Genomic DNA, 71,818 nt, shown 5'->3' with positions numbered 1-71,818 from the left:
CTAATGTATCCGGTTGGAGCACTAAGGGGCGTATTGCATGCCCTTCTTGTGGAGATTCAACTCATTCATATTGGTTAAAACATGGAGGAAAATTCTGTTATATGGGTCATCGAAGATGGTTAGAAGCAAATCATCCATTTCGACATCAGAATTATCAATTTGATGGCACCATAGAGTTGCGATCTGCACCTATTCCACCAACTGGAACTGAAGTTCTTAAACAAACTCATGGAATTAACTATATACCTGGTAAGGCATCCAACAGTTCAAAGAAGCGGGGAAGGGGGGATGTTGGCAGCTCAGTGACACAGGTTTTTGAGGACGCTGACAACTTCGAGAATGATGACAGTATTTATGAACAGGAAAATGACGATGGCACAAACTCGGTATCTACACAGAAGCAGTTATGGAAAAAAAGGAGCATTTTCTTTGAATTACCTTATTGGGAGTATAATCTTCTTCGACATAATCTTGATGTCATGCATATAGAAAAGAATGTTTGTGATAATTTGATTGGAACAATGTTAAATCTTGAAGGAAAGACTAAAGACAACTTGAAAGCGCGTCTTGATTTGAAAGACATGGGCATAAGACAAGAGCTTCATCCGAAAGAACAACCCAATGATAAATATTTTATACCTCCTGCATGTTACACAATGTCTACTCCAGAGAAAGATCTTTTTCTAACGGTTTTGAAAAATATGAAGGTTCCAGATGGGTATGCATCGAATATTTCAAGATGCGTTAATCTTAAAGAGCGAAAACTTACGAATCTTAAAAGTCACGATGGCCATATTTTGATGCAAGATATCTTCCCATTGGCTTTAAGATCATCAACACAGAAACAAGTTCTTGCAATTGTGACTCAGTTATCATCCTTCTTTAAGGCATTATGTTCCAAAGTTCTTGATCCCAAGGAGCTTGATCAATTGGAGTCTAATGTTGCACTAACACTGTGCCATATGGAGAAGATCTTTCCTCCTGGGTTTTTTACTATTATGGTTCATCTACTCATTCACTTAGCGGCGGAAGCTAAACTTGGTGGACCGGTTCACTACCGATGGATGTATCCTATTGAGAGGTGATATTCTAAACTCTAATGTCCATATTTATTATTAATATGAATATATATCCTATTATCTTTCTTGATGTTGATGTTGAGCATTAAAATTTACTGTTGAAGGTATCTTGTGCGCTTAAAGGAATATGTACGCAATCGAGCCTATCCCGAGGGATCGATTGCGGAGGGATATATTGCTGATGAGTGTTTGACATTCTGCTCGAGATACCTTGAAGGAGTTGAACTGCTTTTAATCGACCACAAAGGAATTACGATATTATACATAATGCAGAGGAGTACAAGTTCTCATCTGATGGAAGATTTGTGGGGAAAGCTGAAAGTACTGTAGTTCATCATAAATTATTGGCACAGGCACATCGTTATGTCTTACTTCACAGTGACTTAATATCCGAGTATCGCAGGTCAGTATGGTTATAAGAAATCACAATTTACTGTCATATCAGATATAATATTCAAAACAAATAATTTTTTTCTCATGCAGAGATTTTTTAGTGGCTCAGCGAAGCGCCAACAATAACATTCATCCTACCCCAAGGATTGAGCAAAGATGGTTGGTTGAGTTATTTCCTGAATGGTTATTAAAACAGGTTAGACGTTGAATCCTATTAGGTCTTTTATTATATTCTACGATCGGAACTTTGTAAAATTAATTATTATCTGACTTAAATTTTTTTAGGTACCGACCATGATGGAGAGACATTGTTCCAATGAATTAATAGTCCTTGCTCGAGGTCCGAATAATATTGTCAACAGATATGATGGGTTCATTATAAATGGTTTTAAATTTCATACAAAAAAACGTGAAAAATTTAGAAAAACACAAAATAGTGGAGTTATGGTTGAGGCGGACGGAAAAATTTATTATGGTGCCCTAACAGATGTTTATGAGTTGGATTATTACGGAAACTTTAAGGTAGTATTATTTCGATGTGATTGGGTGGATATAAACTCATCTAGAGGTTTGAGGCAAGATATAAATGGCTTCACACTAGTAAATTTTTCAAGGTTGATACATACTGGTGTGCTATTGAAAGATGACCCATTTGTTTTTTCATCTCAAGCTCAACAAGTGTTCTTCATGCAAGACTCTAAAGATAAAGATTGGTCTGTTGTTTTTAAGACTAAACCTAGGGACTTGTATGATATGGGAAAAGGGTTAGCAGAGGAGGATGATGAGACTTATACTCAGTGTATGCCTTTTAATGTTCCGCCAATTGATGAACTGAATTCTACTAGTTTGGTTAGGATGGATGTTGAATGAGAGCTGGCTAGTTTCTTAATGGTAAGTAAAACATTAGTTTTATGCATTAAATTATTTTGCAATATAAATTATTTCTATACTTTTAATATTTAACTAATATTGATTCTTTTTTGTGCATACTAGATTACAATATGCCGTGAGGAAAACGTTTCAGAGATATTGAGTTTCAGCACACATCCGTGGGACCAAAGACTCATATACAAAAATTAACAAACAATTAGCATTCTTTTCGATCAAAAGTCCAATGTTGATCTTCAAAAAGAACAACTTTTATTATATTTTTTTCATATGTGTGAGGATGGTAGTACTCCTTAAACCCACTTGTTACAAGATATCTATTTTGGCGAGGTGTCTGTTTGACAAAGGAGGCTTCAGCTTTTGTCATGTATCTTTGCTGTTGTGTGTTTATTCCGGATTTTCAGATATCGTAACTTTTTTGCTTATATTGTTGATTGAGTTCTTTATTATGTGTGACTGCAAGTACAGGCAACCTAACAAATGACAAGGAGAGCTCTTTCCTACATCAAATGCTTCTTTTATATATTAAAAGTAATGTACTTTTAATATTTGACTAATATTGATTCTTTTTTGTGCATACTAGATTACAATATGCCGCGAGGAAGACGTTTCAGAAATATTGAGTTTCAGCACACATCCGTGGGATCTACTTCTGATCGTTTCCAGTAGCCCGATGAGCCCCATACTCAGTCCGGGTCCCAGTCGGAGCACGCTCCACCTGCAGATCGTCCAGACACGGATGACGTGGACGTCCTGGGTAATTTGATTTACAATCCTTTGCCTTTAAATCATTTGCCTTTAAAAAAGTACATTACATATGGCATATTTGATGATTTTGGATATTGGAAGTATTTTGACTTTTTTGGATGTATTCACATTAGACGTGTATGATTCATCCTTACATATGGCATATTTTTTAGAGAAGTCTTAAAACTTTTCTTTCCGTTTTTCCTTCCCCTAATCACCTGAAATGGGCAATAAACTTTTAGCAATTTAATTCTGTCATTTTAGGAGGTTGTTTTTATATAAGATTGAAGCTATGACTAAAAATTTGTTGACTGATGATCCACTGTAATATCTAGGTGAAAATTTTTTGACCCTCTCTCCCACTATGAAGAATTCTGTTACTATGTAGGTGATCATAATCATTCCTGGTATAAAATTGACCCAACTTTCTTCCACACAATGAGATGACATCTACAGTGGATCTTTTCAGAATCAGAATGAGAAAACCTGGGACAAATTAATTCTTTATCAAACTAGAAGGTTTGATTTCAAATTGTTATGAAAATCGTTAGCCCATACTGATGTTTTTCTTGGTGTATAGGTAGCTCACATACTAATCAAAAAGTATAGAATAAATAATGGGATATATATATATATTACAGTATATTAAGGTATAAAACTTCATCCAGAGTTGTTATTGTGGAAATAACCAACATGTGGTACAAGAAAAGAGATGTGCCTACGGCAACTTTTCTGCTTTTGCTTTACCAACTTTTTCCCTATCCTGTTTTGCCTTCAATTATTTGGACTTTCTGCTATTCTTGTCTCATCCGTGCGTAATGAATGCACTTTTGGGTCTTTCGCTGCAACTAAAGATGGCATATCTCAGTCCTTTCCTCTGATTTTTTAGCTCGCTCGTATTGGTTCTTTGGCCACCAAGACACTGAAATATCAGCAGAAAAAAAAAGGTAGATCGACGCCAATCTTCTAGGTTTTGTAGCATTCAAATGGTTGCGCTTGTTAATTAGTAAACTGTAACCACTTTAAGAATCAGGAAACAGGATGCACCATCTCATTTAAGAGCAGGGAATAAGAAAACACACGCAGAAGATAGCATCAGCAAACTTGTTATTGGCATAAAGAAAGAAGATGGATAGGTAGATTGCAGAGACTACAGCAATGGTGAACTAAAGAGCAAACCTGCCACTGATTATGAACTAAAGAGAATTGGGATGTGGTTTGCTGGCACTGATTATATTTTCAAGAAAAGTAAGTTTAAGCTCAAAGGAATATGTTCATATTTTTATTCTGGCTTGTTGATTTTTTGAATGCTATAATTATAAGTCAAGGATGTTTCATTCGCTCTGATCAATTGCTCCTTGACTTATGAGTTCATTCCAGTTCTAACTATTTTGCTTTAAATCATTTGCTTTTAATGGCTAGATGTTCATTCCAGTTCTAACTATTTTAAATCATTTGCCTTTAATGGACTTCTTATTTTATAGATGGACTGGGGAGAGTGAGAAGAACACGAGGGCCCACTCGAGCACGGGACGTATGGAGCCTACCTGAGGATGAGAAGATTGTCGTCCATTGCAACGAACTAGGGCAGCCCATCAAGAATGCTGCAAGCATTTTATCCACTTTTTTATGATCAGTTGCGCGGAAGGGACAATTGTGTCCGCTCAACTATACGAAATGGAATGAAATGCTTCCTTCGTATAAGATTGAGCTTCTTAGAATTGTTGAGGTAAAGAATTGAAGTTGCTTACTATTTTCAATTATTTTTTTGATTTAACATTGATATAACATTTTTGACTTTGATGTAGACAAAGTTTGTCTTTCCTGCAAATAGCCATGATTGGGTGCTGAAGTCCGTCAACCGCAAATGGAAAGAATATAAGCAAAGCTAAAGGCGGATTGGAAGCACGAGGGCATGACTGAAGAGGAGGTGGCCCGTGTTTGTCCTCCAGATGTAATCTCTCATCAGTGGAGGGAGCTTGTCCACTACTGGTTTTCCGAGAGAGCTCAGGTTGTGTATATTTTTTCAATACCTTAGATTGTATTTAATATTATTATAGATTAGAAATTTATACATTGTATAAATTACATTGTTTATTATTTTTCGGGGAAGACATATTTCAATATTGGTAGAGCTGCTCGAGCATCGCAGGCTGTTCCTCACACTTCAGGCTCCATGAGTTATGCGAGGCGTAGAGCTGAATTCGTAAGTTTTTTTGAAACTCTTTAAATTTATCTTAAATTATTCTATCATATAACATGTATACTCGTGAAATATACTTTTTGTTGTAGGTGGATGATAATGGGAGGGAGCCTGGTAGGGTGGAGTTTTATAGGATGACTCACACCCACCGAGATGAAAACTTTGTCCGGGAGGAGTCAAGAGATTTAGTTGTATGTATTCATCTTTGACTTGTGCTGTATTTTTTTTTTGGTTCTATTATTCGCATACATTAATTTGATTTTTTTTTTTGAGAGATATAGGATAGGGCAACAAATCTTATTTCAGAGCGCGTCGGGGGGTCATCATCATCCGACGCGAACAATCATATTGAAGCTCAAGTGCTTACTGAATTGATGGGCCCAGAGCGTTATGGTCGAGTGCGGGGTTACGGCGTTGGAGTTACCCCCACTCAGTTGTCTTCAGTGGGCACATATATAAGAAATGCCAGAGAAGGTAGTAACACTGCAGAAGTTCGTCATCTTCAAGCAACTATTGAAGAGCTGAAGCAAAACCAAGCAAATTTGCAGTCTCAGCTTACGAATATTACATCCATGTTACAACGATTTCTACCTTCTCAGGTAATTAACTTTATTATATTTCAATACTTTACATATTATCAATTATGATATGAGTTAATGTATCACATTATTCCTTACTTTTATGTTTTCTCTTTTTTTTTTTGTAGATTCCTGATTCTTTAAACGCTTGTAGACATGATGATGATGGAGCTGAATCCCGTCCCTGATGCATTCTAGATTATCTTTTATGAGTTTGATATGTATATGTTTCTGCTTTTTCAGAGTACATTGTAATTTGTATGGCAGCTTTTCTGATACATGAGTTAAAAACATGGAGTTTTAATCAGATATATCAATATTCATATTTTGAATGATCTGAGTATTTGTGTCAATGTATCAATGTAATACAGGTTCATATTGTTATAATATATGTTTTGTAATTTGTATTTTATAATACTGATTATTGTTTTATTTTTTTTTAAATCAGGAATTCCCTGGGAACTGGAGGGATGTGCCTACTAGTACTGGTAATTAAGCTCCTCTAACCTCTCTATCACGCCCTTCTGCGTCCCCTTTTGACAGGATGGCCTCTCATCATATCCAAAATGAGTTAGCTATTTGCTGAGGCTTTATGTAGTTTTGGATCACCAAAAAGGGTGGCCTTCCGTGAACTGGTTAGTTTTCTTGATTCTATTGTGATGTGTTGGTGTGTTGATTAGATATCCTTTTGAGTTCTTCTTGGTTAGTTTTCTTGATTCTGTCGTGATGTGTTAGTGTGTTGATTAGATATCCTCTTGACTTCTTCTTCAATCTCTCCTTCCACATGGTGAGCTTGTTACTAATTGAGACCCTAATTTAGTTTGGATGCAGAGGGTCTACAACTCTAGATCTAAAAAGGTGGTCTTTAGTGTCCAATTTTGTTTACGCTGTGTAGTTATTCGTTTATTAAATCCTCTCTTGTGTTTGGTAGGGCTGAATGGCTGATGAGATGCAACAAGAGCTGTAGGCTAAGATGGACTAATTACCTGAGGCCAGGGATCAAGCGAGGCAACTTCACAGAACAAGAGGAGAAGCTCATAATCCATCTCCAAGCACTTCTTGGCAATAGGTAAAATATCAGCAAACATGCCTTAGATCCCGAAAAAAAAAACTTTAGAATATATGAGCTTTCTTTGCACAATTTGAGTCAACTTATAAATTAATATATGTTCTTATCATATAATATGAAGTACTTTGGTCCTAGGCTCACTGTGGTTTATGCCTATATTGGTGTGTTAGATGGGCAGCCATAGCTTCTTATCTCCCAGAGAGAACTGATAATGACGTCAAGAACTATTGGAACACCCATCTGAAGAAGAAACTAAAGAAGCTCCAAGCTGGTGATGGCAGCTCAATGAGTGGTGGGCTTTCTTGTGATCAATCTGTCCCCAAAGGCCAGTGGGAGAGGAGGCTCCAAACTGACATCCATATGGCAAAGCAAGCTTTAAGAGAGGCACTGTCTGCTAGACAAGCCCAATTGCCTAGCAGAATTGAAGCCCTCCAATGGCAGCTACTCTTTTACAAAACTAAGCCAACCGGCAACATCGTCATCGATGACACCCTATGCATCAAATACTGAGAACATATCACGACTGCTCGAAGGGTGGATGAAGAATCCACCCAAGTCGAGAGCAGCTCAGACCAATTCGGAGTCTACGCAACATTCGATCAACAATATGGTTGGGACTGACTCATCCTCCAGCGAGGAATCAGCCAGTGCAGCCAACCATGATCTCACTGCAGCGCCAACTATGCTTGAATCATTGCTCAATGTGGACTCGTCGACACCAGAGATGTCTGAAACAAGCTTCTTCCAAGGTGAAAGCAGTACAATCTCAGATTCACACATGCCACTCTCCTCGCTTGAGACCTGGCTCTTGGATGAATTTTTTGGTTCAGTGAAGGTAGAATAATTGACATGCCATTAGGTGATACTACCGAGCTGATCTAAACCAAGTGCTGTTGGAGTGGGTTTTTGGTTCATTTTTCGTGTAGGCCTTGGACTGATTCCGATTAGAAAGAGCTCTCAATGCCAATGAAGAAGTGTGAATTCTAAATATCCACATGGACATGCAGTGTTATATAAGTCAACTCGCGGGAGTTCGAGAATAATTTCTATCTGTGAGGTCTTCTGTGAAGTCTTTGAAACTATCTTTTGTAAGGGGCTTTGTATCTTGGGTGATGTCAGATAGATTAAACTATAGGACTTTTTTAGTCTTGTTCACTTCTGAATTGTAATCAAGCGGTGTGTAGAAAGGAAGGATTGTCATGTCCAGAAAATGTGGTTAATTATTACTTCTCTGTACTCTGTTAGTTTTCTGATTTGGCAGTATAATGAATGTGTTTTAAGAACGTTGCTCACCAAAAGAAACAAACAAAAAAAAAAAAACAGTGTTTTGGGGATGAATTCTGATGGATATCTCCTATGGATCATATCACCTTGCTCTCTGTACACGGAATAAAGAGGTCCATAAGTAAAGAGGTCCCTGATGCTTGTGCCGACGCAAAAAAGCATCGGGGAAACGCTCGGGGAAAATCAGGAATTGCCGACGCAAAAAAGCGTCGGTAAAAAAGGTCGTGGCACCACCGGTAATTGAGCAATTTTCGACGCTTAAAAGCGTCGTGGAAAGGTTAATGCCGACGACGCTATACAAGCGTCAGTAAATCAGGAATTGCCGATGCAAAAAAGCGTCGGGGAAACCGCTCTGTCGGTTTATCGCCGACGCTATATAGGCGTCGGTAAAGCCATGTTTTTGCCGACGCTTTACTCAAGCGTCGGCAAAAACTTTTGCCACTCTGGTATATCCGACGCTTTGCCAACGCTTGGCTTTGCGTCGGGGGTGTTTTAGCTGACGCTAATTAGCGTCGGCAAAGCTCCCCAAAAGCGTCGAGTAAGGTCCTTTTTCCTGTAGTGGTAGTAGTTCAAGAGGTCTAGAGGTAGAGACAATTTATGGATTTAAAGGAGTTCCTTGATTGTTTGCCATATTGACAAACTTCACAGATTTTATTTTTCTCAAATTTTAGTTTGGGCAAACCTATTACAGAATCTCTTTTAACTAACTTAGATATTGTATCCATACTTGCATGTCCTAATTTACGGTGCCATAACCAACTTGCATCATTCTCCTTAGTATCACTAGCAACTAAGCAAGGACTGTTTTTAGCAAGATCATCTAGATCTACTACATAGACATTTCCACGTCTTATTCCTTTGAATACTAAGCTATTATCAATTGAGTTGGTTATGATGCATAAGGATTCTTTAAACAAAATATCAAAACCCTTATCACATAATTGACTTATGCTAAGTAAGTTATGTTTAAGACCATCTACTAATCGTACATTATCAACAAAGGTTGAGGAGGTGATTTGTACTTTACCTATACCAACGATGTGACCTTGGTTATTGTCTCCAAATGTCACTGCACCTTCCTTCTTAGGCTCAAGGGTGAAGAATTGGTCTTTGTCACCCGTCATGTGTCTTGAGCAGCCACTATCCAAGTACCAACAGTTTTTGTCGACCTTGGCTGCAAGACACTCCTACACAAGGAAATCATACAATTTTAGGTACCCAAGTTTTCTTGGGTCCTTCATGGTTAGTAATGTTGGTTCCTTTTGGAACCCAAACCCTTTTAATTTTTCCTTTGGCTTTTTCTTTTCTATGATCACACACATTAGCTTTATGTCCTATTGTTTCACAGCAAAAACAGGTTATTTTCTTAGTTTTGCTTTCCCCTGCTTTTACAAAGAAATTACTAAGGAGCTTTTGCTTATTTTTAGGTTTGTACCCTAAACTAGCTCTATTGAACACAGCTCTGTTGCCCAAGGTGACAAGCCAAGAGGGGGGGGGGGTGAATTGGTTTCTTCTAAATTTTTGGTGTTTAAAAAGGACTTTCTTAATTAAGTGCGGTGGATGCTTCCTTAAACTATTTGAATGATTTAAACTAGTGCAAAGATAGAAGATGATGCAAGAATAAACGTAAGCACAAGCACAACACAAACACAACAATATATAGTGGTTCGGTGCTCTCCTTAGCACCTACGTCCACTCCCCAAGCGTCCCCTTGGAAATTCACTATAATCCCGCGGATTACAGTTGGATTGTTTTCCGGGCTCACAATCCAAAAACCTTTGTTGGTTTTACGGGCTCACCAACGAACCTATACACTTTGGTTTTCCGGGTTCACCAAAAACCTTTGTTGGTTTTGCGGGCTCACCAACGAACCTTTATACTTTGGTTTTCCGGGTTCACCAAAAACCTTTGTTGGTTTTGCGGGCTAACCAACGAACCTTTACAAAGTGTTTGACAAACAAAAAGAAAAGATTCAAACTCCTAAATGAGCATATGAAACAATATAAACTACAAAGAAGAGTTAGAAAGTATTTATCGCTTTGAAGTGGCTTTGCTCTTCTTTGTCAAGGATGCTTCACTCTTCAAGGGAGGATGGAGCTCTTGATGCCTCTTTGAAACTGCTCAATCCCTTTCTTTGATTGTTGAATGAAGCTCTTGATGAAGGAGATTAGGGCACTTTTGTTTTCTTGTGTATTCCTTGATATTTCTCTCCAAAAGATATTTTCTCTGATGAATAGTGCCCCTTTAAATAGTTTCCAACCTTCTTTGGACAAGCCCCAATGGTCAGATTTGAAAAACTAGCCGTTACTCACCTTGGGAAGAGCAAAAAGTACATCTGCAGAACTAGCCGTTACTGTTCAGCCCGTGTTTGGGTCGGCTCAACCTGTCCTTGGGTCGACCCAACTTTTACTTGGGTCGACTCAAACATTCCTTGGGTCGACCCTCTCAGAAACCACAGAAACCTGAATTTCAGCCTTCCTTCTCATGGGTCGACCCAACCAATTTTTGGGTCGACTCAAAGTTCACTTGGGTCGACTCAACTTCTTCTTGGGTCGACCCTCTCAGTAATTCCAGAGAACCATTTTCTGTCTGTCTTTCTGTCTTGCCTTTGGGTCGACCCTCTCAGGGTTTGGGTCGACTCAAGCTTGGGTCGACTCAACCACTGTTTGGGTTGACCCTCTCAGTAAATCCAGAGAGCTTATTTTCTTCCTGTTTTGAGGTTCTTCAAGGTTGGGTCGACTCATGCTTACCTTGGGTCGACCCAACTCACTGTTCATCTGTGCCATTTTTGCAGGAGTGTGCCAAATGATTTCTTGATGTGCCGGGGTCGACCCAATCAACCTTTGGGTCGACTCAATCCACACTTTGCTGCATTCTCAAGGTTAGATTCATTCAAATGAACAAGAACATGTCTCTATATCAATTCATACAAATATACTGAGAGTAATGAACTTATAAATGAAGTATCAATTTAACTTTTAATATACTCTAGATAATTGCTTGTTAATCATCAAAATAACACTATCATCCTCAATCTCCCCCTTTTTGATGATTACAAAATAAAGAGTATAAGCCTATTGATACTTGTCTTTAAAATCAGTTTATAAGAGGGTTTTAAATTGCTGAATTTCAGCTTTTCATATATAAGAGTGAAATCTCCCCCTATATCATTCAAATATTGCCAATTTGACTCTTTGAATTGCTCCCCCTTTCATTTATGATTCATTAGCTATGAAACTTCAAAAATTTGAGATAAAATGTGAGTTTCAAGTTATGTATCGGGGTGTGAAAGGTGCGTGCCAAATTTTGAATTTATATGTGCCAAATTCTGAATTTTGATACAGATTTTTGATTTAATCAATTTCATTGTTACAAATTGCTCCCCCTTAGATGTATAAACTTTCTTATATGATTTTTAGTTTGTTTGCCCCATCATTTCTCTTTTCTTGCATAAATTCTTATTTCTTTTTCTCTACTTGATGTCTTTACTTCTCTCCTTTTTGTTACTTACTTTGTTTACACTGAACAATATCTCTTTACTTCTCAAATTAATTACTCTTTCTTTTCTTCTCAAGTTGATTACTCTTTCTTTTCTTCTCAAATTGATTACTCTTTCTTTTCTTCTCAAGTTGATTACACTTTCTTTTCTTCTCAAATTCATTACTCTTTCTTTTCTTCTCAAGTTGATTACTCTTTCTTTTCTTCTCAAGTTGATTACAAGTTGATTACTCTTTCTTTTCTTCTCCCCCTTTTTGTTATCATCAAAAAGATACATGTGAAAGTTGCAACAAACAACAGACTTCAATCTTCATTGATCAAAATAGGAACATTTCAATACAGTAATGCCCAAAATGAAAATAAATACAATGTTCCTCAATCAAGATTTAAAGATACATGAGAAAAGCAAGATACATATGAGAACTAGATATCTAGCCTAGGCTCTAAACATAGATGCTAAGATCAGCCTAGGGAGACTGTAATGACTGGGATCTAGTCCTCATCCTCCTAGTATACGTGGCGAGGGGAGGTCGAGCCTGGTGAGACTGTGTCTGGCGTGGAGCACGACGAGCTGGATGACTCTGTGCCAAAATCTCTGACTCAGCAGCCTGTGGCACAGTAGGTCCATGGGTCTCTCTCTCTCTCCGAAGTGCTCCAATCTGCTGCCTCAGGTCACTGATCTCAGCAGACATGACATCCAACCGGGCGTCCAATCGGCTCGTCAGCCCGTCAGTGATAGTCCTCGCCTGAGCTGACATAAGCTCAGTCATCCTGCTCCAGAAGTCATCCGTATCTGTCTGAGGAACGGATGACGATGGTCCAGCCTCTGAGGGTGCAGTAGGATGATCCATATGCTCCTCATCCTCATCCTCTGGTGCATCTCCCTCTGGTGCCTCATCCTGAATGCCTGCTCCAGTGTGAATCCACTGCCCGTTCACTTTCTGATATCCCATGCGTATAAGTGTCCGTGCAGTGTACGTGTCAGTGTGATGCAGACTCTTGGATGCCTCCTCCTCGAGAGGTAAACCATGCTGACGGAAAATCAATGTGAGTATCATACCATAAGGTAATGATACCCTGTTGCTGCACATTACTTTCCTCATCTGTCTTAGTATCATAGCCGGAAGATTTAGGGGCATCCCCCGAATCATACACTCCATCACTGCTAGATCTCGCTCAGTGATGAGATCGAATCTCCCGGTCTTTGGAAACAAAATCCTATTGATCATATTGAGCAGTAATCTCATTTCAGCGGAAAGAGAACTAGCTATTACCTTCGTGGAGAAATCGAAGTTCTCATTTTCCATGATCAATTGTAGAGCTCTCATTTTGTTTTCTGGCTTTTCCGGAGTGGCTCCTATGCAGGGTAGATGAAGTAGCTCACTCAAGCTCTCCTCGGATACACGGATCCGAACCCCTCGAACTTCTGAAACAAGCCCTCCCAAACCAGTCTTGAGGAAGGCATAGAACTCTTGTACCAAACCGGGGTAGATTACCACATCTGGGGAGCAAAGATACTCCCAACCTTGTCTTTGGATCCATTCCCAAATCCGAAACCCTTCTTGATTGAAGAACTCGGAATGGATCCTTCTCCCCGTTGTAACCGGCCTCCCCGCAAATCTTGCAAGTATTACAGAGGGGGAAGGAGGAGGAGGGGCCTCCGCACGTGCCTCACGTCGTGGAGACACGGGAGATGGCTCGGTAGGTTGCCTTTCCTCCCGTTGGATCCGAGTCACTCTTCCGGATCTCTTGGCCACGGCTCGTTTGGGTCCCATTTCTCCAAGATCTTTAGGAAATCTACTGTTTGGAGGAGTTTAGTGGAGATTGGAGAGTGGGGACTAGGTTTTTCGGAAGAAGACAAAGAGCAAACAGTGCCCTAGAAATGCTCTCGGGCCCCCTTATAACAGTGGGGTCCCGACGTTGGGTCGACTCAAGATTTTTCTTGGGTCGACTCAACGTTGGGTCGACCCTTGTTCTGGGTTGGGTCGACCCAAGTGCAGACATTTTCATTTCTCTTTCTTTTTGCTTCTAAAAATTTTTCTTGCTTCCAATCCTTATAAATTCTCTCTGGGACAATGATACATGAGTAAGGAATCTCTAGATAACAAATTTGACTCATGTTTCATGGGATTTTAGAAGTTAGAGGGATGTATCATGAGATTACTGGCTCCCTTTTATATTTCTTCAATAAAAAGGATCACATATGCCTAATTCCCTCCTTAGCATGCAGAATCTATCTTCACTCAATGGTTTCGTAAATATGTCGGCTAATTGTTTTTCAGTGCATATATGCTCAATACATACATTTCCATTTTGCACATGATCCGTAATAAAGTGATACCTTATTTCTATGTGTTTGGCTTTAGAGTGCTGAACTGAATTTTTAGTAAGATTGATAGCACTAGTATTATCACACTTAATAGGAATATTATCTAGTTTAACTCCATAGTCCTCTAGTTGTTGCTTGAGCCATAATACTTGAGCACAACAACTACCAGCAGCTATATATTCAGCTTCAGCTGTGGAGAGTGCCACTGAATTCTGCTTCTTACTAAACCATGACACTAAGTTATTTCCTAAAAATTGACATGTGCCACTTGTGCTCTTTCTATCTAATTTGCATCCGGCAAAATCAGCATCTGAATATGCAAGTAAATCTAGACAGGAGTCTCTTGAGTACCATAATCCTATATTGGTAGTTCCTCTTAAATATCTAAGGATTCTCTTAACAGCACTTAAGTGTGACTCCTTAGGATCGAATTGGTATCTAGCACATATTCCAACACTAAATACAATGTCGGGTCTACTAGCAGTAAGATAGAGCAAGGATCCAATTAGTCCTCTATAAAGCTTAATATCAACACTCTTCCCTTTTTCATCTTTGTCTAGCTTACTAGTAGGATTCATTGGAGTGCCAATTCCCTTATGATTTTCATTCCCAAACTTCTTCAGTATTTCCTTTGTATACTTAGTTTGATGAATGAAAATGCCTTCTTTGGTTTGTTTGATTTGTAATCCTAGAAAGAAGCTCAGTTCTCCCATCAAACTCATCTCAAATTCTCCATGCATTAAATCAGCAAATTCTTTGCATAGAGTATCATTAGTGGCACCAAAGATTATGTCATCTACATATATTTGTACCACTAATAGATTTTTGTCTTTTCTTTTGAGAAATAAGGTTTTATCCACATTTCCTCTACAAAAATCATTATCAAGCAGAAATTTGCTTAGTCGATCATACCAAGCCCTAGGTGCTTGCTTTAATCCATATAATGCCTTATGTAATTTAAACACATGATTTGGCAATTCATGATTTTCAAATCCTGGAGGTTGTTCTACATATACTTCCTCCTCAATAATATCATTTAAGAATGCACTTTTCACATCCATTTGATATAATTTGAAATCCATGAAACATGCAAATGCTAGAAGTAATCTAATAGCCTCTAATCTAGCTACAGGAGCAAATGTCTCATCAAAATCTATTCCTTCTTCTTGATTGTATCCCTTAGCTACAAGTCTAGCCTTATTTCTTATAACTAAACCATTTTCATCTAATTTATTTCTAAATACCCATTTTGTTCCAATTACTGAATTATGCTTTGGTTTTACAGTTAATGTCCATACATTACTTCTTTTGAATTGATTTAATTCCTCTTGCATGGCATTTATCCAGTTAGTATCTTTTTCAGCTTCTTCATAAGTCTTAGGTTCTAATTGCGAAATGAAAGCAAGATAATCATTTAAATTTCTAAGAGATGATCGAGTTCTTACCCCTTGAGATGGATCACCAATGATTAAGTCTTTAGGATGTCCATGTGCATACCTCCATTCCTTTGGCACGTCTTGAGGTTGTGGTGGCACGCCATCATCTCCCGTGTCTTGATTTGGCACGTCATCAATTTTCAACTTTTCAAAGTCGATAATTCCTGTATCATCATCAACAATATTTTCTTTCCTAGCAGACTCACTATCAGGCTCATCAAATATAATATTGACTGACTCTTCCACCACTAAGGTTCTTTTATTGAATACTCTGTATGCCCTGCTAGATGTGGAGTATCCTAAGAAGATACCTTCATCTGACTTGGCATCAAATTTACTTAGATCCTCCTTGCCATTGTTTAAGATAAAACATCTACATCCAAAAACTTTAAGATATTTAGCAGTTGGTTTCTTATTCTTCCAAAGTTCATAAGGAGTTTTCTTAGTTATTGGTCGTATTAAAACTCGATTTAGAATATGGCAAGCAGTGTTTATAGCTTCAGCCCAAAAGTACTTTGGAAGATTTGACTCACACAACATTGTGCGTGCCATTTCTGCCAATGTCCTATTTTTTCTTTCAACAACCCCATTTTGTTGAGGCGTTCTAGGTGCTGAAAATTGATGTGATATACCATTTTTAGTGCAAAATTCTTCAAAGTGTTGATTTTCAAATTCCGTACCATGATCACTTCGAATTACTACTAAGGTGAGTTTCTTTTCATTTATGATATTATTATATAGTTTCAAAAATTCTGAAAATGCTTCATTCTTATGTGCCAAAAATGAAACCCATGTATACCTTGAAAAATCATCAACAATGACTAGTCCATACTTCTTCCCTCCTAGACTTGTGGTTCTAGTAGGTCCAAATAAATCCATGTGTATGAGTTCAAATGGTCTAGTTGTTGATACTACATTTTTCGATTTGAAAGATGACTTAGTTTGTTTTCCCAATGAACATGGTCCACATATTTTGTCCTTTTCAAAGATCAATTTTGGCACATCTTTTATTAGCTCCTTCTTAACTAGTTTTGATATTAATTTCATACTAGCATGTCCTAATCTTCGATGCCAAAGCCAACTGGTTTCATTTTTCTTTTCTTTATTAGTAATTAAGCATAAACCATTTTTCTTGCCTAACTCATGAAGGTCTACTAAATAAATATTTCTTTGCCTTTGTCCTACAAGTACAATACTATTATCTTTAGGATTAGTGATTATGCATACAGATGCTTCAAATGTAACTTTAAACCCTTTATCACAAAATTGACTTATGCTAAGAAGGTTATGTTTCAAATCCTTAACTAATAAGACATTTTCTATAAAAATAGATGGAGCAATGAAAATTTTATCCTTTCCAATGATATACCCTTTACCATTGTCTCCATAGGTTACTACTCCACCTTTCTTTGGTTCCAAGGTGACAAATTGATCTTCGTCACCGGTCATGTGTCTTGAACAGCCGCAATCTAGATACCATCGTTTTTCCATTTTATCAGCTGCAAGACACACCTCATCGTCATTGGCCATATTACACATTTGGGCCGTCTCTTGATGATCTTCCTCCTCTGAACTTGATTCCTCACTTTCACTCCATTCAGCCATGAAATTCTTCTTTTTCAACTTTCTTGCCATCCACTTCAAATCTGGGCAATCTATCTTATAATGCCCGGGTTTGTTACACTCATAGCAAATTGGAGTTTCTTTTTCTTTTTCTTTCTCCTTACCCTTCTCTTTGCTTGAGTTACCTTTGAGGATGGGTTTCTTTTTATTTAGTCTATTCTTACCTCTCATAAATCTTCTGAATTTTCTTCCAAGCACAGCCATCCCTTCTTCATCAATATCTTCATCATCATCTGAATCTTCCGATTCAATTTGTTGTCTAGGGGTGGTAGTCTTTAAGGCAATGGGCTTTCTTCTCTTGACCTCATCTTCTGAATTTTGCCTCATTGTCAACTCATGGGTCATGAGTGATCCTAGAAGCTCCTCTAACTGCAGTGTGTTGAGGTCCTTTGCTTCTTGAATAGCGGTTACCTTGGCCTCCCAATTTCTTGGTAGAGACCTAAGAATTTTTCGCACCAAATCAGAGTTAGAATAAGACTTTCCTAAACTCTTAAGCCCATTTATAATGTCAGTGAAACGAGTAAACATATCAGTTATTGACTCAGTAGATTCTATTTTAAACAGTTCATACTTGTGTACTAATATGTTTATCTTAGACTCCTTAACTTGATTGGTCCCTTCATGTGTGACCTCAAGTCTATCCCAAATTTCTTTGGCAGTGGTGCAAGTGGATATTCTATTAAATTCATTTACATCTAAAGAGCAGTAAAGTATATTTACAGCTTTTGCATTTAACTGTGCTAATCTTCTATCATTTTCATTCCAATCCATTTCTGGTTTGGGTATGATAGTGCCCTCTATGTTAAGTGTGGGATTGTGAGGTCCTCTAGTGATGATTTGCCACAGTTCATAGTCCGAAGCTTGAATGAATATCCTCATTCTAGCTTTCCAATATGTGTAGTTTGTGCCATTAAATAGAGGTGGTCTATTTGTGGATTGCCCCTCACTCATAGAGCATCCCACTTGGGTTGTCATGATCTTTAACTCTTGATTGTTAGATCAACGAGCACTATTAGTGCACCTTGCTCTGATACCACTTGTTGCCCAAGGTGACAAGCCAAGAGGGGGGGGGGTGAATTGGTTTCTTCTAAATTTTTGGTGTTTAAAAGGACTTTCTTAATTAAGTGCGGTGGATGCTTCCTTAAACTATTTGAATGATTTAAACTAGTGCAAAGATAGAAGATGATGCAAGAATAAACGTAAGCACAAACACAACACAAACACAACAATATATAGTGGTTCGGTGCTCTCCTTAGCACCTACGTCCACTCCCCAAGCGTCCCCTTGGGAATTCACTATAATCCCACGGATTACAGTTGGATTGTTTTTCGGGCTCACAATCCAAAAACCTTTGTTGGTTTTACGGGCTCACCAACGAACCTATACACTTTGGTTTTCCGGGTTCACCAAAAATCTTTGTTGGTTTTGCGGGCTCACCAACGAACCTTTACACTTTGGTTTTTCGGGTTCACCAAAAATCTTTGTTGGTTTTGCGGGCTAACCAACGAACCTTTACAAAGTGTTTGACAAACAAAAAGAAAAGATTCAAACTCCTAAATGAGCATATGAAACAATATAAACTACAAAGAAGAGTTAGAAAGTATTTATCGCTTTGAAGTGGCTTTGCTCTTCTTTGTCAAGGATGCTTCACTCTTCAAGGGAGGATGGAGCTCTTGATGCCTCTTTGAAACTGCTCAATCCCTTTCTTTGATTGTTGAATGAAGCTCTTGATGAAGGAGATTAGGGCACTTTCGTTTTCTTGTGTATTCCTTGATATTTCTCTCCAAAAGATATTTTCTCTGATGAATAGTGCCCCTTTAAATAGTTTCCAACCTTCTTTGGACAAGCCCCAATGGTCAGATTTGAAAAACTAGCCGTTACTCACCTTGGGAAGAGCAAAAAGTACATCTGCAGAACTAGCCGTTACTGTTCAGCCCGTGTTTGGGTCGGCTCAACCTGTCCTTGGGTCGACCCAACTTTTACTTGGGTCGACTCAAACATTCCTTGGGTCGACCCTCTCAGAAACCACAGAAACCTGAATTTCAGCCTTCCTTCTCATGGGTCGACCCAACCAATTTTTGGGTCGACTCAAAGTTCACTTGGGTCGACTCAACTTCTTCTTGGGTCGACCCTCTCAGTAATTCCAGAGAACCATTTTCTGTCTGTCTTTCTGTCTTGCCTTTGGGTCGACCCTCTCAGGGTTTGGGTCGACTCAAGCTTGGGTCGACTCAACCACTGTTTGGGTCGACCCTCTCAGTAAATCCAGAGAGCTTATTTTCTTCCTGTTTTGAGGTTCTTCAAGGTTGGGTCGACTCATGCTTACCTTGGGTCGACCCAACTCACTGTTCATCTGTGCCATTTTTGCAGGAGTGTGCCAAATGATTTCTTGATGTGCCGGGGTCGACCCAATCAATCTTTGGGTCGACTCAATCCACACTTTGCTGCATTCTCAAGGTTAGATTCATTCAAATGAACAAGAACATGTCTCTATATCAATTCATACAAATATACTGAGAGTAATGAACTTATAAATGAAGTATCAATTTAACTTTTAATATACTCTAGATAATTGCTTGTTAATCATCAAAATAACACTATCATCCTCAAGCTCGTTGACTATTAAGTATCATTTCCAATTTTTCAGAACTACATATAAACTTTTCTACAGAAGGTTTGTACTTTTCAAGTTCTAGTGCCAACTTTTGTTTTTCTGTTTTTAGTGCATTTAAGTCTTTTGTGAAATTATCACTAATAGTTTGTTTATCCTTTTTAAGTTCAGAAATTTTTTTGGTTAGTTTTTCGTTATCTTTAATTAAGGTATTAGTTTTTTGAATTAACATTTGCTTGCTTGTTTTAAGTTCTAAATTTTCTTTAATGATAAAATCCTTATCCTTAACTAATTTATCGTATTTATGGAGGTGAGATTGATTGGTTAGTTTTAGCTCTTTATTCTTAAGATTTATTGTCTTATATTCATCCATTAATTCATTAAACGCATCATACAATTCATGAAAGGTAAAATCTAAATGCGTTTCAGATGTTACCTCATTTTCGTTTGCTATAAAACATAGGTTGGCCTTTTCTTCTTGTTCCTCATCCGATGATGATGATGATGAATCGGAGTCCGATAGGGTGGAGACGAGGACTTTCTTTTTCTTGTACTTGCTGGCCTTCTTGAGCAAAGGATAGTCCGCTTTGAAGTGTCCCGGCTTCTTACATTCGTAGCATCCGATTTCCTCATTTTCCCTTTCCTTACCTTTATCCTTGTAATAGAAACTTGAGGGACCTCTTCTTTGATGAAAGGACTTCTTTCGGTTGATGAATTTTCTGAACTTACGCACGAGAAGAGCCTCATCATCATCTCCCTCATGATCTTCTTCTTCACTGCTGCTACTGCAAGATAAATCCTTATTAGAAGAAGTAGATTTGAGAGCTATTACCTTTTTCTTATGAGAGGATTCTTCTTCGCTGTGTTGTTTCATTGTGAGCTCGTGCGTCATTAGGGATCCAAGAAGCTCCTCAAGTGGAAGCTTGTTCAAGTCCTTGGCTTCTTGGATTGCCGTCACCTTGGCCTCCCATGACCTTGGCAAACAACGAAGAATCTTCCTGACAAGGTCACTGTTAGTATAATTTTTGCCAAGGCTTTTTAGGCCATTGACAATGTCAGTAAATCTAGTAAACATGCAAGTGATAGTTTCATTGGAATCCATCTTAAATAATTCATACTTATGAACTAGTATATTTATTTTAGATTCTTTTACTTGATTTGTGCCCTCGTGGGTCACTTCAAGTCTATCCCAAATCTCTTTTGCAGAATTGCAAGTAGAGACTCTATTGAATTCATTTCGGTCTAAAGCACAATAAAGCACATTCATTGCTTTGGCATTTAGTTGTGCCTTCCTTATATCATTGTCATCCCAATCCTTTTCAAGTTTGGGTATAGTAACACCCTCTACAAAAATTGATGGGATGTATGGTCCATTAAGTATGGTGGTCCACATCTCATAGTCTTGTGCTTGGATAAATATTCTCATCCTAGCCTTCCAATATGAGTAGTCGGATCCATTGAAGAATGGAGGTCTATGGGTGGACTGGCCCTCAATATGAGAAGATCCAAATGGGGTTGTCATTTTGATCTTTTACTCTTTTGGTAAAAGAGTTCCGGCTCTGATACCACTTGTTGCCCAGATAGACAACCCAAGAGGGGGGGTGAATTGGGTTTTAAAATAATTGTTGCAATTAAAAGACTTTGTGAGTAACTAATTAAAACTTTTGCGAGTGGATTAATTAGTTGCTATATGCAGTGGATGAAGGGAAAGGAAGAGACAATGAAACAATCACAAACACAAGCAATTTTATAGTGGTTCGGAGCTAACCCTTGCTCCTACGTCCACTCCCCAAGCCTCACTTGGGAGTTCACTATAATCCCTCGGATTACAGCCGGTTGTTTTACAAGTTCACAACCTAACTTGTTGTTTTACGAGATCACAACGAACTCGGTCGGTTTTCACAGGCTCACCGACTAGAACCACCCGATTGTTTTTCCGGGATCACAATCAAACCCTTACACCTTTGGTTTTAACCTTGGCTCACCAACAAACCTTAACACCCTTGATTCAATCCCCTGATTGAATCAAGTAAGTAACAAATAGTTTGACATAAACAAAAAGGAAGCTTCTCAAAAGCGTATTTAAACAATTTAAGCAAGGAAGAGTAAGAAGCCCTCAAACTGATTTTGGAGATGGAGGAAGGGGCTTTTCAAACTCTTTGACTCCTCTTGAATTTGATGTAGACTTGCTGTCAGGAGGAGAGCCTTGAATGTGAGGAAGACAGTTGGAGAGTCGACTTCAATGCACTTCTTCCTTCTTTTTCGTGTAATCACTCTAGAGAGCTTTTGGTTGGTGGAAATCCCTTTAGCTTTGAATGGAGTCTCTCCTTCTTACTCTATTACTGTTCACTCATGCTATTTAAGCCATTCCCAAAGAAAAATAGCCGTTAGACACAGATTCAAGGCCGTTCTGCACATTCTGCAACTCCTGACAAAATGCCCGTTGGGATCGGAGTCGACTCGCTCGATCAGGAGTCGACTCGAGTGTTGCTGGAGTCGACTCATGCTTTACTGGAGACGACTCGCCCACTGTTCAAAATTTGAAATCGAGTGCCGTCCCGTTCTGGAGTCGACTCGGCTGAACCTGGAGTCGACTCGCCAATTGTCCGGAGATGACTTTCCCTTCTGGAGACGACTCGATCTTCAGGCTTCAAAACTCATCCTCTCGGTTTTGCTTCCTCGAGTCGACTCGGATTTCCTTGGAGTCGACTCGGCTCTCAGAGCCTGAAAGACAGGTCTTCTATCTTTGAACTTGATCTGTCTCGGAGTCGACTCGGACTTTGCGGGAGTCGACTCGGCTCTCAGACACGAAATATCGGTCTTCTGTCTTTGGAGTTGAACTGCCTTGGAGTCGACTCGGACTTTGCGGGAGTCGACTCGGCTCTCAGACATCGAAGTTGGCTCTCTGACTTTTAGCCTTGCATTTCTCTGGGAGTCGACTCTTGCTTCCTTAGGAGTCGACCTGCCAACCGTCGGAGTCGACTCGAGTTCTTCGGGAGTCGACTCGGCTCTCAGAGTCCAATATGGCTTCTCTGTCTTTATGTCTGTTATTCCATGGAGTCGACTCGTACTATGCTGGAGTCGACTCGGTAAGCATCGGAGTCGACTCGAATTCTTCAGGAGTCGACTCGTTGACAGGTTCTGAGATGAATCTTTCTGTCCGGCTGTCTGTTTTCAGTCGGAGTCGACTCGTAATGTGCAGGAGTCGACTCGAGCTTGTGCCAGAGCTTCTGATACACTTGGAGTCGACTCGTAATCTTCCGGAGTCGACTCGAGATTCGGACTTTGGTTCAAATTGAATTCCTTACTTATCCAAAGTGTATTGAACCAAAGCTAGAGACACTTGAACATAAATTTACAAATATTTGACTGAAACACTAGATTGAATTCATTAGTATAACATAAGATATACTCAAATGCTTTGAGCTCATCAAAATCAAATAGGGTTATAATCAATCACTCCACAGAAACATGATAGGCATTAACACAAACTAAGAAACTAAAATCTGCAAGGATAACAATGAGCATCATCCACTCCATCAACCATATAGTATGGTACAAACATACAAATGTGTCCACCAACCAAAAGAAAAGCATGAAACCAATGTATCATATAAACTTGCCACCATAAAAATTATCAATATCTATTGCATTAAGTACAGCAGAAAAACACCACACTATAGACCTTGCACCATAAAAATTGTCACCATCCACCCATCAATAGTAAAGCATAAAACTAAGAAAGCATATACTTGTTGATTGGCAAAAAAAAAAAGAAAAAAATTGTCTACATGCACTAGAACTTTGGCCTGCCAATTATCAAAAGCAAATCTACATCCACGTCCACCTGTCAACACCTTTTAAAACAATAAAGATGAAACCATCTCCAAATATAAAGATTATTAACATCCACATGCCACTAAGTAACTAGAAACTACCAACAATTATAAAACTGTGAGCAATAGTATCTGATTTGGTGGAATGTAAATCAGCTCAGCGATATGTAGTCTTGGCAGCTGTACGCTTACCAAGGTGGAGCTTCTAAGTTCTAACCAATGCCCCTCATAATGGAATGGCCATCATCAAAAGATTGTGGTCACAACGTTTTCCCACTTACTTACATGGATGGGCCATCCAAAACGCAACAAGTCGTCCCCACAGTATTTCATCTGTACAAAACTAAAAATGATAGTTCAACACATTTAATAATAATAATAATAAAAAGAATCTATAAGCCATACTGAGCAAAACAGGCAGTGCAAATAATAGGTTACTACTTGTTATGGTCAACCACACAAAGTCCAAATCATGGTCACATAGGACGATGGAAGTATGAAGTACAATATATGATTACATAAGCAACGTAAGTACAAGATATCAGCAACACATCCACAAAGTATAAAAATAATTAGTATAGTACCAGATCGAACACATTTTTTTATCTAAATCTTCCATGATCTGCAAGCTTCCTCGCCAGAAATCTCTCCAAATACAATGTACAAGATACACATAGTTTCAGCCATAGTACAATGTAGAACATGTATTAAATGAAGAGCATGTAATGAAATATACCATTGAAACCATATGAAAGCATGTATGATGCATATGCAAGCATATAAGAGAGATCATACAAAGGAAAGCATGATACGTAGATTCTTCTCAAAAAAAAAAGAAAAAAGATACATTAATTGAAAAACATAATACATAGGAAAGCATAATATATAAGAATATGCAAGCATGATCCATAGAAAATTTTGACGCGTAGGATCAGATAGGCATGATATATTAGAAGCTTTCCATAAAACCAGAGAAAACAATGAAATGTCACACTCAATCAAATCTAAGTATTTGAATCATAAAGGTCACCCATCCTTTGTGATGTCAAATCTAAGTATTAGAATCATGATGGTGTTATAATGAAAAATGACGGGCACTGGTGAAAGAACAACGTGTTATCATTCAAACCACTCGTAGAAGAGGACTTGGTTCGATCTCCAGCCTTAGCAAATAGTCATCATATTACTAAGAAAACAAAGTTGAGTTTGGGTTCAAACTCAAACTTATCCATCAAGTTGTTAAAATCTCTTCTAACAATACAAAAGATTTAGGTTCAATCTCACCGTCCCTCTGATATCTATGGATTCTTCAGTTCTCGCTTTTTTTTGTTTTCTTTAAAGAGTGGCTGCTTTTTATAAAATTGAGTCTGCTGTTCTTATCTTTATCGGATGTAAGTCCAAATGGTATTGGTGATTCATGTTGTCTCTTTCAACTCCTCCTGTCATTATGCGTTGAAATCTCTCTTCAACTTTCAAGTCCATGATAACTTTTTCTTCCACCACTTCTCCCCATTTGGTTCAGGATAATCTTATATAAAAATATAAATCTAATATCAGATTATATTTCGTATTAAAAGTGGACGAAAAAGATGGTAAACTAAATGGTAGATTCCATATTTATTTTTTTAAAAAAATATTTTTATTTTAATTATTATTTATTTAATAATATTATTTCGGATGCTTGAAGGTCCTGCTGATCCGAAGTGATTTAGAAAAATCTTCAGCTAAGCATGGTAATTTTTTCAGTGCTATTGTTAGAAATAATTTTTCCATCAATTAAATATAATAAAATTTATTTTTTATATTTTTTTAGATAAATAATTTTTAGAAGTAACCAAATTATAGAACAATGTAATATATCCCAATCAAAAGAATGACAGTAATACCACCGGGTGGTAAGCATGGTTGGAACAGGGCTAAAATTCCACCGGAGTGGCCCACATTCGAAATGCGCGGGCGTCTATTAAATGCGGGAACCGGATGCCCCCGTCTGGTTTGTCCGATGAAGTCGCTATCTAGTCTGCCGGTACTTAGGTGGTACTGGTGTGACGTACTCACACGTGGAAGGAGCTGCCACGTTGGTGGGGCTCCTTCGCTGGTGGAAAAAGTATGAGTAAAATTTGTCTATTCGTATCGAATATTTTTCAGTAGGAGTTGCTATGCGGATGAAATTTTCTTCACATTTTTTTAATTAAAAAAAATGGCCGTAATTTAGTTGATTATAGCAGAACAGTCACCTCAGCAACAACTGTTACCTCGCCCTTAACGCCCGGGTTCCATTATTGCATCTGCCTCGAGCCGCATCTAATGAGGCAGAAGGGCTCCATCCATGGAGAATGATGGCGATGGCGATTGCCAATGGCCAATTCCCATTGTGATCACATCATTTTCCATTGATTGCAAGCAACATTACTGCTTTGAATTATTATGACAAGACTTGTGATGAGATGTCCACGAAATCATCGTAAGGGGATGACTTCTCAATGCACTTTTCATGATGTAGTTGCCATCATCATCCATCCATCTTCTCCCAAATTTCAATGGAAGATAACCAAAGCCCGTGATATGGTCACATAGGCACCAAGGGAAAAGGTTTTGGGTCACGAAGCGTGCCCTCCATGGAAATAAACGTTCAAGGCCTATAAACCTTTCAATTAGATGACCTGTCTCTCACCAATTGGCTGAAATTTTTGTGGTAGGATCCATTTGATTCCTCTTGGACGTGGGCTCCACTTTGGTTGCTGCGTGTTTGCGCGAGGGTCATCGTTCCACAAAAAGCGTTGAATCATATGATTTCTTGCTTCCCATGGCCACCAATATTTTGACGGACCAATGATGTGACTGCACGAATATTTTAAAGCACAGGTTTGGGGTCAAGTTTGTAGGCTCATAATTGACGTAAAATAATGACTTGGAACGATAAGGATATGCTGCAAGAAACGTTTTAATCGTAGATCTACCCAGAGTCGGATCCGGAGCTAGTCACGAATAATGCAGAAGGATATTTCAGACCTACTCATTAGATGTCTCAATCTCATCCTGTGATATTTTACTTTCTAAATTTATTGAATTTGTCCATACTAGAAGTATATGATTCATCCATCTTTCAAAAAAAAAAAAAAATCTATTCTTCATCAGCCTATAAAACTAGTGCATCGAAAGGCTGGTAGGCTCAAACCAAATCCTCTCCTACTCCGAAGACCTTCGTTCTATGGAGGATAAAAATTTACCTAAAAGTCTATATTTATTAATATATTTTAGACAATATTTAGATAAAAAATATATTCTTGTTCTTTTATGTATTAAAAAATGACTTCATTCTGCATTACTACTTTTCAGAGTAAGCGGCTAAGATCTATCCATATTTTACATAATATCCTTTATTATAAAAAATATTATTATATATGATAATAATATATTATATTATATATAATAATATATAATATAATATAGATAATATATATTATATTATATCTTATGATGTTATTATATCTTATATTATAATAATGTAATATAATACATTATAATAAAATACATTATATTAAAATATAATACATTACTGTAATAATATGTTATATTGTAATAATAAGATATTATTATATTATATTTTATTACATATATTTATTATAGATAGTGTAATATATAATAATATGTAATATAATATAGAGAACAAATTATATTATATTAATAGAAAATCATTATTTTTGCTATTTTTAAAAATAATACTATATGTTTTTTGCCACCAACATTGATGCCACCACTATTACCACTGTGGTTGCTGCTATTGTAGCCATAGCTATTATAACTGTTATTGCCACCATCTTTATTATCATCACCAAATTGTTGGTGTTGCCATTACTATCTTTACCATCATCTCTACCATACAACTATCTTCATCATAGCAGCCTCTTCCATATTATCAAGGTTTCCATTATTATTGCCACCATCTTTATCACTATCCTTATGCCACCAACACTACCACAACTCTCACCACCAGTAATACTAGCACCCCTATCTCTACTTTCATCACCTTGCATATACTTTTAAAATTAATAATAAAATAGAATATAATTTCTAATTTTATTTTATAGCAAAATCGAAAAATGGTGTAACGCTCCCTCACGGTTGGGCAAATATCACATCACAAACTTGAAACCTATTGCTTTGAGTTTGGCATTTTTTTTTGGGTCCTTTCAATGGGTATCGATTGCACCGTTGAAAGCAACCAGCCCTTTTTTGTGGTGAGAAACAACCAGCTCTTTGCTGCCAAGAACGCACAACAGTCCATGACATTATTTACTGGTTTTAATATGGCAAAGTAAATCTTAATTATTGACATGCTTCACGCATGTGAATTATGTTTCTACGCCAATCATTTCCGAAAGTATTCTCGTAATTAAATGTCACTTAAAGCAAATACCTTTAGGATTCAAGAAATATCATATCCAAATTTCCTAAAATTTCAAGAGTTAACAAATTACTCGGTAGACATAATTGAAGAGCGGAAATAGCAACTCGCAAAAGAAGCAATAAGTTAAATATAGACTTGAGAATTTGGAAAGAGTAATACAATATAGAGCTAATTATGTACATATGAAAGTTTCATTTTTTGCTACAAGATCATTTCTCATCCCTCTCTTAAACTAGTTTTTATTTTCTGATTTTATTGGATGTATTCATATTAGAAGAATTTGCTCTGTCCAACCTATCCACAAAAAAAATGTTTTATTTTTGACTGATTGTAGAAAAGGAATAGGATCATGGATGGATCGAGTGCAACACAGATGGGTCGCTGCTGTGGAATTGCCATCTCAAAGCATTTTTTTGAAAAATGTTGAAGTAATTTAAAATTTTAGGAGTTCTATTATATGATTATTTGAAAAACTCCATGTCATCTGATATTGAGGGGATTGGTGCAGCTTACTAATCCAACATGACATATTATGGTACAAAGCTCCAAATCTTTCATGACACGTGGTTATATAAAGCTTTTTTACATGCCAAACTTGGGTTCTTGAGCATTTCTAATTTCAGCAATCCAAAAAATAGAAAAATGAGTACTACAATTATTTTCCAGAAAAAGATAGTATATTAAATTTGTGTAAAGCCTAAAAGCCAATGCACCTTTATGGTGCAAGCATTTTCTCTTACTTGGAGATGAGGCTGATAAAATAACTTTTTCTAAATACCTCAGACTTCTCCAAGTTTGTAAATGTGGGATGTAAAATTAAAATTTCGTGGTACAACTATTAAAATCTTTACCCGCTTGATCAGTAGGAACAATTTTTCTAAACAAATACAAATTAATTTAAATACAAATAAATATTGATTTGCAACTAACTTTCAATTTAACCTAATACAAAAATATACCTATATGTCTCACATAGATCCTCAACATAGCTTTTTTATCACTAGCATGACAGCATGCAATTAGAAGCAACCTAAAAATTCAAAAAAAATATTCCTTAGTTGCACAAATACTAAAGTTGTGGTGGCTTTCTCCATTTATCACATTTAGAATCTTACCCAAAAAGCTAGTTAGAAGGTATTATTTGGGTTCCTTGATCCTATATAAGTATACAAGATCTACTTAGTAAATAACCAATGTGAGACTAAACATACATCCACATGAGTCCTCATATACTTTCTCCGTTTAAGCTGTGACATTCTCATCAAGCTTATGGTTCAAATATATTCAAATTTAATCATAAGCACCACAACCGATCCTGATCTGCAGTGTCTTTTAGTCTACATCGATTACGGACCGGGTCCGTTATGATACCATTTGTTACAACCCAGATCTTCACCCAATACATGACACATTCTAAGTTGAAAATATGATTATAAAGCAAATGTTATACAATTTTTTTTTTTTTTTTAAATCTCCCTTCTAGCGTGCAATGGACATCATGCCCTTCTCCACAAATGAATGAATTTTAGGGTCCTTTTGGCTCATGATCGAAATAGAAATCAAAATAATCATATTCTCCAATATATTTAGTTTACGATTAAAATTAAAATTAAAATAAAATTTAAATACTAAAAATTTGATTGAAAAAAGAATCGAGATTGCATTTTGCCGGATTGGCGCTTTTATTTATTTATTTATTTTTGGAATCGGAATTAAAACTTCCCCCGACAGCCATATATTCTGATTCTTGAGCCCAGGCGCAAAACCAAACATTCTCTAGGTTCGGTGGGTATATATCCCTCGATTCAGGAGACATTTACCCGCCGTTCCGGAACTTACTATGTTCGGGGTCCAGCTACGAAGTTTCCTCGAATATTCTCCAAATGCCAATTCAAAGAAGGCGAAGCCGAAGAACGAATCCGGGCTTGGTTACCAAAAAAGGAATCCGGACTCTCTCTTGCTGGCTTCTCCTCTCCGCTTTTGGACTTCCTCATCGCCTTCTCTCTCTCGAGGAGGCCTTTGCTGTTGCCCATAGAACCAGTCTTCTCCCTCTAGGGGTCCGATCTCTCTCTCACTCTCCCCCCTCTCCCTCTCTCGCGAGTTTGGTGACGCCCGAGGTGATGTCACGCCAGTTTCTTTCTCGCGATGCTTTGATTGGTTTGAAAGCTATGGCTGAGGGATTGAGCTAGGGTTGCGGTGCGCGGTCAACGAAAGCAACGCTTTTTGTAAGGGGTTTTTTATCTCTGTTTCAAAGTTGGGTTTCTTTCTTTCTTTCTTTCTTTATTGGACTTGCAGTCGGTTAGAATTTTTCTCTTTCGTTTTTCTTTTTGCTGTTTTTCTTGCCGTGTTCGTGTGGGAATTGGACTCTTTGGGTTGCTTTTTTTTCTTATCGTAGTACAATCGGGTTTTTGAATTGTATTCTTTGTTAAATTCTGTCAGTTGGCTTTGACTGGCGGTGGAGATCTGGTTTAGTTCTTCTTTTTCGAAGCAAAATTTGATTTTTTTTCCTTTCTGAAGTAGCTGGTTGTAATTTTTTCCCCTGTTTTCATATGATATATCAGTTGATTAGGTGAATTCTGTGTTGGGGATTTGTTTTTAAGTTGGGGGCTAACATGGTAAAGGAGGGAGCTTTCTAGGGTTTGGTCCTATTTAATGTTGGTGGTCGGGGCATGATGAACCGACTGAAGAGATTGAAAGTTTTAGAGTTTGCTTAAATTTCCTTTTTCTGGGACCTTTGTTTTTTTGGATTTTGTGTTGGGTCGTTCTGGCAGTATGGGTTCACGGAGTGGAGAGAAAGATGGAAGTGTGGAAGCTGCTGCTGAGGTGAAGGAGGGGGGATTTAGATCGAAATTAAAAGGGTTTGGGAGCTTTGGCAGTAAAGATACGTTTTTAAGGGCCGATAAGATTGATCTGAAGAGCTTGGATATTCAGTTGGAGAAGCAGCTGACTAAGGCATGGAAAAAAGACAAGAATGTTCAGAGATCCAAGGAAGAATGGGAGATTGATCTCTCTAAGTTGGAAATACGTTATGTTGTGGCCCAAGGGACCTATGGTACTGTCTATCGAGGCAATTATGATGGCCAGGATGTTGCAGGTACTTTCCCATTTCTTTTGAGGTGCTAAAATTTGTGAAGGTTTAATGCTCTGTATGTGTTGTTAGTGCATTTTGTTCTTATCTTTTATTCACTAAGAACAACTCTTCTGCAATCAAAGAAACTGAATGGTTCTATTCTAGTTGATGAAAATGTTTCCTTAGAGCGTCAACTGATATTGCTCTCTTTTAATCTGTATGTTTCTGTGGAGTTGGTGCTTTGGTGCTTGATTACTTATTTTTGTTAAACTGGGGAAATAAATGATATTTCTCTCTTTAAGCTGTATGTTTATGGGGAATTGGTGGGTTGATTATTATTTATGTTAAACTGTGTTAAAAACTGGTTATGCTGTAGTACAATTCACCTAGAATTATTAATTCCTAGCAGTCCATTGTTATTACTATATCTATTTTTTCTCCCATTTACTATTGTTGCTAATATGTAAAGATTGGGGCAAGTGGCAACTTTTTGTGAGCTATCCTTATTAACTACTTTCCATTAGAAATCTCCTTCTAGGATAGAATGGATATTCAAGATTCTGTCATATTTGCAGGAAAAAGGAGGTTAAACAACATTTTCAAGAAAATGAATGTGCACGTGCAGCAGACACAATTCAATAATTATCCCACAAAATGATTTGGAATGTTCTTTTTGTTTTTAAAAGTGAATTTGCATTGCAACTTCTTCTTTTGGTACATCATGAGGCTTCCCTCTTTTGAACACCTAGACATACCAAGGAAGCTTAAATGCAATAACACACTTTTTCTAGGGAGTAGTGGCATTATTACAAGAAAAAAAGCAACATAGACTAATATACCAAATATAGAAACCAGTCAGGTAATTAAGTATAAACGAAAACAATATAAAGTCAACCATCACCTATTTTTTGCTCCAAGACTGTCAAAATCTACATTCCTTCTTGCACGACACTTCCTGTACAAATAGGAAACCTTTGAGAATAGTTAAGATGGTTGGTTGCTGATACTGCCTTGAATGCCAACCACAAAGCATATCCTAGTGCCTGAGCAGCAGGTAGAGATGCAACAATATACATCAACACTGTATATATGGACTGTGCTTTAACAGGGTCAAAAACTTATAAACTCACATTCTCTCAAATTGAAAGAACTCTATCTTGCTGTTAGTTTAGAATCACTTGATCATGAGGTCCATCTCTTGTTATAACTAGGGATGGGCATTTGGACCTGAACCAATTAATTTCACATGTTGGATTTTAAGCGTCACCTACAGATCAAGCAAGCCTGATCCGTTAACAGGTTGGGTTGGATGTGTGTCCATGGGTTTTAACCTGTTGGATCGTTATGATAAATATAATTATATAATCTTATGTTTTTTCTCTTTATGCTCCCCTTTATAATGAAAACACCCTCTTGTTTTATTTGCTTCAAGGGAGACAAATAAGAGAAGTGTGACAACCTTGTGGGAGTTCATATATTTCCAGTCATGGCATGGAAACATAGCCAACCATGAAAAATAGAACTCTAACTTTGTTATCTTGGTATCTCCCTCTGTTCAACAATCTATAGTCTCTCCATCTTGCTTTATCTCCCTGCTGATTGGGTTGGGTTTAAGCTTAGGGTTACTTTAGTTTGGTGGTGGAGATAATTCAACACGAACAAACATAACCCCTCGTGGCCTGTTATTATAATTCCAGGCATCGTTTTATCTCACCGTCCATAAGGCTTTTAAGTTTCCCTTCTGTGAGACTTGCAGCATAGACAGAGACCAATAACCTCCTTGATGGTAATAATAACATTTCAATTTTTGATCCTGTTGAACAATGTTATCAGGCCCACTCTGGCAACAGGTAGTCCTTAAAATTTATACCTTTCCTTTTGTCTATCTGGCAGAAGTATAGGTAGTCATATTTATTTAATTGAAGAGGCCTATGTCAAGAATTATTATCCTTCCACAAATACTTTCTCAATCTGAATAAAAATCGAATAGTTCTTCTCAACTAAGTTGAAGAAATCATTTCTGTGGTAGGGAGTTGTCCATGAAATTACATGCCTTATTTTAGCATCGGTGATTGAAAAAGATTGGGTACCGTTGGTGAGGCTATTTTAAGTTGATGCTGCTGATTCCATAACACAACAATATCATGTATAGGCAATGAAAACTATGGCAAAACCTTAGTTGGAGGAGCACCTAAGGGAAATACTCATATTTGAAATTATGGGAAGTCTTGCTATCCTAATCTTGATAATTTTTGGGAACAAACTTCCTTGAAACATTTCTTCCCCAAAACCTTTGGGCAGGCTTTGTATATCCATTATATTCTATTCAGCGAAACAACTCTATCATAACAACATAGGGTGAGCCTTGGTGCAATGGTAAGGTTGGGTTGCTCTATTGTGATTGGAGGTCACTGGTTCAAAAAATGGAAACAGGCCCTCCGCATGAGGGGGTAAGACTGTGCTTATCTAACCCCTCGCAGACCCTGCAATGGCAGGAGCCTCAGGGGTTGGGACCGGCCTTTTTTTAACTCCATGAGAACACCATTCTTGTTTCTTTTTGGAGTTTTCTTCATTAGAGTTTTGTTATTCCTATTTAGATAAGTCCATTCAAACACCATTCTTGTTTCTTTTTGGAGCCTTCTTCATTGGAGTTTTGTTATTCCTATATTGATAAGTCCATTCAACTGCTATTATAGAATCACTTTACATATAACATCGCCATTAAGAGGTAAAGAGAATATATATTTCTTGTACTTCTTCTTAAAGTCTTTCAATACATTAATCCATCTATAAATTTTCATCTGTCCTTGCTCAGGTTATCGGCCCTCCTTTGAACCTTAATTTAATCATATTATCTTGATGATGTTGGGGTCATTATAGCATATGTTAACTTCTTTTTTTTACTTAAAATTCTCGTATGGACTTTGGATGAGTCATCATGTTCCTTGTCATCATTTAAGTTGTTTGATTAGAATACTTGTACATATGAGTTTTCAGCCGAACAAAGTGAGCTTAGACTTTTTTGGTTAGTTTTCTACCACACTCTCAAATGAGTTGTAATTTTTTCTGCTTTTTTATTTCTTTATCTTTATCCTTGGATGGTCTAATCCAAGACTATAATAGGGACGTTGATTTAAGTAAACTGTTCGTAATGTTCAAAGTAAACTGATCGTAGTGTTCAACCCAAACTGATTTGTATCCATGCGTAGATCAGTAGATGGATGTAGCCAACGACTTTTGGAAACCCGTCAGAAAACTGTAATAAACCCTCATCATTATCATCTTCACTCTTGCTCTAATTCTTTGTATCCAAGTTGTGTGTATTTTTCACCTATTCCTGTATAGCGGGCGTGCTAAAAAAATTTCATCCTGCTGACTTTTAAGTTTTCTGGAGCCCTTGAAATGGCTATGATCCTGTCTGTTTCTTCAGTGATTCAGAGCATAAATGTATTTCTACAGATCTTGTTAAATTAATAATACTATTTGTGAAACGAAACAGTTTGGGTGAGTCTAACTAGTAAGACGCTTCCAAAGATCTTAAAGAAAGACATCTGACCTAGATCTTCCTCAAAGTTTATATTATTACTACTATTGAAGGGCACGGGAGATCTTTTGGTGCTTGTACTGGTTTTGCTCTGCTGCGAGGTCTATGTAAGCATGTATTATGTGCATATAGGAATTATATAGTTCCTACCTAGAATATTGATTGTCATGAACAATTGTCTTCAGTGCAACACCTATGTCTTTTGATTCATAAAAATATTTCTTTTATCAGAAAAGACATTTTCCATAGTATCTTTTGTTTGGCGAAATCAGTTATGGGAACAAATGCAATTTGATTTTGCTATGAAACTTGAAGACAATTCGGAAGTATTATGGGAAATATTCAGTTTCTGAGTGGACTGCTCGTATTTTGCTAGTCTTACTCTGAGCTGTGTTACATAGATATTTATGTCTGTCTCGATGAATACGTGTTGTATACATTTCTGAATTAGATATGCATCAGAACTTGGACATTTGGCTTCTTTTTTTTTCAGCTTTTACAGGTAGATGGATATTTGATCTTCCAGTAATGAGTAACCCATCATGTTGATGTTGAAAATGGCCTTTTTTTTTTAGAGATTAGTCATGAATGTAGATATTGAAATAACTTTTTAAACTATCTTTTTGAAGTTTGAAAATGATAACTATAATTATTTTTTTTTTCTACATATCCCTCTATATCCTTTTTGTCCTCATGTTGAGTCAAACACTTGGACACATGCTGTAACTTGATTCTCGTATCCTTCTCCATGCAACACTAACTCTGAGTGATTCCAATTTCCCAATCTCGTATTTTCACTCAGCTATTTGCTATTAATGTTTTTTGTATCTGATATAAGTATGTTTACTCTCTAGCACAATGTTCAATACAGATACTGCGAGGGTTTCTTTTTTTTTTTTTTGCTAAAGCAAATGATTCATATAGTTCGAGTACGGATACATCCAATAAGATCAGAAAATAACAAGTTCTAGAGCGCTCTAGGCAATTTTTTCTCACCAACCCATAGGGTGCCCCTAGAATGACTGGCCACATACGAAGCCACCCAGTCTGCAGCTCCGTTTGCCTCTTTAAACACATGCTTAGCCTGGAAGGCCACACCAACACTCATCATAGCCCAAATATTCCGAAGCAGGGGGTGGCCTCCACCACCGCCATTGGAGCCACCCTGTATCCAACCAATCATGGTTGCTGAGTCGCCTTCCAATATGATTGCACTGGCCTGTAGCACACGCTGAGCATGGCTCAGCCTGGCCCATGCCGCCCTCAGCTCCGTGCCAGTAACTGAAGTATCGAAGATCTGGCAGCCGCCAGCAACCACTACCCTGGAGTCCGGGCTCCTGATGACGATGCCAGCACCTCTCTTTCTGCTGCTGTCAAGCACGCATCCGTCAAAATTGACCTTGAGGAAACTCGGGGATGGGGACTCCCAGGTGAAGAACACCATTCGAGGTGCTATCCGAGCAAAGAGGGAGCCCTAGGTATTCCGAGCTATCAAGGGTCCTATGTCTGGCCTGCATGAGTGATCTTAGATGCCTGTACTCAGGCACGCTCCACGGTGAACTTTGGAGACAGACTGCTCTCACTAAATGTCTGAACATTCCTTGCTAGCCAGATTTGATAAGCCGTACAGGTCGCCCCAATGGCCACCTGACGTGTCTGGGGGGCGTCGGACCAATGACGAATCACCTACAGGAAAGGACCCAGCCGGCTTTAGGTATCCTGCGGGATCTCAACAAGTCTCTAAACCCTCCTAGCCCGCACATAGTGGAACAGGACATGATCCACGGTCTCGTTCACTTGGCAGTCCGGGCATTGGGGTTGGATTTTGACAACCTTTACTGGAACTGTTTTCAATCTTCTGTTATGTCTTCATACAAGGAACTTCGTGAACCTGTGTTTTCTAATTGATTGATCTTTTATTTCTGTTTCTGCTAAAATTCAAACATCTTTATGGTCTCCAGAGCTCTATTCTAACAATTCTAGATTCCTTCAGCATAGTGATAGGATCACATGTTAATTAAATCAGCCTGAATCTCATCCAAGATTAGGTGATGAAATTTGAACCATTTGGAACATGACCTGTTTTGTGTTATATGAGACCAGAAACCCATCTCAAGGTAATACATGTATGATTTTCCCAGTTCACATGAAAACTTAAAGTACTATATAAAAATTTATATGGCTTTTGGTGAAAACTCCATATGTTTCTTTGTGTTGTTAACATATTCTTAATGTGTTGTTAACATATTCTTAATGTGTTGTTCTAATAAATCTCAGGTATAGAATCATCTGCACGTGCTTTATGAAACTAACTTATCTGTGGTTGTTAATAAAGCTAACTTGTTTAACTATTCTTATAATGCTTACATTTTTCTTATTGGTTATTTATTGCATACAAGTTGACTGTCCTGATTGATACCCCATTTTAAGGTTGGGTCTGATCTGATATGCTTGCAGCTCTATATGGACGTTTGTGCAAGAAAAACCCTCTAAAAATATAAAAGAAAAGAAAATTTTACTAAGAACTATCCTTTTTATCCGTTTGAACTAAGATAACAGTTTCAAACAGTTCATACTTGTTTCGGCAATGTTACAAATGATTGTTTTCTGATAAAACAGTTCTGTTGTATCCTCCAACAGTAGCGTTACGAAATAATCAATTTTCATATTATAGTGAAGTTGTTGGACTGGGGAGAAGATGGTGCTGCCACGGATGCCGAAACTGCTTCCCTTAGGGCATCATTTCGACAGGAAGTTGCTGTTTGGCATAAGCTTGACCACCCAAATGTTACAAAGGTAAGCATCTCCACAGAGTATGTTTTAACTAGTAGCCATTATGTGTGATCTGTGTGCTCATTCCAAGTATCATGGTCTTAGTGCTAAATTGTAAACATTTTAATTGTTATTAGTTTATTGAGTCTTGTCTGGCATTAAATTTCAATTATATTAGACTCGGGGTGTTTCATTGTTTCTTTGAATCAATGCTTGTGCCGGAGCTTCGTGCTGTTTCTGGTCTTTACATGAGAGTTAATTGATATTCCTATTCCTATCCCTGCTTGCCAATCTTATTTGTAAACACAAAATCTTTGATGCAGTTTATTGGGGCATCAATGGGGACAACGGACCTTAAGATTCCACATTCCACAAGCAGCGGTCAGACTACTATTCCAGCTCGAGCATGTTGTGTAGTTGTGGAGTATCTTCCTGGGGGAACACTGAAGCAATATTTGTTTAAAAATAGGCGAAAAAAACTTGCCTATAAGATTGTAATTCAACTTGCCTTGGATCTCTCTAGAGGGTAAGTGATGGTGATATTGAGATCTGTTTTTTGTAGTTAATAAAACTGAATACTTAAAACATGCATTTAACAGCAGCATTATTATTTTGCAGGCTGAGCTATCTACACTCAAGAAAGATTGTGCATCGGGATGTGAAAACTGAAAATATGATATTGGATGCCCATCGAAACCTTAAAATTGCTGATTTTGGTGTTGCTCGTGTCGAGGCTCAGAATCCCAAGGATATGACTGGTGAAACGGGAACCCTGGGGTACATGGCTCCAGAGGTGTGTATTGCCTATATCTAACTACTGTTGTTGTAGCATGAAATTTTGAACTATCATGATCATTTGGTGTTTACCAGGCTACCTGAATGTTTGATAGATTGCTATGTATTGGCTCAGTAAATGAATACCATGGTAACAAGAATCTTATTAGGACAGATATAAGACCATTTTGCATGGGTAGAAAAGTCTAGTTTTTGTTTGAGTTATTCAAGGAATTCTTACAAAATTTGACCAGGTCCTTGATGGGAAGCCTTACAACAGAAAATGTGACGTCTACAGCTTCGGCATATGTTTATGGGAAATCTACTGCTGTGACATGCCTTACCCTGATCTCAGCTTTGCTGAAGTCTCCTCTGCTGTTGTTCGGCAGGTTAGTTTGTTACTTCCCCTTTCTAGTGGATATGTGATTATGAGGAGCTTCCATTTTCACTTGTTTTCTGAATAATAGGTTGATTTATAAGTAATATAAATAACATGGCTTTTTAAAGGGCTAATATGAACCTGTTCATTAGTTTACTGTTGAAACATATACATAGTCCAGGTACCTGGTAATAAAGAACTAAAGATTGTAATCTTTTCTAATTATATGCCAGAATTTACGACCTGAGATTCCTCGATGTTGCCCTAGTGCTTTGGCAAATATTATGCGAAAATGCTGGGATGCTAATCCAGATAAACGACCTGACATGGATGAAGTTGTGAGGCTTTTGGAGATGATCGACACGAGCAAAGGAGGTGGAATGATACCTGAGGGCCAGGCACGTGGCTGCTTCTGCTTTCCATATCGTGGCCCGTGATATCCTTTTTCTTTGGTCAACTGCCTTCTTTATTAGTGTACATGACCCGAATGGCTATGTGGTGCTTTCAAATTGCTAGGTTGGTGTTAATGATCTGGAAAGGCTCCTTTGAGTTAGATGGAAAAAAAGATTGTTTATTACATCGATTATCACTGCAGCGATCTATGGATCTTGAAGTTATTTGCATCTTTAACAAGGTTATTACTATAATCATAACAAGTTGTGATTTTATTGTCGTTATAGTTTGTACAGTCTCTCATGCTTTTGACAAACAGATGGTATGTGATTGTTGTATCATTTAAATCCCATTTGTAATGCCATTCATCATTAGTCTACTTACAATACCAGAATTATAGGGAGGTTGTGCGACACTAAAGTAAAGCAGATTTTATGTCACAGGACCCTAGTAATATAGTGTCTCAAGTGTTACTGTTGGCTGATAGTTTTCAGCAACTCGAATCAGGGTTATGAGATTTTTCTTTTTGCATATTTCTTTTTAAAAAATGCTGAAAGATGTTGATACCTATTGTATCAGAGATGAAATGAAGGCCATCACCATGGAAACTTCTAAAAAACAGGTTACAGTTTTTAGGACTACTGAATCCTTTAATTACTTTTTATTTTTCATTTTAAGAATACAACGATAGGTGCAAAAAATGGCTCATTACCTTCATGAGTTTTAAATCAATACAGACTAAAAAGGAAAAGATACTTGGCACAGTGCAAATAGATCAAACAACATCTCTGTTATTGAACACTTTATTTCATTCAATGATGACTATTATCTAACTAGCCATTGTGTATGTAAAATGCATCTGTTGTAACTTAACTGGAAGGATTCAAAAACTATTATAATGATATAGAAGGGAAAAATGAAAAAAAAATATATATGACTGACCTGGATTGGCTGCCTTTTTATATTCTCTGTTGATATATGAAGGCTGAAGATGGATGCTGCTGGTTTCTGTTCTCTTCAGCATTGATTTTGCTTTTCTATCTTATTTCTTCTTCTCTTTTCATGTACCAAAAAAAAAAAGAGAGAGAAAACAGTCTTGACCTGGAAAAAAGAAAAGACTCAATTATGTGCAAGGGACTATATATAAGATGCCAACATTGCCAGGGATAAATGTAAAATAACAATCAAGCATTAACATGGCCATGAACAAAACTGGTCTGTTGTTCCTAAGCCCTCTTCGAAATACAAGATTTGCATGGTTAACACAACGCATTAACATAACAGAGAATGCATATGTGCACATTAAGAGCATGTAACCGATAGGATCGGTTGGAGGTTAAAAGAAAAATCTCAAAAGGTTTTTTTTTTTTCATATATATATATATATATTTCATTCAATGGGGATCCATGCCACAACCCTTTGTGCTCTCGCTTCTCTCATTCCCCTAGTTTTCCCTTTTGTTCTTCTTACATTCTACCTATGCCGATGTCGCCAAACAAGTTACTGAGCGTATTCCCTTTTTCTATATGTGCAATGTTGCCAAACAAACTTTAAGTGTGCTCCTTTTTTTATTTTTCATGTGCAATGTTCCTTAATTTTTAGATGCAGTCATGCAGGCACTGTCTTTGTTGGTGCACATTATAGACGGTTGATGATAACTGTAAAACCTACTTTGTGCAAGCAGGCAATTTTGAACCATGGTATAGATATCTATTCAAACATAAGTTTGATTTATGGTGCAATACTGCTTCATCCTATCATAACAGGAGTTGTATGGTTGACGCACTTGATCATCGTGCATGGGAGAAAAAACTGGCAAAAGTTTTTCCACCTATCATGAAAAAAATCATAAAATGCTCTCGCATGTCATACAAATAAGGCTGAAATTGGATTGGATACTTATATATTCATATCTATATTTATTTTGCTTAACAAATACAAATATGGATACAAATGTTAGTTTTATGTGAAAATTAATATTCATATTTGTTTTAAACGAATAAAGATAAAATCGGATGCTGAAAGTATAGATATAAATATGAATATAAACAAGATAAATTAAACTTTATGATCCTAGAATCAATGATATTATTAAGTGGATGGTAAATCAAGTCAATAATATATTAATGTAGTTATATATATTTTTTAAAAGTGTATGAGTGCTATATAAAATTAAATAGAATTATAAATAGAATCGGATATTCGATTACGAAATGGATAGTTACTTATTCATATATATATATATATATTTAATGAATATGAGTACCGATATAGATATTAGTCGGATATTCAAATTTTTATCTATATTGCAATAGATTCGAAAATAAAATAAATCCAGATAGATATTATCCGATCCACTTTCATCCTTAATCAGGGGGATGCATGACAGGCTTTTGTGACACTGAGGTTTCTGGTCCATGTCCCAAATGATAAGAGATAGGTGCACCGTGGCCCCTGCCTTGCACGCTGCTGTGTTTCTTTTTACCACTTCACTCAAGGATGTGTCTCCAACCATTTAAACTTATGGGCTTTATATTGGTTACCATCCTTCTACATGCTTCAGTTTGTCTATTTGAAGTACATTGCCAGCGCGGTTTGCAAGTAATGGTGACGGTAACGATGTGTCCCATGTGCCATGGCCTATACATTGATGGAAAAACTTCAAGTAGTTTAAGCAACATTTGAATTGGAAGTGCTTTATTTAGCTTACCTCTTGAGTTGACAAAGATTATTTTAACTTAAAGTATAGTAATGGAGAAGTTGATTTGTGAAGTGCTACATTTACACGTTCTTAGATGTGATCCAAATTATATTAGGGCTAGCAAAATATGACCTGATTTGTCAACCCGATCCATATTCGACTCATCATACGTAGATTTGGATTTGGACTAAACATGTTTGGGTCGTAAATAGATCACCCCGTTTAATTTGTTTAATATTCGAGTCGGCTTCAGATTTTAGGGGTCCGATCCGTTTAATCTATTTAATCCGTTTAATATCCGGAGCGGATCGGGTCGGATAATGCGTTTACATGTTCACCGTTCAATCCTGTTGTTCAAAATTATTTCAATCTCGCCTCACGTCTGCAACCTGTTCCCTCGAGTACTCCTTACTGTTCAAAATTATTGAAATTTAGAATAAAAGTCTAAAATCGCGATTCATAATCTCTGGCTGGTGGCCACTGAGCGCTCCTTACTGGCTATTGTCTATCGCGTCTCGTCTCGAGTGACCGAGTCCCGAATCCCAAGACATTCCGGCACTCACTGGCTGCCCATCCTGCCATCCACACTCGAGATTAATGTCGCATCGCCTTTCTAATTCCCACCTACCCCATCACGTTTGAGTGAGGAGCGAGGTCCGACAATGGTTTTTTTCTTCTTTGATTCTTTTTGAGTTCTACTTCCTCCTTTCCTTCTCTTCCTCTTGGTTTTTGCTCTTGGCCAACCCAGTGCCCAGTGTGGTTGTGCCCCCTTTTGCCTTTCCTCATCAATCGAGTGGCGAGCCGTTGACCACCCTCACCTCTCAAAGTCTCAGTCTCTGGCTCTTTGCCATGTCCCAATTTGACTGACTCTCCTCCCATCTCACGTTTAGCTGTTTATGGTAAACGCCCTAAATGGATTAGGGTTTCTCGCCCCTATTCCATCGGCAAGCGACCCCTTTCCTCTTTCAATCTTACTTTTAGAGGAGTAAATCTATTCTTCCTCTAGAATCTAGATCTAATCTTTCATCTCAAATCTTAAGTCTCTAAAAACCCCCATCATCATCCTCAAACCTCAACTCCTTTCTCATTTTTCTCTTTTATCACTCATTTATAGTTTACTTAATCTATTGCAGTGTTGCCTCTTTGCAAAATAGAAGATCAAGGTTGAAGGTACCCTCAATCTCAACACGATGAGCTATTCTACAAGACTAGGCATGCTTTATTATTTTCATTCTTTTTTTATTTTAATTGTGTTATTAAAATATTCTTCTGTTAGATCTGTGTCGGACTATTGGTTACTTGATTGTGTAGACAAATAATTTTAGGATTTTTTGCATGAATACCCTCCAAAATATATAAAATTATGTGAATACCTTCGAAAAATTACTATTTATATGTATACCTTCATAAAATACTTATTTTGCATGTATATCTTTTTTTACTTTCTTGCAGAGAAAAAAAAGGCTTAAGGCAAGATATTTCTACAAGATGGAATTCAACTTTTTTAATACTAGAGAGTGGCCTATTTTACCGCCGAGCCTTTCTTCATTTGAAATTGAGTGACTCTAATTACAAGCATTATCCATCTGAATAGGAGTGGGGCAAAGTTGAGAAGATTAGCAAGTTGTTGAATGAGTTCTATGATGCTATTTTAGTATTCTCCGGAGTTAAATGTCCTACATCAAACTTATATTTTCTTGATTGAGCTCACTTTAAGATAAGAGATGGAGAGTGTAGATGCTTCAATGCAAAGAATAGCATGGCAGTTGCATAAAAAAATTGAAAAGTATTGGTTGGATCATAGCTTAATCTTGGCCATGATAGTCATTGTTGATCCTTGACACAAATATCTGTTTGCGGAGTATTGTTGTAGAGATGGTTGTACCGAGAGCATCGCATCCGTGATTGTATGTTTTCTCTCTTTAATTAGTATATGCTTGCTTCTTCTAAAGCTCCAACTACTAGCACATCAACTCATGGAGACATGGAGAGTGGTACTTGTGAAACTTCTGAGCCAGGTAGAAAAGCAGATACTTTTAAGGTGATATAAAACTTTTTTATCAAAATAAATGTATTGAACTTGTATATGGTATTATTTTTAATAAATAAATTATTTCATTTTTTTCAATAATGTAGAATTTTGATACATTGAAAGCTTTGATTTTGTGACTACTGCACAGAAGTAGTCTCAATTGGAATTATATTTGGATGAGCCTAGAGTTGATAGAAAGTCCAATTTGGATATCCTTGATTTTTGGAAAGCCAATCAGTTCCGATATCTTCAACTTTCTCTTATGACACGTGATATTCTAATTATTCCAATATCTACGGTTGTCTCTTAATCTGCTTTTAATATTGATGGGTGAGTACTTGATAAGTATTGTAGTGCACTTAAACCGGATATTGCTAAGGCATTGATTTGCACTCGAGATTTGGGGTTTGAAAACAAATTTATATGTTTCAATCATTATATTTCTATTATTTTTTGAATGAATTTATTATTTGTTGGGGGAAAAACCCCAAGTCATACATCCACGGAGGCGCTCAGCCAAAGAGCGCCGACCGGAAAGCTGCTCGGTCAGAGAGTGCTGACCAGAGAGCTGCTCGGCCGAAGAGCGCCAGCCGGAAAGTTGCTCGGCCAAAGAGTGCCGAACGGAGAGCTGCTCGGCTAAAGATCGCCGACCAGAAAGCTGCTCGGCCAAAGGATGCCGACCAGGAAGGCGCTCGACTAGAAGGCGCCGACCAGAGTGCGCGCCAAGAGGTGCCCAACCAAAATAAGCTGCTCGGTTAGAAAGTGCCGACCAAAGACAGCGCCGAATAGAGGCGCTCTGCTAGAAGGTGCTCGCCTAAAGGGCGCCGACCAGGAGTACTCAAAGCAGCCCCGCCACAGGGCGCCCCATTGGGCGATCAGCTCGGCTCGGCACCCTTGCCGAGCCGATGCCTTAACCAAATGTTCAACCTCCGCCTAAAGTCCAAGGGACTTGACAACTCCTACGGCTTGCGACCTGCCACTATCTCCAAGCCATCAAGGCATAAGATCTCCTCAGGCGTTCGGCACGACCTGCCATTAATGCATGAGACTCCCTCAAGTCTCCGATGCACTCAGGCATTTAATGAACACGGCCCAAGACGATCTCCGGATCACTGAACCATCAGAACGTATGGCTCTCTCTGACCGCCGGTTCATTCGGTAATAAATGCACTTACCATCTACGGACCCCAGGCCCACCACAGCCGGCGGTTCAACCACTCCGACAGGTCCGATCGACCGTGACAACTCCCTGATTCCGGTCTGATCCGGTCCCGTTCTCCATTACGCCATTAATGGGCCACATCGTGCCCAATTATTACAAAACAGGACAAACCTCCTGTCACCTCCCAGGTAACAAAAATCCTCCTATAAAAGAAAACCTGGAGGGAAAAGGGAGGGGGGACCAAAAATCAGAGAAAAAACCCGGAGCTGGAGAGAACCCTCCTAGACCGGGGGAAAAAGGAAGAAAACAGCACAGACACAATTGAACACGAGATTCTCTTTGTCTTCTCCACATACTCTCTCCCCTGCTCTCTCCACATACTTGCCCCCTCTGACTTAGGCATCGGAGGGCCGGCGCCGGGGAGCCCGGCCACCGGTTTTCTTTGCAGGACTTGCACACCCCCCCGCAGCGGAGGACGCAGCCAGCCGGCGCACCGCCGTCCGCCCCCTGCAGCAGCGGAGCTCCTCCTTCCCTGGCTTCACGGTGGCCCCTGGGTCCAATTTCCAGCAACAGTTGGCGCTAGAGGAAGGGACCGAGTTCGCTACCATGAAGCTAAGAAGCAAAGGGGCTTCCAACGCCTCTCGACGTCCTCCACCAAGCCCAGAATGTTCCGTTCGGAACTCACCACCCCCGGTTGAGCCAGCACCTCAAGTTCAACCGGAACAATTTGATGCCCTGGTGCAGCAAGTGCAGGCGTTGGCTACCGCCGTCCAAAGCTTGCAACCCAGGGGCATCCCAGCAGCACCGCCTCCCCCGGCTCCAGTTCAACCGGAGCCCCCTACAAGCGGGCTTCCTCTTCGAGGTCAGGACTCTCAAGTCCAGGCCTCCCTCTGGAGAGAGCACCCAGTCAGAGATCACGGAGGCTGGCCACAGCCTTCAGAAGCTGAATCGGTTCCAGGGCAACCTGCACCCGGAGGAACCGCTGTAGCGATCCTCCAGAATAATGAACTCGACAAGAAGGTCGAAAAGCTGAAGCGCCAAATCCAGGCACTCCACGGGAGAAAATCGGGACGTAACGGCGACTTCGAGTTCAATACGAAGTCGCCCTTCTCCCAGGAGATTGAAGATGAACCGGTTCCCCTCCGGTTCAAGATGCCCCAGGTGGAGCCTTACAACGGCAAGGCAGATCCCTTTGACCACCTGGAGAGTTACCGGGTCTTAATGGCCCTACAAGGAGCCTCGGAAGCCATGATGTGCAAGGCTTTCCCGGCGACACTCCGAGGACCAGCCCGGCTTTGGTTTACCGGGCTGAAGCCGAGTACTGTCTCTTCCTTTGAGCAGCTCGGCAGACAATTTGCTGGCAACTTTGCCGCCAGCCAGCCCCAGCGGCGGACATCTGACTCCCTCCTTGACATCAAACAAAAGGAGGGAGAATCCTTCAAGGAGTACTTGGACCGGTTCACCGCCGCAACATGGGAAGTCCGGGAGCTTGACCAGTCAATCGCCATGTCGGCGCTGAAGACTGGAGCCCGGTCCTACAGATTCCTCTTCTCGATTGAGAAGAATTTTCCGGCGGACCTTACAGAAATGTTCGCTCGAGCCCAGAAGTATGCCAAGGCTGAGGAAGCCGTGGCCGTCAGGCGGGGCGGGACCGAGCAGAACCCCAAGAAGAGGCGCCGTGAGGAATGCAGCCGACCCAGAAGCCCGTCTCCACGACGAGCTAAGAATCTGCCCCGCCCGAAAAGTCCACCCCGGTTGAGAGGACCGCCGCAGCAGAGGTCACTCCGCCCGAGGTTCCCACTGCAGGCCCGTGCACCTGAAGGGAGGTATGAAGAGTATACTCCCCTCAATGCTCCTCGGGCTGAAATCCTCATGGAGATTGAGAGTCGGGATTGCATCCGGCTCCCCCCTCCAAAGCCAGACACCAGAATCCGACGTGATCTCCGGAAGTATTGCCGTTTTCACCGGGATCACGGCCATGATACCGAGGATTGTTATCAGCTCCGAAATGAGATCGAAGCACTCATTCGCCGAGGGGTGCTCGATCGGTTTGTACAAGGCCGGCGTGAAGGGAAGAAGCCAGCCGAAGGAGCAGCACAGCCTGAAGGTTCTAATGCCAACAGGCCCATCGCCGGCGTCATCAACACTATCCGAGGAGGGACCTCGGCTGGGGAAGCCTCAGGGGAAGGAGCCTCCTCGAAGCGCCCGCGCACCTCTGAAGCCATCTCCTTCTCAGATGACGATCTAGAGGGAGTCGAAACTCCCCATGATGATGCCATGGTCATCTCCATGATCATAAATAAATTTGATGTAAAACGCATCCTGGTTGATAATGGAAGCTCGGCGAATGTTTTGTATTTTGATGCTTATTGTAAAATGGGGATGACAAAAGAACAGCTACGGAGGATGAATGCTCCGCTAGTTGGATTCACTGGGGATTCAGTCCCAGTAGAGGGCGAGATCGACCTTCTGGTCACAGCCGGGCTCGCCCCTCGTGAAAGTACCGTGGGTATGAGCTTCCTTGTGATACGCCTGCCCTCGGTTTACAACGCCATTCTTGGAAGGCCAGGACTCAACGCCCTCCGAGCAGCGGTCTCAACTCACCACCTGCTGATGCGATTCCCCACCAGCCAGGGAGTCGGTGAAGTCCGAGGGGACCAAATGGTGGCAAGGCGATGCTACCTAGCGACCCACGAGGCAAGACGACCAGCCGAGATGCCCGCCCCAACGACTGACCAGCCCTCAACTGAAGTTATGGAGGCACGGGTCAACCCCCAGAAAGAGCGGGTAGAGCCTGGTGAGTTGTTAATTCAAGTTCCCTTACGAGAGAACTTTTCCGAGCTAACCGTGCAGATCGGCTCTGGCCTTGGCGAAAATGAGAGGAGTCGCCTCGTCGACTTCCTACGGGACAATATGGATGTCTTCGCCTGGTTGCCTGTAGATATGCCGGGGATAGACCCGGAGGTCATGGTCCACCGGCTTCAGGTGAAGCCGACCTGCAAGCCCGTGCGGCAAAAGAAGCGAGGCGCCGCCCCTGAACGACAACGAGCAGCAGCCGAGGAGGTCGGCAAGCTCCTTGAAGCCGGTTTCATCCGGGAGATATCCTACCCGGAATGGCTCGCCAATGTGGTCCTCGTCAAAAAAGCTAGCGGAAAGTGGCGTATGTGCGTGGACTACACCGACCTGAATAAAGCCTGCCCGAAGGATAGCTTTCCACTTCCCAGCATTGACCAGCTCGTGGACTCCACCTCGGGTCACGAGCTGCTGGCATTCATGGACGCCTTTTCCGGATATAACCAGATCCGCATGGCGCCAGAAGACGAGGAAAAGACAGCTTTCATCACCGACGGGGGAACCTACTGCTACAAAGTGATGCCATTCGGTCTAAAAAATGCCGGGGCGACTTATCAAAGGCTGGTCAGCCGGATCTTCAAAGACCAAATAGGCCGAAACATGGAGGTCTACGTGGATGATATGCTGGTGAAAAGCAAGGCGGCGCAAGACCACATAGCCGACCTCAATGAAGCATTCTTCACACTCCGAAAGTACCAGATGAAGCTCAACCCAGCTAAATGTGCATTCGGGGTCACCTCCGGCAAATTCCTCGGCTTCATCATTACACAACGAGGAATCGAGGCCAATCCAGAGAAGATCCGAGCCCTCCAAAGGATGACGCCTCCCAGGACGGTCAAGGAGGTACAGCGGCTCACGGGCCGAGTGGCAGCCCTCGGGAGGTTTATCTCCCGCTCAGCCGAGCGCTGCCTTCCATTCTTTGCAGCCCTCAAGAAGCCGAAGAACTTTTTGTGGTCGGACGAGTGCCAGCAATCTTTTGAAGAGCTCAAGCACTTGCTGGCTTCCCCTCCCCTACTCACGAAGCCTCAACAGGGTGAGCTCCTCTACTTGTATTTAGCTGTCTCCCCTGTAGCAGTAAGCTCGGTCCTGGTCCGAGAGGAGGGGAAACTTCAGAAACCGGTGTATTACACCAGCCGGGTCTTAAGGGATGCTGAGACCCGATACTCCAAGCTTGAGAAGACCGCCTACGCTTTGGTCATCTCAGCTCGGAGGCTCCGACCCTACTTCCAAGCTCACACAGTGGCTGTGCTGACTGACCAGCCGATCAAGCAGATCCTGCAGAGATCAGATCGTGCGGGTCGGATCACTAAATGGGCCATTGAGCTCGGGGAATTCGACATTGAGTACCGGCCCAGACCGGCGATCAAAGCACAAGCACTCGCAGACTTTATAGCCGAGTGCACCATACCAGATGAGGTCGAGCCTGAACCTGAGCCACCGTTGGAACAGACCCCAAGTTTGACATGGACTCTACATGTCGATGGCTCTTCAAACTCGGGGGGTAGTGGAGCAGGATTTATTCTCACCAGCCCGGAGGGGGTGGTCGCCGAGCAGGCCCTGCGCCTCGAGTTTTCTGCTTCCAATAATATGGCGGAGTATGAAGCGCTCGTCGCCGGGCTTAAGCTAGCCAAAGAGCTAGGAGTGAAGGACTTGAAGGCCTTCAGTGATTCTCAGCTCGTCGTCAACCAAATTGTGGGCGACTTCGAAGCTAGAGACCCGACCATGCAGAAGTATCTCCAGAAGGTACGGGATCTCGCCTCGACCTTGGACTCTTTCCACATTCAACATATTGCCAGGTCGGAGAATCTCAGGGCCGACCAGCTATCAAAGCTGGCGTCCTCTCGCATGAGCGAGCTTCCCAAAGAGGCAGTCCTGGAATATCTCCAAAAGCCCAGCACAGACGAGCCCGAGCAGACCCTCTGCACCGAGCTCGAGCCAAGCTGGATGGATGGACTCATCAGCTATCTGCAAGACGAAACCCTCCCTGCTGATGTACGAGAGGCTCGCCGAATCAAGCGCCTCGCCACCCGATACATACTATACGAGGGAAAGCTCTATCGGAAATCCTTCACCTCTCCCCTTCTCAGATGCCTTCGCCCAACGGAAGCTAATTATGCCCTGCGCGAAGTCCACGAAGGAATTTGTGGAAACCATCTGGGAGGACGAGCCTTGGCCCATAAAATTCTGCGCCAAGGATATTATTGGCCGACACTCCAGAAGGATGCTATGGATTTCGTCCAAAGATGCGACCGGTGCCAAAGGAACGCCAATGTTCAGCGCCGGCCCTCGGCTCCTTTGACTTCTATCAGCTCCCCTTGGCCTTTTGCCCAGTGGGGAATTGACATCCTCGGGCCATTTTCTCTGGCCACCGGGCAAAGGAAGTTCCTGGTCGTCTCCATCGACTACTTCACTAAGTGGGTGGAAGCTGAGCCCCTCGCCCGGATCACCGAGCAGAAGATGCGGGATTTCGTTTGGAAATCCATCATTTGCAGATTTGGGCTCCCCCGCATCCTTATCTCTGACAACGGTCGCCAGTTCGACAACATCCATTTCAGAGAGTTCTGCTCCGAGCTTGGCATTGACCACCGCTTCACCTCGGTCGCGCATCTTCAGACAAACGGAGAAATCGAGGTAACAAATCGTACTATTTTGCAGGGTCTCAAAACCAGGCTTGACAAATCCAAAGGACAATGGGTCGAAGACCTATACAATGTCCTGTGGGCTTACCGGACTATGTTCCGCGTCCCCACCGGCGAGACTCCCTTCAACCTGACATATGGGACGGAGGCCGTCATTCCACTAGAGATTGGGCTCCCCTCTCCAAGAGTCGAGCACCACGATGCTAGCTCCAACTCTTCGCAGCTCAGAGGCAACCTCGACCTGATCGAGGAAACAAGGGAGGTCGCCCGAGTGCGTATGGCGAGGTACCAACAAAAGACAGCTCAGTACTACAACGCCAGGGTCAAAGTCAAATCTTTCAGACCAGGGGACCTTGTCTTAAGAAGAGCTGAAACCTCCCGACCAACTGAGTGAGGGAAGCTGACCCCGAATTGGGAGGGACCATACCGAGTCACGCGCATTCGCCGACCCGGAGCTTATCAATTGGAGTCTCTAAATGGGACTCCCATTCCGCGGAGCTGGAGCTCTGAAAATCTCCGCGTGTACCACCAGTAGAACCCTAAGGGGTCCCTCATTATTCAACCATTAAATTCCATTCTATGAATTTCACTCTATGAATTTCATTTCACGATAAACTGATGGTTTGCGGACTTATTCCGAGCTCACCAATTTTCTTGATTATCCCATGGCATCAGGTTTATTCTTCTTCCCTAACCACGGTTGGGATGCCCTGATACCTCGGGATGATGGAGTACCTGCGTGGACTCCCTGAAGATGTCCATGAGTTTATGGTGCGCTCTCCATCAGCGAGCTCGGCTCGTTCTCCTACCCTGGCCACGGTCAGGATGCCCCGAGACGTCGGGACGCCCCGGTTACCGGGAAGCTCGAGGCGTCGAGACATGAGTAGCGGTCCTCTCTGACCGGACGAGCTCGGCTCGTGCTCCATCGACTATTGAGTAGCGGTCCTCTCTGACCGGACGAGCTCGGCTCGTGCTCCATCGATTATTGAGTAGCGGTCCTCTGACCGGACGAGCTCGGCTCGTGCTCCATTTATTGAGTAGCGGTCCTTTCTGACCGGACGAGCTCGGCTCGTGCTCCATCGATTATTGAGTAGCGGTCCTCTCTGACCGGACGAGCTCGGCTCGTGCTCCATTTATTGAGTAGCGGTCCTCTCTGACCGGACGAGCTCGGCTCGTGCTCCATCGATTGTTGAATAGCGGTCCTCTGACCGGACGAGCTCGGCTCGTGCTCCTACCCCGACCTCGGCCGGGATGCCTCGAGACGTCGAGACGCCCCGGTTCATCGGGATGCCCCGATACGTTGGGATGTTGTCTTTATTGGCCAAACGAGCTCGGCTCATTCTTTACCAGCTTCAACCAACGAGCTCGGCTCGTTCCTTCATCGATGGATTTCTCTGTCGACGCCCTCCAAAAACGGAGTCCGAGCAGAGAAGCGTCTTCAGTCGCCTCGGCGCCAGGACGCACACGGTACAAGGTACCTATTTATTTAATGTCTTCACATTACCTATTATTGGATTTCTCTGCCGACGTCCTCGAAGAACGGAGTCCGAGCAGAGAAGCGTCTTCAGTCGCCTCGGCGCAAGGACGCATACGGTACAAGGTACCCATTTATTTAATGTTTTTACATTATCCATTATTGGATTTCTCTGCCGACGTCCTCGAAGAACGGAGTCCGAGCAGAGAAGCGTCTTCAGTCGCCTCGGCGCAAGGACGCATACGGTACAAGGTACCCATTTATTTAATGTTTTTACATTACCCATTATTGGATTTCTCTGCCGACGTCCTCGAAGAACGGAGTCCGAGCAGAGAAGCGTCTTCAGTCGCCTCGGCGCAAGGACGCATACGGTACAAGGTACCCATTTATTTAATGTTTTTACATTACCCATTATCGGATTTCTCTGCCGACGTCCTCGAAGAACGGAGTCCGAGCAGAGAAGCGTCTTCAGTCGCCTCGGCGCAAGGACGCATACGGTACAAGGTACCCATTTATTTAATGTTTTTACATTACCCATTATCGGATTTCTCTGCCGACGTCCTCGAAGAACGGAGTCCGAGCAGAGAAGCGTCTTCAGTCGCCTCGGCGCAAGGACGCATACGGTACAAGGTACCCATTTATTTAATGTTTTTACATTACCCATTATCGGATTTCTCTGCCGACGTCCTCGAAGAACGGAGTCCGAGCAGAGAAGCGTCTTCAGTCGCCTCGGCGCAAGGACGCATACGGTACAAGGTACCCATTTATTTAATGTTTTTACATTACCCATTATCGGATTTCTCTGCCGACGTCCTCGAAGAACGGAGTCCGAGCAGAGAAGCGTTTTCAGTCGCCTCGGCGCAAGGACGCATACGGTACAAGGTACCCATTTATTTAATGTTCTTACATTACCCATTATTGGATTTCTCTGCCGACGTCCTCGAAGAACGGAGTCCGAGCAGAGAAGCGTCTTCAGTCGCCTCGGCGCAAGGACGCATACGGTACAAGGTAACCATTTATTTAATGTTTTTACATTACCCATTATTGGATTTCTCTGCCGACGTCCTCGAAGAACGGAGTCCGAGCAGAGAAGCGTCTTTAGTCGCCTCGGCGCAAGGACGCATACGGTACAAGGTACCCATTTATTTAATGTTTTTACATTACCCATTATTGGATTTCTCTGCCGACGTCCTCGAAGAACGGAGTCCGAGCAGAGAAGCGTCTTCAGTCGCCTCGGCGCAAGGACGCATACGGTACAAGGTACCCATTTATTTAATGTTTTTACATTACCCATTATTGGATGCTCATGACACCGACACATTGTTGCAAGTCCGGTGAATCCCCGTCACGGGCTGACGGGTATGCAGTCCATTTGTAAGAAAAGAATCCGGTTCGCCCCGGCAACCCGAGGCTCGGATTCGAAATTCGCCGCATTAAGAAGTCCCAAGTCCTAACGACCGCCCTAGGGCTTAGTCGAATTCTGGACTAGGCTCGGAAAAACGTTCCGAGCCCAAACCCTTGGTATAAGCACAAGCGTTGCTACACCATTAGTCGAAGAACCGAGCAATGGAGCTCGGCAAGCCAAACTCTAACTCAAAACCCTGTGGCGGGAAAAGCTCAGGCCCTAGAGCCCATATCCTCGGAACCTAAAACAGATCCGAGCAGAGAAACTTAAACTACAATAGACGAGTTTCCACACAAATGAATATTCATTTCAAAAAGCCCGGAGGCCTAGTACAAGAGCTCGGACCCGGCCTTAACAAAGTATAGAGGCCGCTCCGGCTTACAAAAAAGAAAAAGAAGATAGGAAAAAGGGGAAAACTACACCAAGGGCTCAGGCCCGGCGACTTCAGGAACAGTTGGCTCTTCTGCGGCCGAGGCCCCCACGGTGGCTTTGGGAGCTGCCTCGGTGACCTCGAGAGCGATCTCGCCTTCTTCAGCTTGACCCTCCTGGTCGGTCCCGCCAGAGGTTGGAACTTCTACCTCCGCCTCCGCTTCTGGGTTTTCGACCCCAGCGCCTGGTTGAAGCAGGCTAAGGTCGAAATCTGGGAGAAGTCGCCGCAACTGATTGCGGAAGTCCTTGAAGCCCTGGATGAGACCATTGACGCCTTCCTCTTCCATCAAGTCGCGAAACTCTTCCGATTCGCGGAAGAGCTTGACGGCGTCCTGGGCCTGCTCCCGGGCCTCCTTCTCTCGAGCCTCGTGGTAGGCGGCCTTCCGCTCCAAAATCTTTATTTCTCTTTCGCGATCCGTGAGCAGAGATTGCACGTCAAGTAGACGGATCTCGAGATCTCGGACCTTTATTCGAGCCTCCCCCACCTCCTGCTCGCGTATAGCGAGCGACGATTCGGCCTCCGTCCGGCGGGCCTCCGCGGCGCGCACTTCAGACATAGTCAAAGAGTGCGCGCCCTTCTCCTCTTCAAGTTCGGCGACCAGAGTCCGAACCTCGTCTTCGGCCGCCCCTAGCTTCGCTTGAAGCACTTTCTGCTCGGCCTCAGACGCGAGGAACTTTGTTTCGGCCTCCTCGCGCTCCCTTTGATGCCTTCGGGCCCGGTCCCGATAGTCCTGGATGATGTGAATCATCGTCTCGGTCTCGTGGAGGCGCTGCAAGAGGGACATGTAAGAAACAGTTTTAAGCCGAAACACAAATTTGCACAGAGATAAAAGCTGACTTACTCGGATGGAAGAGCAAATAGCGGAGTCCATGAACTCGCCGTAGTTCATGGACCGAATTTTGGCCTGGTCGGCCGGGAGCAGCGCGACCCGAAGAACTTCGCGCGCCACTTGTGCATTATCGAGGGCCGAGTCGCCCTCGAAAACAGCCCATCCAGGAGCGTAAGGCACCCGCTCCTGAGGACCCGAAGAACCCGCCAGACCGGCCTCAGCTGGCCTGGGTGCGGCCGACCCCGTTGCTTCTTGGCTATTCCCCGGCTCAGAGCTGGGGAATTGGGGTCGAGTAGACGGCTGACCGGACCGCTGCGTGGTAGAGGTGGGGCGTGCGAGCGCCAGATCTGTTGAGGTCCTCCCTCCCTGGTCGGAATTTGGAGCTTCCCGCCGACCAGGGACTTGCGAAATCGGCACCGGACACGGAAGTGCCATCGTGGCTCCGCCAGAGCCCACGCCCTCTCCCCGACCAGCCTCAGGGCGCACGGGGCGAGAAGCGCGCGCCTCAACTGTTGTGGTCGTCGAGGTCTTCGTCGAGGTCTTCGCTTTCTTCCTCGGCTCGGTCGGTTCTCCTGAGAGTTCGGCCGCCCTCTTCTGGAAGCGGGCGTAAAGGACTTCGCTCTTGGTCACCATTTTTGCGATGTCTGCAAAGATAAGCAAAATTAGAACATTAGAACAATAAGGAAATAAGAAGTTGCTGTAACTATTCTTACCCTGAGGACGTGCCGAGCTCAAGCCCACGTTCACCAGGGCGTCCTCGCTAATGAGGCCGTTCAGCAAAATCCCGTCCCCAAGGCTGCGGATGGTATCGAAGATCTCCTGCTCACGCGGAGAAAGCTGGGGGAGCCTGTTGATGGATTTAAGTTGGGCCGGCCTCCACCTGGGGTCAAACCCCCAGGACCGTTCAGAACCCAGGAAGAAGAATTTCTCCTTCCAACCATGAATGGATGAGGGGGCACCATGAAAAAGTGGCCGACCCACCCGGAGGGCGATGTAGAGCCACTCCCCGTCTCCCGGGTTCGACTTGAAAATAAAAAGTCGCCGGAAGACGTTGACAGAGGTAGGAATCCCCTGTAGTAAACACAGTGACAGGAAACCCATCACTGTCCTCCAAGCGTTTGGAGTGAGTTGCGCTGGAACCAACTGGCATACCGCCAGCAACTCATTCACAAAGCTGTGAAGAGGAAATCGGAGGCCGGCCCAGAGTGACTCCGAGTGCACTCCGATCCAGCCTACCGGAGGATCGGTTACCCGATCCCTTCGCCTGGCGGGTTCCAAACGGAACCCGTGAAGAGGGAAAAACCACTCTTCGGTCATCTCGACCTCCAGGACACTCATGGTGGACACTACTTCACTAGGCAAAGAACCCATTGCAAGAGAGAGAAGTCAAAAAGAAGGGGGACCTGGGGAAGATGCCGGAGAAAAGGGACTTCGGTCTGAGGAAGACTGGAAGAATAGGAAGCTGGAAGCAGAAAGCAATAGAAAGAGGACAGGGGGCCGGGGGAGAGTTTATATAGACCTCCCCAATGGCCCGGATCAGCGAAGAAAACGCTGCGTCCCGGTTAGATGATAACACGTGTCGGTCTAAAAGACAGAACGACGCATTTAATTAGGGCTAGCGCTTCGAACATCGAAGCGCCCCATCGGATCGTGCGGAAAGGCGTCCGCAATCGAAGATCGTGCGGCCCCATCATGAGCCCACGACGCGAGGACGCTTCGCAAAAAGTGTCCCAATAATGAGGCTTTTCGGGAAGGAAGAGACGCCGCCTATTAAAGGCACCTCGAAGCTTCCGATAATTCAAAACGCGCAGTAAATCGAAATTTTCGGAATTCGTAATGACCCAACTAAAGCTACTTCCCGCGCTCCAGCTGGTAGCCAACTGGAACTCGGAAGTCGGGGGGTAGTGTTGGGGGAAAAACCCCAAGTCATACATCCACGGAGGCGCTCAGCCAAAGAGCGCCGACCGGAAAGCTGCTCGGTCAGAGAGTGCCGACCAGAGAGCTGCTCGGCCGAAGAGCGCCAGCCGGAAAGTTGCTCGGCCAAAGAGTGCCGAACGGAGAGCTGCTCGGCCAAAGATCGCCGACCAGAAAGCTGCTCGGCCAAAGGATGCCGACCAGGAAGGCGCTCGACTAGAAGGCGCCGACCAGAGTGCGCGCCAAGAGGTGCCCAACCAAAATAAGCTGCTCGGTTAGAAAGTGCCGACCAAAGACAGCGCCGAATAGAGGCGCTCTGCTAGAAGGTGCTCGCCTAAAGGGCGCCGACCAGGAGTACTCAAAGCAGCCCCGCCACAGGGCGCCCCATTGGGCGATCAGCTCGGCTCGGCACCCTTGCCGAGCCGATGCCTTAACCAAATGTTCAACCTCCGCCTAAAGTCCAAGGGACTTGACAACTCCTACGGCTTGCGACCTGCCACTATCTCCAAGCCATCAAGGCATAAGATCTCCTCAGGCGTTCGGCACGACCTGCCATTAATGCATGAGACTCCCTCAAGTCTCCGATGCACTCAGGCATTTAATGAACACGGCCCAAGACGATCTCCGGATCACTGAACCATCAGAACGTATGGCTCTCCCTGACCGCCGGTTCATTCGGTAATAAATGCACTTACCATCTACGGACCCCAGGCCCACCACAGCCGGCGGTTCAACCACTCCGACAGGTCCGATCGACCGTGACAACTCCCTGATTCCGGTCTGATCCGGTCCCGTTCTCCATTACGCCATTAATGGGCCACATCGTGCCCAATTATTACAAAACAGGACAAACCTCCTGTCACCTCCCAGGTAACAAAAATCCTCCTATAAAAGGAAACCTGGAGGGAAAAGGGAGGGGGGACCAAAAACCAGAGAAAAAATCCGGAGCTGGAGAGAACCCTCCTAGACCGGGGGAAAAAGGAAGAAAACAACACAGACACAATTGAACACGAGATTCTCTTTGTCTTCTCCACATACTCTCTCCCCTGCTCTCTCCACATACTTGCCCCCTCTGACTTAGGCATCGGAGGGCCGGCGCCGGGGAGCCCGGCCACCGGTTTTCTTTGCAGGACTTGCACACCCCCCCGCAGCGGAGGACGCAGCCAGCCGGCGCACCGCCGTCCGCCCCCTGCAGCAGCGGAGCTCCTCCTTCCCCGGCTTCACGGTGGCCCCCGGGTCTAATTTCCAGCAACATTATTAATTATTGTAATATTTCAATGTAGATATTTTGGATACTGAGTTAGATGATATTGTAGAAGATGTCATAAACTCAAGTTCCTATAATGAAGCCCAATCAACTCAATGCTCGACCAATGTTGAATCCAATCCATAGTGAGATGAATCATGACCATGGATACTTTTTTGGACTCCTTTTTGGTTTTGATTTAAATATGGATGTTGTCATAGTTTGGGACTCTTTTTTGTTTTGCTTTGACTATGGATCTTGTCATTGGACTTATGGAGTTATGGAGGTGGTTAGTAATCATTAAGTGGTAGATTTGTGTAGTTTCTTTTGATATTTATAGCTATTTATTGTAACCATGATTAGAAATTTGGTTCTTGTTTTGTGAGGGATTTAATTTCAGCCTTCCATTCTATAAACTTTCAGGTTCTAGTTTTCCATTTAATTAATTTGATACCTTCCATTGCTATGCGGGTTATATGATGTATGTTCTAGTTTGCCATTGTCATCCGGTTTTGAATTTGTTGTACCATGCAATGTTATATCGTCCCTGTGCATTTGCTTTCTGTTGGTTTTGAAGAGCTTCCATGGAGTTTGAATTTTATAAAAAAACATCTATTGTAGTTGATTTAGAAGGAAATATCTAGATCTGTTGACTTAGCACATTTTTGTTTCAGATGACGGAGGATCTTCATTACTAAGATTCTATCATCTAGGTCATTTACTTGGCGCAACCAGAATATGCACTGCATATATACCAGATCAGCCATGTAATTGAAAGTTGAAACTGATTGCCAATGAGGGCATTTTTTTTCTTGTCATTTCTTGTGGATATTGAATGGTTGGAGTTTTTGTTTTCCCCATTAATATTGTTATCTGATCATCTAGTTGGCTTCATGAACATGCTAGGGGACGGAAGGTTGAGGACCTTGCAATGTTAGAAAAATTCGGCTTACCATAATAAACAATCTTCTTGAGTACCACCCTGTATGTTCCTACTTTCATACTTGTCTAGATTTCATATGTATTTTAATAGTTTTTGTTCTTTAATTGCACGATCTATTTGCTGTTTCTGCAGGATCTAGTGAGAAGCTGGCAATGGGCGAGGTTGTTGGAATAAAACCTCCAGAGAAGAGGTTCTTTCTGATAGTTGAATATAGTACCACATTTTGTTGAGCCAAGCTTTGTTGATACAAAGAATCTACCTTACTGTCATTTCTTGGTTCAGTGTTTGGAACTTTGTGTTAGTTTGGATCTAAATATTTTGCGTTATCCTTCATTGGCAAAGTATGTTAGCTTTCCTGCTAAAGTTCTGAATTAAAACTTGAGGAAACCGATGCTATAAGAAGATGGCCTACTGCTTACTATCTTCAAGCTGCTGCTTTTCTCAGTCTTGGAATGGAAACCGATGCCCAAGAATCACTCAAAGATGGTGCTTCTCTAGAGACTGAAAGGGATCAAAAATACTGAAGTGTAAAGGTTTATTGTATCATGCAAGATGATGGGATCAAAATTTGAAATATATTCATCAAATGAAGTTAATGATACAACATTTCAACACTACGTAGGCAAGTTTCTTGTAATGTTTTCTACATTTATCTTCTTTTTTGCTTTTGCTGCTTAATGTATTAAACAGGTTGGTTTGGGTTGGATTGAGCTAACAGGTTACTTATTTATTAAACAGGTTGGGTTAGGCTAATAGGTTACCAACTTACCTATTTATTAAACAGGTTAAACAGGTGGGGTCGGATTGGATAAACTGATTACCTGTTTATTAAATAGATTAAATACATCGGGTCGGATTATCAGTTTATGATATTTCTGATCTATTTAATAGACAGATCGAGTTCAAATTTATAATTTTTTAATCCAACTTGCATCTGATCCAACCCGAAATTATATACTTCTATTGACGCAAGCATCTTTGGATCTACCTATGCTATTTTGAGGATAGACAGCTATACATGCGTGGATATAAAGCATGCTGCATCTCCATTTCTTTCCTATAAGACAGACCTTACACGTTACTTCATTATATCAATTGTTGAAAAATTTTAGAGGAAGCATCCTTTCTATTACGCAACATATAGAAAAATTGTTTGGATGCAAGGCAATAATAGCTTTAGAAAATAGAAAAGGTTGCTTCCTCTAAAATTTCTTATGTTAGAAGGAACATATGTTCTATCTTTAGGATAAATATTGCATCGAAGAACTTTATAAGAGAAATATTGCAATGAATTACTTCAAAATTTTTGATGACACCATATTCCATGCTAATGGCAGACAGAATATAGTCTAATATATTCCATGCTAGTGGAAATGTCATTTTCTACCTGAAGGACAAGTTCATTGCAATTTCCTGTTGTTCTTTGGGTAGTAAAGGCAAACAAGTTGTGTACCCAAAAAAAAAATAATTGCAAACAATTTTATTCATCCCTATCCTTGTGAAGTTTGGGTGGGACAGATCCTCCACAAACATGGCAGACAGAACATAGTCTAATATATTCCGCTTCTTCTTCGCTGCGGATTAGACAACAAGAAAAAGCTATGACTAAACTATGGATATGCTTATCCTTTCAATAGCCAGGCCAAGAATGCGATCCAATCACCTCACCTCCATCCCTTCTGACATGAAACCTGCCGTCTACCTCAACAAGGTACGTTTGTCTGCACGTCACGTCAACGTATCAGCCTTGGACTCAAAAAAATATTGTTATAATGCAAAATTCCTGAAAACTAGAGGATATTTGAAGCCATCTTGTGGCAGGATCAAAAGTCAAGACAAATAAACTTAAAATTAAAATTTAAAAATTAATTTTATATTATTTAATATAATTTATTGGAGCAAAATTATAGCTATAGGTCCAAATCGATCTAATTTGATTATTTATTGGACTGATTTTTCGAATTAGATTGAGGCCACTTATGTTCCAGCCCGAACTAACGTATTTGTACCTCTAATTATATTATGAGTAAAATTTTACTCTCTTCACGGAACATCCTAAAATGCACCTCATGTGAGATTTCTAATACATGCCAAACAAAATAAGCTTATGCTGAAATTGGAAGACATTGCCACTTTTTAGAGATCTAAATACATTGAATGGACTATGCTAATAAACTTTAATTCCACTCTATTTCTAAATTGTTTAGGTATATATCTTGTATTATCTCTATTCTATTCAGTTATTAACTATGATACGGTGATTGGAGATTGGAATTTGGATTTTTTTTTAAGAAAAAAATCCCCAGTGAGGATCCTAGATCTTTAAAAAAAAATCCTCAGTGAGGATCCTAGATCGTCAGAAAATCTGTACATAAAGTTTATTATTATTTCAGTAAAGGTACTTTTAACGCTTGCTGCTGTCTATCGCCATGTGTCCCCATCCACGTTCGCATATCCAACCAGGGGCATTTTGGGAATCACACCTCCACTCGTCGCGCTATGTGAGGGTAGTTCTAAATACACCCCCCCTATTGCTCAGGACACCCCCCAAAAATTAAAAAAAAATTAAATACTCTCTACACCCCCCCCCATTTGCTAAGGACACTCCTAAAAAATTAAAAATTCCTAAATTACCCCCACCCTCCCCACCCCCCACCTCCCCACCCCCGCCTCTGCCTCCCCCCTCCTCATCCTCCTCCTCCCCCTCCCCCTCTTCCCGCCCACCTCTGCCTCCCCCTCATCCCTCTCCCCTCCTCCTCCGCCTCGCCTCTGCCTCCTCCTCCTCCCCCCTCCTCATCCTCCTCCTCCCCCTCCCCCTCTTCCCGCCCACCTCTGCCTCCCCCTCATCCCTCTCCCCTCCTCCTCCGCCCCGCCTCTGCCTCCTCCTCCTCCTCCCTCCTCCCTCCTCCTACTCCTCCACCCCTCTACCTCCGCCCCCCATCCCCATCCCCTCTTACTCTGCATCCCCCTCCGCCTTCTCCCCCTTCTTTGCCTCCTCCTCCACCCCCTTCTCCTCCACCTCCCCCTCCTCCTCCTCCTCCTCCACCTCCCCCTCCTCCAACTACCCCTCCCCCCTCCGCCGCCTCCTCCCCACCCTCCTACCCCTCCTCCCCTCCCCTCCGCCGAACAGAAGGATTCTGTTCGGTTGAGGGTTGCCGAACAGAAGCCTTCTGTTCGGCACTGGATCGCCGAACAGAAGCCTTCTGTTCGGCACCGTTCAGCCGAACAGAAGCATTTTGTTCGGCGATCCAGTGCCGAACGGTACTGAGAAAATTTCAAGGGCAATATGGTAATTACACTAAAGGTTAGTTTGGGTTTTTTTTTTTTTAATTTTTGGGGGGTGTCCTGAGCAATAGGGGGGGTGTATTTAGAACTACCCCGCTATGTGATGGGGCACCGCCTTCCCCGCTCCATTCCTCTCCTTCTTCTTCGGTTTCTTCCCTCTTCACTCTCTCCCTCTCTCTCTCTCTGTTTCTCTTCTTCCTGAGACATGGGATCCGGGACCACGGATCCATCGGCGCTGATGCGAGAATTCCTGCGGGAGGCCGGGGGGTGCGCCGTGCTCGACGGGGGGCTGGCGACGGAGCTCGAAGCCAACGGCGCTGATCTCAATGACCCCCTCTGGAGCGCCAAGTGCCTCATCAGCTCCCCCCATCTCATCAGAAAGGTAAATTTCTCTTCTTTTTCTCTTCTACTCCTTTGCAGTAACTTAAAGTTCCGATCTTTCTGGGTTCTAATGGTAGTACCCCAATATTTTTGCTTTCTAAGAGACACTTGTTTTCCCTTCTTGCGTTTTCATGTTCAATTTATGCTCATTTAGTGGGATTTTATGGGGATAGATATTCGGAATCAAGTTCAAACTCAGGCTGGGAGGAGTTCAAGATTAACCTTAAATAAACCAAAAGAATTCAACTAAAGTTAGAAACTAATGAAAAGAAAGATCTTTGCCCCTTTTTATCTCCTAAAGTTTGCCCCGTTTCAATTTCTCCTGCACCCGACTGTATACTTGAATAAAGATTTTATATGATTCTTTTGTTACATTAAAACTCGTGTACAAGGTATTTTTTTTCCTCTCCTAACATTAGGTGGTATTTTGATTTATTGTTTCTTTATAGAATTTCTGGTGAGGGTGTGTTTTGGTTTCTAGTGACCTGAAGGCTGGGGCGGCCCAATACATTTGGAGGCCTTAGGCGAACTCACCAAGGAAGGACCTTTTTTAAAAAATAAAAATAAAATTAATAAGTGTAAAATATTTTAAAATTTTATTTAAAAATAATTCGTCTAGCTTTTTGAGATGCAAAATTACTAATCAAACTTTTGTACTCAAGATTTATTAAAATACTATTTTCAATCAATAAGATAGCTAACTCATTTAATCTTTCTTGTGACATAGTTGACCGTAAATAAGATTTTATCAATTTTAATTTTGAAAAACTTCTTTCAGTAGAAGCAACTGTTATAGGTATTGTTAACAATATCCTGTAAGCAATGCATATATTTGGAAAAAAATCTGTTTTTTTTAATAAAGCTTAAAGTATCAATAGGGGTACTAGTTTATGTTTGTAAAACTTATTTTAAAACTTTTAACTCTGAAAATAAATCAAGACCATCAATATCAAAATATTCACTATGCTTTTAAAAATTTTCAAGATTAAGACAATATTTTTTTAGATCCTCTTTATTCAAAGATTTTAACTTTCTAAAATTAAACAAAAAATCAAAAACATTTTCATATATGGTGAATTGTTCAAACCTATTTTGAATTGAAGAAATAGCTTGATCTACTATATATAAAAAGTAATCAATTCTAAAAGATTCTTCGGCTAATCTTTCTATTTCATCATCACTATTTTTATCAAATTATTTTTTCTACGGATCACACGTTTTTCACAAAATGTAGGTGCTATTTTCATTTCATTTGCAGATTCTTTAGATGAAACCAAAGGAGACATGAATCCATTTTTTCTATAACTTTTTAAATAAGAAAAAAGATCTTTTAATTGATTTATAGCAACATCAATATGCATGTTTTTAAATTGTAAGTTCTTACTAGCTGAGTTAACAGCAAACAATATATCATACCAAATATTCATGCCCAATAAGAATTCAAAATTCTCAATCTTATATGTAGCTAAACATGTAGCTTCATTCTTTGTTTTAGGATCTTCATTAGTTTTCGCTAATTGAACTAAGGCATTTCTTATTTTAAGAGCTTGGTTTTTAATTGCTTTAACACTTTCAAGACGACTTTTCCAACGTGTCTGTGACAAGGGTTTAAGTGTCAATGTGGATACATTATCTTGTAAAAATTTTCATCGTTTTGTAGAAGAAAAAAATAAGGTATAAATTTGTTGTATCACTCCAAAAAAAGATATAGCCTTAGAACATGAGTTAGCAGTATCACATAATACTAAATTTAAGTTATGACATCCACATAGTATGTAAAACGCCTTAAAATTTATATTCAATAATCTTCTTTGTACACCTTGATGTTTTTTTTTAATATTAGACTTGTTGTCATACCCTTATCCTCTTATATCATTAATCTCAAGTTTATGTTTTTCTAGCATATTTATAAGTTCACTAAAAAGACCTTTTCTAGAGATATTATCTACTTCTAAAAATTCTAAAAAATATTCTTCTACTTTTATTTGATTTGTTGAAGTATCTATACATCTTAAAACTAGGGTCCTTTGTTCTTGATGGCTTGCATCAGGAGTGCAATCAAGTATTACAAAAAAATATTTTACTTCTTTAATCTTTTTAATTATTATGATTTTAATTTTAGATGCTAACATTTGAATCAATTTATTTTGAATCTTATGACCTAAATAATGATTGTGAATTTCACCATGTTGAATGCGTCAAACATGTTTTTGCATTACTGGATCAAATTCTGCAATCATTTCAATAAAACTTAAAAAAATTTTATCATTGCTTTGGTAGATCGTTTCATTCTTTCTCCGAAATGCTAATTATTTTTTGCAAGATTTTTCACAACAGCAATAAATAGTACTTTTTTCCAATAATCCTTCTCTTGGTTTATTTGTTCTTGGAGACTTTTGTCAATTGTTTTGTTTTTCAACAATCTCACTTCTAAATCAATCCACTTATTCATGCTAGTAATATGTTCATTAGTTGTTTCATGACTTTTGAGCTTAATACCTAGATTTTTTCAATCCCTAGTTCCTTCATTGACTAAGTAACTCGTGCTATGCGTTGAATCAAATAATTTACAACAAACATAATATACCCTATCCAAATCCTTCGAATACACTAACCATTTTCTATCATATTTTTCATCATGAGGTAATTTACGAATGTAATGTATAGTAGAAAAGTATCTATTATTTTCATCCCTAGGAAAATTAAGATCATAATCTCTAATTGGACCTCTTTTCACTAATAGATCTCTCAATTTTGTATCAATATTTTTTCATTGGCCAGGATCATATATTTTTATAGAAATATAACTAGTTTCATTAAACTCTACACTATCTTTGTTTATCCTATCTCCATCTAATTCTCATTGTGTTCTTCACTAGAGATTGTTTCAGTAGATTTTTGAATACTACTATGAATCTGGTTCTCAATCTCATTTGTTTTATTCTTTTTATGTCATCTTCAAACTTTATTTCGTTCTGAGTTGAACTTGATGTATTGTTTTATTTATTTATGACAACAAATCTATCTAGAGCTCCTTTTTGAGATTGAATGAGTTCTTCGATTTTTCTTTTCTTTTTGATTTTCATACCCACATTCAAATTTTCTATTAGACATTTAAATCTAAAAATAATATTATCAAACAAAATAATTAAGACAATCACTACAAAAAAACCAAAGTATAAGAGAGTTAAAAATGATAAAATCTGAAATGTCAACAAAAGCGGTGCCGGACTCGACGACAAACTCAAGTCCTGACAAGCGGTGTCGAACTCGACGGCGAGAAGTGGTGCCGGAGCTACTGTTAATTTTAATGGGGACTCTAGACATGAAAAACTACTGTCAATTTTTAAGAATAAGCATAAAGTTATACCCAAAGCAATAGACAATAAAATATGCAGAAAATCATGCCTAATTTTTCTATCTACCAAATAGCAGTTCAAAAGACAGCATAACTAAGAACTATAGTCAAAATTGCTTACGATGGCCATAACTATTCCAAAAAAGCTGTTCTAAACTATTTCTTAGCATTAAAGTATCTTTTATACTTACTATGTACTTTGATGGTAAAACTTATTAATCAAGAATTATTCAAAGAATAAGATTGAACAAAAAATTTCAAACACATGATATCACGATTCACATAAACATCATTTTTATTATTTTCATTTATCTTATTCTTGAACCAAGCGCAGCCTTTGAGGCTTTGAGCACTACCATACAGGTGTGTGGTCATTTAAATGCAGGGTTTAAAGTGCTGATATGGTTATATACAACCACAGGAGAAGAGAACCAAATTTTTTGCTTGAATGGAGTACAAAAAAGAAATGCCTCTTAACTGCAGGCACATATTACCAAATGTAGAGTTTCTTGATGACTTGATCCTTATGGGAACTATTAATACAAGATTAACTTTACAAAACCATCTATGTCAAGCAGATTAATTTCCAGCAGTCGGTAGCCTTACATCATTATCCTCTAGAAATTTGTCCCAGGAGGTCTTGCATATGAAAAGAGTATTTGCTCTTTTAGAAACATGATATAGGCTCTGGCAGCAAACTTTAATCACTGAAGAGATCGAAATATAGACAATCGAACTAGGAAAAAATCAAGAATATGAAAATATGCGCCTTCAATTAGCAGAGAATGCATCCAACACCCCCTCCCCACCTCTCCCCCACCTAATCAACACACACACAAAAAGAAAAACAAAGAATGCATACAATGATGTAAGAGTAAGAACAAAATGGTTAAAATGTAAAATGATAACCATAGCCACTAGAAGGTAAACACATAGTAGCATTTTTAAGAGGTAAACAAGGTTTTCAAACAAATAGCATAATCTAACAAAAAAAAAAAAAAGAAATCTGAAGTCCCTAGGGGCTAGCCCCTTGCCCAGTTGCCCTTTGGTTGGCTCCGAAAATCATTTGCCATTCGCCAAATGCCAAATTGCCAATCGGAAGACTGAAGTCTGAAGATAAAAAAAAAAAAAAAAACCGAAGTCGGAAGCTCACTTGGAGAGGGCGGAGGGCCGAGAAGGAGAACTGGAGAAGAGATGCAGTCACGCTGTCATGCCGGCAATGCCGCCTCCTTGATCCCTCATCACTCTCTTCGGCCGAGTGCGGAGTGTCGGCCCGACGGGGAGGACGGCGAGTGGGCCAGGGGCAAACGGGCAAAGTGAGACTGTGAGAACCGAGTTACCGAGGACGGCGAATGGCCAAACGAGTGAAGGACGCCGATGAAACTCGGAAGAACTAAACTAAGGAGGACCGACTACCAACTAGGCGACTACCGAGGACGGAGGAACTCAAGAACCACCGAACAAGAAGGAAGAACTCAAGAAGACAAGAACCGAAGAAGAAGAGCTGAAGAAGACGGGTGAGCCCGGCGGTTTACTGGTTATCTGGGTTACTGGTTTACGGCGGATGGTCGGATGGAGAAGATGGGCTACGCTGGAGCCTGGTCCGCTTGGAGAAGACGGGCTATGTCCATATGGGGATGGCTAGGACGTCTTGTTCTGTAGCCATAGGCTGTAAGCCGTAACCCCGGTGGCCGTGCCTGCCGCTTGGATGCTGCCATGGCCATGCTGGAGCCTGGATGCCTACGAGCCTATGCTGGAGCAGCTCTCCCGAAGGCCTAGGCGACCGCCTCGGTCGCCTAAGGCTCGGGCTGGACCTGCTTGAAGGAAGAAAGGAAGGTTGCAGTCGATAGGTTGGTTTTTCCGTGAAAGAGAAAAATGGGTATTATTAGATATTACTTTGTTCCATGGGTCATGACGAGATATAATGCCAAAACTGCATGCTTTAGCAGGATATTTACACCCTAAAATCGAGACTGCCTGCTGCGGGCTGCCCATTCTTTTCTTTCTTCATTTTTTGCCCTTGAACTTCTAAAAAGTAACACCATTGTAATGCATGTTTTATAGAAAAACCCCTGGTGTCATTATTTGCCTTCCTTCTCTTTATTATTTTCCTGAGAAATTAGCACATTGTTCTCTTATGCACCATTCCTTTGCATCCTAATGAAACCAGGTCCATTTAGACTACCTTGAAGCAGGTGCAAATGTTTTGATCACAGCATCCTATCAGGTGTGCTTGCTTTTTTTTTTTTTAATTCCTTTTTTTCTTTTGTTGATAACGTCATCTCATGTGCACTTCTAATTGTGATCATTTCAATTGGTGCAGGCTACCATTCAGGGATTTCAATCCAAAGGTATTTCTAGGGAAGAAAGCGAAGATTTATTGCGTAAAAGTGTTGAAACTGCTTGTGAAGCACGTGATGTATTCCAGAAGGAGTATTCTAAACATTCTCATAATGTTGAAGACAACGAAACTACGTACAAGCAACATCCTGTTTTGGTGGCAGCCTCCATAGGAAGCTATGGAGCATTTTTGGCAGATGGTTCTGAATATAGGTGGGACGTCCGAGCTATCTATTGTCACTTTATTAGTGTTGGCATGCGCTCTGAGAAATGTTGACTTTTCTTATGTGAATAATTTAATGTTTGTAGTGGAGACTATGGTGAAGCAGTTACCCTTGAAACTTTGAAAGATTTTCATAGGAGAAGACTTCAGGTGCTTGCAGATTCGGGTGCTGATCTGATCGCCTTTGAAACAATCCCAAATAAAATAGAAGCTCAGGTAAATTCTAGTTGATAAGCTTTATTTGTTTGTCTTTTCTTTTTTTATTTTTTAAAAAAATGGGTTATGCCCAGCTGCTTTCCGCAAATCATTTTGCACTAAGGCTTACACATGTTTAAAATGCATGCCATCAACTGAATATTAGTATTTTAAACTGATATGTCATATAAACTTTTTGACATGTCATTGTTACCATATTAGGCTCTACTATTATGTTGATAATATTTAATTTTTCAAAATGTGTGGCAAGGAAGCTAAGTTCGATCAGGTTACACCCAGCTGCTTTCTGCAAATTGTTTCTTAAGTGCTGCACCAAGGGCTTATGTTGTGTTCTACCAAATATTCAGTACTTTCAGAGCATCTTTTTTTGAGAGAAGATCAGACACAGTCCAATCCAATTAACTGAGAAAATTAGCAAAGGATACAACCAACATAGAAAACAGAGCCAAAGAGCTCGGTCCAACAACCTAAATATAAGCTCCAGTCTACTTTGTGAACATCTTACTCTGATATTTCATTTATATTTACATTGTGATATTTCATTTATATTTTTATAACTAGGCTTTACTATTAATCTAATGATTCTTCTAAGTTTCGTGCATATCATCTGCAGCAAACTCTTTTGTTACAATTTCACTAGATTTTGGTTCAGCATGTCATTGTTAAATGAGTTGTGATCTGTGCTTTTGCAGGCATACGCTGAGCTTCTTGAGGAAAATAATATAAAGATTCCAGCTTGGTTTTCTTTTAACTCGAAGGATGGAATTAATGTGGCAAGTGGAGATTCATTAATTGAGTGTGCCTCTATCGCCAATTCATGTAAAAGGGTTGTTGCTGTTGGAATCAACTGCACTCCTCCAAGATTTATTCATGGGCTAATTCTTTCTATTCAGAAGGTATGAACAGCCATTTTATTTTTCTCTGCAAGATCAATGTTTATTTTTAGTTTTCTCTTCCATGCTAAATGCTCCTTTGCTTTTTGACAATATGTTGAACATATAAATGTTTGCATTGCCTTGCATGCTTCGAGAAGACCTATCCTTGATTGACTTAGCAAAATGGAATTCCTGTCAACTTCATCTTGGGATCATTTGGCCACTTCTGGATTTCTTACTTTTAACTTGATGTGCAAAATGCTTGGTCAATTTAATGAAGTGTATTTTTATGTTTTCCATCATTTATCTCCTCTCTAGAACTTTTCCTTTTCTTTTCATCTTTTCTCTGTTTCTATCCATTTCATCTTTTTACTCAAGCATTATTTATAACTATTGAAAAAGAAAAGTCAAAAGAATCTAGGCAAGATTCTTTCTGAAATGCAGTAATGAATCTACAATCTGTATTATATCTCAAATTGAACACTAGTATTAGGAAGGAATCTGCTAATTGTTGGTTGATTTGTATGACTCTCATGGTGATCGAGCTGTGAAAGGGCAGTAAAGCTCTTTTGCTATGTTGATGAAGGCACCTGCCAATAATTCAATCATATACTTATATGCTTAGCTTGTAGACTTGTATTGATCCATGCACCTAAGACATCTCATTTGATATTGTTTTTTCAGTTTTTGCAAGAAAGAGCATCAGTGAGATACTCAAACAAATACGTATGAAAATCAATGGCTTTCACAATGTTCTTTTAGTAATTGGCATCTGATCCCCATGGATGAGGCTTTTCCCTTAATCATAATTTTACATGGATACTCACATGCATGCGTGCATCCTTCAGTGCATACTCAGATAAATTCCTAAATACATATACATGCATCTATACCTGTTCATTCCTACTTTCTTGTCTGGACTTTCTGGTCACATTATAATTCCAACTTAGTGTATCCAATTCCTGATTATAACCTACGTTGTCTTTATGGGTGCTTTCCTTGACTGTATTATTTAAAGATTCTAATTGAAGCTATATACAAATGCATCCTGTACCGCATTTTTACAGTGCATTGGATGACAAAATATGATTTCTCTGTACAGGTTACAGATAAGCCAATTTTAGTCTATCCAAACAGTGGAGAGAGATATGATGCTGATAAAAAAGAATGGGTGGTAAGTTCATTACGAAAGAATTTAGGAATTCTGAATTTGGTGCTGCTCTTGCAGAGAATGTCTGTCTTTGTTGCCTTGTATGTTTAAATTACTGATACTCTATCTAAAGCGGTGGTGGGTGAATCACCACCTCTCAGAAATAATATTCCATCAAAAAGTATTCAATTCTCTCTACTGAAATAAGAATATATGTTGTGGCTTGTTATACTTAAATCTTCATGTGCTAAAAGATTTTGGTTTGAGCAGTTAGTGTGGAAGTAGACTGACCCATCAAAATGGGAGCATTAAAATTTTACAGAAACATGATTGCAGTTGTTAGCAGCATATAATGTGCTTGGTTTAAACATTTTTAAGTATTCATTCCATATAGAGAGATCTCCCCTGCTGTGAATGGCTTTGACTCCCTCTTTAATGGCTCCATCCAAGTTTTAGCTTCTCCTTCCAGACTATTAAGCTAAAATTGTTTTTCAGCTGGCCCTATTCTACACTTTTGATGCTATTTAAATGTTTTTCAAAAGCTGCTTAGACATTCAGGGGGCTGGCTGAGTAAGTGTGTTTGCAAGAAAACAATAGGCTGGCAGACTAAAGTGCTCTGGCCTCATGATCACTGTTTCTAGTTTTCTTGGGAGAAATGTTTTTTTCTGCTGCTGCTGCTGCTGCTGCTGTTGTTTGTATCAAAATTAATCTAAAAAGATCTATATAATGACTTACAGTGTCTGGTTTGACTTCTGTAGTCAGCTGATTAATTGCGTTGATGTATTATTGTAACCATCACTGGTATATGGTAGCAAGAACCAGATGTTCTAATCATGTCTTTCTTAACTCTTGCAGGTGTCCACCGGAGTTTCAGATGAAGATTTTGTATCTAATGTTGGCGTATGGCGTGAAGCTGGAGCTTCTCTTATCGGCGGTTGTTGCAGGACAACTCCAAATACTATCAGAGCCATCTCGAGGGCTCTTCACTCGGGATATGATGTTCCGCAAACATCTGTACCATAAACTCTTCAGATCTAAGCTTTAGTTGATGTCAATGTTAAAAGAGACCTGTTAGAATTAAAGTGCTGAGCTCTGCACCTTTCTTTTGTTTACACACAATCTCAGGTGCTTATATTGCCACTTTATTGTGTCTTGTCAGATCTACACAGGTTGGGTGGTCCATTGGTCTAAAAACTTCTCTTGTTGCTCTGCCCTCTGGTTTTTAGAAGCGATTAGTTGTGTAGAATATATCATATTTAACAAATCCTCTTTAGCTTTCCTGAGCAGGTGGCCGTGGCACTTTAGACAACCTACTTTGAGTTGCATGCTCATTCAATTATATCAATGAACAAGAATCCATGGTGGTGGATTTTTCTGGGGGATTTTCAGCTTAAACGTGGATACAGCATGTTATAGTAAAGGAGTGAAACCAGAGACCAATATTTAT

General features: G+C 40.7%; 3 protein-coding genes, 2 long non-coding RNA genes and 1 pseudogene across 6 annotated transcripts; all 6 read left to right on the top strand.

The window, feature by feature from the left end:
- The first annotated feature begins 101 nt into the window (after positions 1-101).
- Positions 102-1,374, top strand: LOC120110683. Its single transcript, XM_039126273.1, has 3 exons — positions 102-1,081; positions 1,184-1,306; positions 1,353-1,374. The coding sequence occupies exons 1-3, from the start codon at positions 102-104 to the stop codon at positions 1,372-1,374; spliced, it is 1,125 nt and encodes a 374-aa protein (XP_038982201.1).
- Positions 1,375-1,393: 19 nt separating this feature from the next.
- On the top strand, positions 1,394-2,057 carry LOC120110380. Its single transcript, XR_005511307.1, has 3 exons — positions 1,394-1,482; positions 1,563-1,668; positions 1,758-2,057. It is a non-coding gene; the product is annotated as an uncharacterized LOC120110380 (long non-coding RNA).
- A 4,289-nt stretch (positions 2,058-6,346) lies between these two features.
- Positions 6,347-8,210, top strand: LOC120110595 (annotated as a pseudogene).
- A 21,601-nt stretch (positions 8,211-29,811) lies between these two features.
- Positions 29,812-39,293, top strand: LOC103711351 (serine/threonine-protein kinase STY13-like). The gene is made up of 6 exons (XM_008797462.4): positions 29,812-31,076; positions 37,271-37,392; positions 37,692-37,894; positions 37,987-38,161; positions 38,397-38,531; positions 38,755-39,293. Exons 1-6 carry the CDS (start codon positions 30,755-30,757, stop codon positions 38,956-38,958), a joined length of 1,161 nt encoding a protein of 386 aa, XP_008795684.2. The 5' UTR covers positions 29,812-30,754; the 3' UTR covers positions 38,959-39,293.
- Positions 39,294-42,013: 2,720 nt separating this feature from the next.
- On the top strand, positions 42,014-59,174 carry LOC103711352. 2 transcript variants are annotated; one of them, XR_005511751.1, is made up of 5 exons: positions 42,014-42,786; positions 43,071-43,634; positions 58,275-58,367; positions 58,507-58,584; positions 58,676-59,174. It is a non-coding gene; the product is annotated as an uncharacterized LOC103711352 (long non-coding RNA). The 2 variants fall into 2 exon arrangements; XR_005511750.1 differs by lacking the exon at positions 43,071-43,634 and having other exon boundaries at positions 42,073-42,786.
- Positions 59,175-61,955: 2,781 nt separating this feature from the next.
- LOC103711353 (homocysteine S-methyltransferase 2-like) lies at positions 61,956-71,583 on the top strand. The gene is made up of 7 exons (XM_008797463.3): positions 61,956-62,210; positions 67,738-67,794; positions 67,891-68,120; positions 68,217-68,346; positions 69,039-69,242; positions 70,324-70,395; positions 71,227-71,583. The coding sequence occupies exons 1-7, from the start codon at positions 62,034-62,036 to the stop codon at positions 71,392-71,394; spliced, it is 1,038 nt and encodes a 345-aa protein (XP_008795685.2). The 5' UTR covers positions 61,956-62,033; the 3' UTR covers positions 71,395-71,583.
- The last annotated feature ends 235 nt before the right edge of the window (positions 71,584-71,818 follow it).

This window comes from Phoenix dactylifera, chromosome 4 (assembly GCF_009389715.1).
Source record: "Phoenix dactylifera cultivar Barhee BC4 chromosome 4, palm_55x_up_171113_PBpolish2nd_filt_p, whole genome shotgun sequence".
Classification (NCBI taxonomy): Eukaryota; Viridiplantae; Streptophyta; class Magnoliopsida; order Arecales; family Arecaceae; genus Phoenix; species Phoenix dactylifera.
The sequence above is the reverse complement of the archived record's forward strand: the minus strand, read 5'-3'. Positions and strand labels throughout refer to the sequence as shown.

Bases quoted from the DNA above. Each gene is read 5' to 3' on its own strand.
- LOC103711353 (XM_008797463.3), top strand. From the start codon at position 62,034: ATGGGATCCGGGACCACGGATCCATCGGCGCTGATGCGAGAATTCCTG. The intron at 69,243-70,323 runs GTATGAACAGCC...TTCTCTGTACAG, and splicing joins TAATTCTTTCTATTCAGAAG to GTTACAGATAAGCCAATTTT. The intron at 70,396-71,226 runs GTAAGTTCATTA...TAACTCTTGCAG, and splicing joins CTGATAAAAAAGAATGGGTG to GTGTCCACCGGAGTTTCAGA.
- LOC103711351 (XM_008797462.4), top strand. From the start codon at position 30,755: ATGGGTTCACGGAGTGGAGAGAAAGATGGAAGTGTGGAAGCTGCTGCT. The intron at 38,162-38,396 runs GTGTGTATTGCC...AAATTTGACCAG, and splicing joins TGGGGTACATGGCTCCAGAG to GTCCTTGATGGGAAGCCTTA. The intron at 38,532-38,754 runs GTTAGTTTGTTA...ATTATATGCCAG, and splicing joins CCTCTGCTGTTGTTCGGCAG to AATTTACGACCTGAGATTCC.
- LOC120110683 (XM_039126273.1), top strand. From the start codon at position 102: ATGGGTCATCGAAGATGGTTAGAAGCAAATCATCCATTTCGACATCAG. The intron at 1,082-1,183 runs GTGATATTCTAA...TTACTGTTGAAG, and splicing joins TGGATGTATCCTATTGAGAG to GTATCTTGTGCGCTTAAAGG. The intron at 1,307-1,352 runs GCTTTTAATCGA...TACATAATGCAG, and splicing joins TACCTTGAAGGAGTTGAACT to AGGAGTACAAGTTCTCATCT.